At 46.3% G+C, this 52,500-nt stretch overlaps 2 protein-coding genes, 2 long non-coding RNA genes and 1 pseudogene across 6 annotated transcripts in view; 3 read left to right on the plus strand and 2 right to left on the minus strand.

Moving 5' to 3' along the window:
• The first annotated feature begins 8,747 nt into the window (after positions 1-8,747).
• On the plus strand, positions 8,748-30,923 carry cep83 (centrosomal protein 83). Of its 2 annotated transcripts, XM_079734216.1 has the most exons (16): positions 8,748-8,796; positions 10,159-10,377; positions 11,112-11,262; positions 12,934-13,026; positions 13,632-13,763; positions 14,316-14,567; positions 15,402-15,533; positions 16,166-16,280; positions 22,698-22,842; positions 24,625-24,774; positions 26,375-26,450; positions 26,996-27,153; positions 27,545-27,674; positions 28,224-28,327; positions 29,335-29,506; positions 30,211-30,923. In XM_079734216.1, exons 2-16 carry the CDS (start codon positions 10,166-10,168, stop codon positions 30,340-30,342), a joined length of 2,154 nt encoding a protein of 717 aa, XP_079590342.1. In that variant the 5' UTR covers positions 8,748-8,796; positions 10,159-10,165; the 3' UTR covers positions 30,343-30,923. The 2 variants fall into 2 exon arrangements, with proteins under 2 accessions (XP_079590342.1, XP_079590343.1); XM_079734217.1 differs by lacking the exons at positions 8,748-8,796; positions 10,159-10,377; positions 11,112-11,262 and adding an exon at positions 12,467-12,534.
• LOC307074190 lies at positions 18,977-19,911 on the plus strand. The gene is made up of 4 exons (XR_013811769.1): positions 18,977-19,104; positions 19,213-19,388; positions 19,489-19,664; positions 19,772-19,911. It is a non-coding gene; the product is annotated as an uncharacterized lncRNA (long non-coding RNA).
• LOC307074189 lies at positions 20,139-21,204 on the plus strand. Its single transcript, XR_013811768.1, has 4 exons — positions 20,139-20,263; positions 20,361-20,618; positions 20,745-20,957; positions 21,066-21,204. It is a non-coding gene; the product is annotated as an uncharacterized lncRNA (long non-coding RNA).
• A 1,561-nt stretch (positions 30,924-32,484) lies between the features above and the next one.
• Positions 32,485-43,208, minus strand: LOC307075125 (plexin-C1-like; annotated as a pseudogene). Its single transcript has 15 exons — positions 43,145-43,208; positions 41,435-41,625; positions 41,175-41,275; positions 40,096-40,204; positions 39,527-39,668; positions 37,220-37,325; positions 37,005-37,080; positions 36,840-36,881; positions 36,593-36,723; positions 35,908-36,084; positions 35,425-35,528; positions 34,967-35,145; positions 34,527-34,694; positions 33,557-33,626; positions 32,485-32,876 (listed from the first exon to the last, which is right to left on the minus strand). The product of its transcript is annotated as a plexin-C1-like (transcript).
• Positions 43,209-48,560: 5,352 nt separating this feature from the next.
• Positions 48,561-52,500, minus strand: part of plxnc1 (plexin C1) — a 32,198-nt gene continuing 28,258 nt past the window's right edge. Inside the window, exons 25-31 of the mRNA XM_079735370.1 lie at positions 51,766-51,800; positions 51,143-51,238; positions 50,836-50,999; positions 50,133-50,280; positions 49,536-49,676; positions 49,370-49,444; positions 48,561-49,182 (exon numbers count right to left, since the gene is read on the minus strand). Of these exons, the coding sequence (XP_079591496.1) occupies positions 49,078-49,182; positions 49,370-49,444; positions 49,536-49,676; positions 50,133-50,280; positions 50,836-50,999; positions 51,143-51,238; positions 51,766-51,800 (764 nt within the window). The 3' untranslated portion in view covers positions 48,561-49,077. The remainder of the gene's footprint in view (positions 49,183-49,369; positions 49,445-49,535; positions 49,677-50,132; positions 50,281-50,835; positions 51,000-51,142; positions 51,239-51,765; positions 51,801-52,500) is intronic.

Genomic DNA, 52,500 nt, shown 5'->3' on the forward strand with positions numbered 1-52,500 from the left:
ATGTTGATATAATAAATCCTGGAACCCTTTAGTAGGCTAACTATTATACGTGTGCTAGCTTAGCACTCTGTGGTTTTCTAAAATACACTATTGTAACTATAATGCTATGAGTGGCTATCAGTTCAATATTAATCTACAAGAAATGCAACTACATCTTAATGAGGTTAAGAGATTTAATTGGGCTATCATAACTAGAATATCTTCATTTGTAGGCCCAGGCATGACCTGATTAACGTAATTATTTTCTATATTTAGACTTCTCCACAACTACATAACGTTTGTTCACATAACCAGGAGTGGTGGAGTCTTTTCACTGCGCGGTAGATTCTGGTGTTAAGAGAGCCATTACAAAGGGTAACACTTTATTACAGGGCAGACATTTTTACGTAACCCGGGGCAAGGTCAGACAGCTTACCGAAAAATCTCTGCTTTAAAGGCCGATACAAAAACGAGGGAGAACGGACACACACACATGTATTAATAAGGGCTTATTGATTTTTCTGCGAGGAAATACAAGTTAATGTTTTTGAGAATCGTTAACATCTTGTATAAAAATCCCTGTAGATTTAGCTACCGAATAAAAATACATCAAAAATAGTCAGCAGACAAAAGCATAAAAAAAATGGCTGCAAATTCAAAAAATGTGATTCTCTGTAAACTATTCTCTTTCTCATTCCTACTTAAAAAATATCTTGGGCAGTTGCCTATATTTTAACTTGCATGTATTCAAGTCTATCTTCTATGCAATACAAACAAGAGCCATTCAAACGTCTTAGCTCTGACAAGCGTTGGATCCTACACCATAAAGCTGTTTTATTTTATAATCTGCTTTGCGTCATTAAATGGACATGTTCATGCTTAAAATAGTCCAGGGAGTAGACAGCTTGCTTTGGTTAGGCACGTGAACGTGAAAGTCACGGTTTGGATTACAAAGAGTTAAGGTCACAGGCCGCATTGTTGTTTAAAAAAAAAAAAAAAAAAGGCTGAATAAATTCTGATCTCTCCTCCACCGCCGGTCCACGTCTGCCAGACAGAATAAGAGGGAACAAGCTTTATTGCTTTCTAAAAATAAATAAGTATTTATAAATAATGAAATAATAAAAAAATAATATATAAATAATAATGACATAATAATAAATGGACAGGCAAATCCTGTTATAGTGGGGTCGAGGCTCGTGAGCTTTATCGTGCGAAACCACCGTTTATACTGCGTTTTAACGGCCGAAGAGGAGCGGGAACAGAGGTAAACAAGGCCTGAGTCAGCGGCCATAGAAAAAACAACGGGAAGATAAACTCCCACACAACATAAGTAGAGCATTTCTGTGGGAAACGCTTTAGTGCCCTCTAGTGGTGGCAAAGGGGTATAGATCATCCTTAAATATCCCGCGGTTAAATTAAAGCAGAGTTTATTGCAATGGCAATCGTTTTGTCTGACAGATTCTAATAACATGTTGTAGAATCGGTTGTGCGATTGAGCGGTGATGTTCCGAGAAGATGGTCTCCGGCGTAAAGAACCGGTCGCTAAAATTAAGCAGTCCGCTGAAATCCATATTGGAATACTTAATCTATAAACAGCATTTAAATCCTTCGTTTTAACAGAACAGACAGTAAGAGAGAGAGAGAGAGAGAGAGAGAGAGAGAGAGAGAGAGAGAGAGAGAGAGAGAGAGAGAGCAAGAGAGAGATTGAGGGAGAGAGAAGGGATTTAAGCATGGACAAATGCTCTAAATGCATCTTATGATTCATATGATGTCATACATCAAATCGCAATCATGGAAAGAAAAACACAACCAAATAAAACGCCATTTTTTTGAGGCCGTTGGACTAATAAATCAGATTGCGGGCGAATGATGACTCACTGTTAGCCAAACGCGGCGACGTGGGGTTCCCCCCCAATGTAAGCTCTATGTATCACTAATATAAACACAAACACAAGGCCCCTCAAGGGGAACGGAGACAGGGGGAGAGGAATAAGCAGTCACATTTCAGTTTAACTTGGATATATATTCTTGTTTTTGCTTGTGTGCGTATGGATCCAAATGTTTGTTTATGTTTTTTTCTATTTTGTTTGTTTATGTATATATGAGCTCCTGTATCTATGAGTTTGTTTGTGTGAAAACACACCGTTGGGAGTCAGTGTGTGTGTTTGTGTGTATTTGTGTGTGTGCTGTGTGTGTGCGCGCAATGTACGTGCTCAACGTGTGTTTGTGTATGTATTTGTGTACTGTGTGCATGTATGTGTGTTTGTATGTGTATCTGTGAACTGTCTGTGTGTGTGTGTGCACTGTGTATGTATGTGTGTTTTGTGAATGTGTTTGTGAACTGTATGTGAGTGTTTGTGTGCTGTGTATGTGTGTTTATCTGTGCGTGTGTGTGTTTGTGTACACTGTGTGTGTGTGTGTGTGTGTGTGTGTGTGTGTGTGTGTGAATGGGAACTTTTGTACGTTGGCCTCCTTGCTCACTCAATCTGTTCAAGCACCCGGGGCAGGACTCTTTCTTGCCTCTTCTCCTTCACAAAAAGCCTTCTAGAGTGGACAACAGATGAGTCCTCACTTTGTCGGCCAAGCAAAGAATGTGTTTGCTCGGTACACACAGTATGACATCATCCCCAAGAGAAGACATCTTGACATGAAACCCAAACAAACAGAAACGGGAGGCAGAGTTCGAGTGTTTACCCTTGTGCTAAAGCTATTTCGAAATCGCCGTCGAAACGCTTGCTCAGCATCCCGTCCCGACCGTCTGACCGTGCCCCCCCCCCGCCCGTCGCCCTGGGCGACGGCCCAACCGGGCGGCGACCCAACCCCTGTCCACCCGCCGCGGATTACAGCTTTGGGAGGTTCTGCTGACCTCGGCGCTGTTACGAAATATGCCGCCGCCGACACCGCGATGACAGAAAGAACGTGGCGTTGACCCCGGCATGAACGAGAACAGCTGTCCAGATGGAAGCAGGGAATCCCGCCGCCTCCACCCTGCCTGCACCCCCACCCAACACCCCCACCTCCTCTAAACCCACGTGCAGACAGAGCATGACAGGGAGAGAGTCCCTTGCCTCTTTAACCATTGGAGCGTAAACATCAAGGCGACTACAAACTAGAGATGTTCTAATACCCTTTTGTTTCCGTACCGTTCTTCAACCCTCTGCGTGTCGGCCGATACCGAGTTCCGATCCGATACCAGTGCATTAAAAGAAAAACATATATATTTTTTTATAACAGCCGTATACTACAAACTCGTTTAAACTGCTATAGAGGGTCGAACACATCTTTGATTGTCCGAAAAATACCACTCAAAAATATCGACACAACATTATCAAATCAATGGTATCGTCCGATTTCCGTTTGGGCACATCGGTATTTTTCAAGTTCTCTGCGAGCATTGCACTTGTCCACACATACACACTCACTAACAACAAATAAAAGCACTGCGCAAACGCAAAGAGGTTTCTGGTCCTTGTGTCGACCAAAACGAAACCATAAGGCGTCTGGGACTCCCGGAAGAGAGAAACAAGTCCCGAAGTGGGAGCAGCAGCTCCAGTAGACAATGACCTCCGTCTCTCAGCCTCAGGGGCGGAGCTCCTCCATCATACCATCGTGTCTGCACCACACACTGGCCCAGGCACCGGCTCTTTATGTGAGCAAATAAAGGCAAGATGAGGAGAAGAACGGCACCACCCGACACAGGGCCACAGGGCAATGCAACCCGAGCGGCCATTACCGGGAAAGAGAGAGAGAGAGAGCAGGCTTTGGCCTGCTCTCTCTCTCTCTCTTTCCCGGTAATGGCCCCTCGTTGCCTTAAATAGGAGGACTCGCTAGAGGTCGCGTGGCTAAAGCGTTGGGAGGAAAGGGTGACAGAGGGGTGGGTGTCGCTCCGCCTCGTCACGGCCGTGGGTGGTTGGGTGGTGACAGGGTTAGAGGGTAGAATTAGACAACGTGTGCGGTCGGGGTCGAGGGTCATGGCTATATGGGCTACACTTAAATACCCGACACCGCCATTAGGAATACTCGGACCGTGCCGTACTAGGACTGACTGACATTGCTTTGTTAACCAGCGGTGCTAGTTTAGCTAGTTTAGTGCTAGTTCTGGAATAAGACGTGTATGTTGTCAAGAGAAAAGGAAATTTTGATTCAATATCAAAATTTTGAGAGACTGAAAATTTGTATTGATGAATGCAACCTAAGGATGATTGTCGTTTTTGCACGAAAAAAAAATCAAAAATCCCATTTCTACCCACATCACCCCTAGCCCTACACCGTCTAGCATCCCCGGCCCCCTGTGGATAGGAAGGGGAACGTAGAGCTGTATGGGGGGTCGGAGGGTGGTGGTGTTGGTTAGGGGGTTGGCTAGTGGGGGCGAGGGAGAGGAGAAACCCCGCTCTCTCCTGTCGTCTGCTGGACTTGGCCCCTGCGGGTGACTACATATGCTGCCACTGGATTACACTGATCCACCGTAATGCCTAAGACCCTGCAATCATTCATAACTACAGGAGCCACCAGGCCTCCACCGCGGGGCTCCGTACAGAACGCCATCTGTCACCCGGCTCTGCTGCTGCGGGTGGGTGGGTGGGGGGGAAGGATTAACTTCGAGGAAGATGGGCGAAAGGTTGTGATGGCAGAGGTGTTGGAGTGATGCTGTCGGTGGCGGTGGTGGTGGTGGTGGCAGAGGTGGTAGAGGTGGTGGTTGTGGTGGCTGTTGTGGTGGTTGTAGGGACGGTGGTGGTGGTGGTGGTGGCGATGGTGGTGGTGGTGGTGTTGGAGGTGGTGGTGCTGGTGGAAGTGGTCGAGTTGGCGGTAGGGGCGGTAGTGGGTGTGGTGTCGGTGGTGGTGGTGGTTGTGTTGGCTCGGCTGTAGGCGGTGATCCTGAGAGGAGAGGGTGGCTGAGGTGGATTGGTCTGGTCTGCATACGCCTGGAGGGAGGGTTTTTTGCTGAGCTTTACGTGTTCTTCCTGTTTGGCAGAACGGCTCCGCCTCCTTGGGCTTCTGAGTGCTGTGATAGGCTGGGACGGAGGTTATAATGAACGGCGGTAGGAGGGGTCCCAGGGTCTCTACGGACCGGGGCTTTCAGAGATGTACAGATGGGAGATTTGCAGCCGTCGGATGAGCTGAGGCCTTCAGTCAGACACGAGGAAGCCCGCGGCAGAGTCTTGTGTTGTCGTTGTTTTTTTTCGGTTGTGTTTCAGTTAAATAATGTTTATTTCTGGAAGCCTTTGGCCTGCCCTCTTACACACTTATTGTATGTTGTACGTCCTGGCACTTAATGCACACACTTATTGTATGTTGTACGTCCTTGCACTAAAAAATGGTACACTAAGTGTAACGTCTTATCCTAGCTATCTTTGTTGCATACATGGAATGAGTTAACCTAGTGATTGTAAGTGCTTGGCACTTGGTTCTATCCTTACTGTGCTGACAGATATATATTGTTTCTCTTTCTTCTGACAAATGTACTGCTTTAGATAAAAGTGTCTGCTTAATGCCCTAAATGTAAACGTAAATCTAAGTTTGACTAAACTAACTTGAGATTGAAGAGGTCATGGGTAATGTTTATGTTCTAGAGCGGAGTCCTTCTCATGACTTTCAGGAGTCTAGAAACTCCTTCTGAGAGTACGGATGGGACATAATGTACGATGTGATTTGTGTTGATGAACTCCTACATAAATAACAGTTGTTTTCAACCTAAATACAAAGGTCATGTGACCAGCGTGACACGCATCACTTCCTGTGCTCATGATGTCTGCACTTTACCCACCTGTTCTGACCATCTGCAAACCTCTCTCCCCCCCCATTCTGCTCTCTTCCTCCTTCTAACTACTCCTCTTCCTCTTTTTTTTTTGACAGCTGGTGCCCCCCCTGCCCCCCATAAACACCTCCCCCGCTGGACCACCAAGAGAAGCTCCTACGAGGAGCCAGAGAGAGAGAGAGAGAGAGAGGTCAGCCCACTGGATCCGGTACTCGACCGCCCACAATAACTGCCACCCACTTCAGAAAGCTGTGCCTTCAACCACTCGTTGATATTTGACGCTTTTCTATTCATTCATTTATTGGTTTATTTATTTATTTTTGTTAATTTAATTTTTTATCTTTCTTTTTATTATGGAGGCAGCAGGCCACATCATTGGCCACCCTCTGTTATTTGCGCACACACACACACCCATACACTCACTCACTCACTGTTTTCTTTTTTTCAATCGAGAACATCTGCCCGATGCTTTGGGGACCATCGAACAAGTTGCTCTCTTGTTCCAGGGGTGGGGGGGCAGAAAAAAAAAAGATAAATAAATATATCAAAAAATATATACAAAAAGGACATGCAATTCTACCTTTTTACTTCTGTGTTCCTGTTCTTCAACTCGTGTTAGTGCGTTGCTTTCTATCAGAGAGACCTCCTTGTGCAATATCAGTCAACATACTGTATGTGTGTGTCAAGTCGTCATGTGGAAAATGTAGAATTTCAGATAGCTTTACTCGGTTACCGTTTATTTTTGTAACAATGTTCTCCTGATGTATATTTTTCTAAAAACATTACATGAGCTCAGCAGGAACCAATAACTCGAGGCGTCTACGATCAAGCCCTAGCGTGGAGGGTAGTGAACCCCTCTCCTTGAAAATAAACGGACCTATTGACTTAAGAAGTCATTACGGACCTAGCATTTTCCTCAGCTAGGCTAACAGGACATAGCGTGTTCCTCAGTAAGGCTAACGGGACATAGCGTGTTCCTTGGCTCGGCTAACTGGACATAGCATGTTCCTCAGCTAGGCTAACTGGACATAGTGTGATCCTTTGCTAGGCTAACAGGACGTTGCGTGTTCCTGAGCTTGGCTAACTGGACATAGTGTGTTCCTCGGCTAGGATAACGGGACTAAGTTAAGGGGACCTATCATGTTCCTCGACAAAGCTAACAGGACCTAGCATTGCCCTTGGCTATGGTGATCTAGCATGTTCCTTAGCTTACAGGACCTAGCATGTTCCTTAACTAACAGGACCTAGCATGTTCCGCGGCTGAGCTAACAGGACATAGCTGCTCTACCAGGGCTAAAGCCATAGTCTTTCTTCGGTATGAAATACAACGGCTTTGAACAACACTGCATAACGAAGGAAACTTCCTTATCATCAAGTGTCCGTCACAGAGAATTCAATGTTTAGGTACCTCTTGTTGGTTAAACTAATACTAGTTTGAATTGTGCGATATTTTCACTAGCTTTGTCATCAGCAAAGGAAAGGTGAAATTGTTTTCTCAACCTTTGTGTGGCCTGTATCTTCTTGCCGTATGTCAATTTATTTATTTTTTTATTAATTTTCTCGAAATTTCCTGCATATCATCGAAATAAGTGGCATGAGTATGTCGGTGAGTGAGTGAATGGCTTTAACGCATTCGGAAAAAAAGAGTCGAGGACTAATGTTTTAGACTGTGTTATTGTTTCGTTTTTTAAATCCACTTTCTGCAAATTGTGAAATGTTTGTTGTTGTTTATCCTCTGTAAGCTGCCATCATTGTACTGTGTAGATTGAAGTCGCCCAGCCTTTATCCCTACAACTTTTTAGTCCTAGACAACAAAAAAAATACATATATATATTTTTGTAATCTTAGGTTAATCGGATGCCGTCTGGTCGATCACCATTTAAAAAAAAATAAAACTTAGCTAAACTCATTCAAGTGCATCAATTGTCTCCATCATCTTCTGCACATAATCAAACCAGCATATTTACTTTTGAACTATTATGGACTGCTGGAAAAAAAGAAAAAGGAAATTGTCAACTGAAATGCATGGTTTGAATAGACCTAGTTGTATATATATAGTGTTGAATCTGAGCTGTTGTGTTCTGAGGTCGTTAAGAGAGATTTTTTTTCCTGTGCAGAAGTGGGTGAGTGAGTGAATCATGACTGTAACGCTGCCTCCATCCATCAAGTACCTTTATTTTTGACATTGTATCCCAAAACAATGCTGCCAAATGAAGCCAAATTTCTGATGTTCTCTGTGTGTAACTGACGTTTAACATGTTAAACCTCATCCTTGTAATGTTTGTGTTTTTAAACAGAGATCCTAATTGTTACATTGTTGATATATGCAGATCATACGGAGTAACAAAATAAACAAAAATAAATACATACATGGTGTTTTTTTTATTGTTACTGTTTTGCTTCAACAGCTGCTTGTAAAAAGATGTCATTGCATTTTGCTGCCGCATGAGGGAGACAGCCACCATATTTCTCCTCAAATACAATGACTGTCGATGGACTGAAATTATTGTTCTTTCCCACGACCACCTGCATCAATTCAATTCAATTGTATTATTGCTTTCTCCCTACAACCAGCCTTGTCCTTAATATGCACATTGATTTTGCCAAGCATGTACACACAATGGAGTATTTTTATTTTATTTAAATGGAGTTGTTGTATAGAGAAGTATATCTTCCCTCAAGTATAGAGATACACCATTATCTATCTCGCCCAATACCACCAACTTAATTTGAGGAAAAAATTGTCGTCCTCTTAACAATATAATAATCTTTATAGGCCCTAGGACAGTGTACTTCTCATATCAATCCAAGATCTCTTGATTGCATTTCTGCTTCTACAATATACCAACCATAATCCATAAAAGAAAACTCCCTAAAAAGGTGTCTGTCTTGGAATCGAAACCCGGTTAGCGCAGCACGATTGTTCAACAACACTGAAGTCATACAGGGGGCGCTGTCGAAGACTCTGGATTTCCCATCATGCCGTTGGTCTTTGTAGTCGGAATCAGTAAGCCCCGCGGACTACAACCCAAGACCAAGGAAGAGGTCCCCCTCTGCCGTTGGTAAGACTAATTACCTAAAAAACCGATTCGGTTGCAATGCCAAAGTTTATATCAACAACTTATATTATAAATGAGATGGCTTGGAGATGTTTGGACATAGATTTTTAAATGCGAAGAGCATTTGCGAGTAGTGTTAGCAAATTCAGCTGTGCGGTTAGCTAGCGTAGGAGGGTCACAGGCATAGATGTGTATAAACATAGAAGCCACCCCCGTTGCTGCGACACGTTAACGTCGCAGCCATATTGGAGAGGTCAATACTGACAATACAAAAAGCACACGGCGCAGCTTCGTTCCTAAGCCTTATTGGAGAAAAAAAACATTGAAATGGGTTGAAGAATAAAATCTTTAGCAGGTTCTTGAAGATAAAATGCACTAACATTTACCATTCTCAAGCGATCTAAATTATAAAAAGATATACAAATCAAATATATATATTATAAAACATATTGATAGATGCATTGTTCTAACCCCACGTAGATCATAAACCGTTGAATAAAATGACTAATTTAAATCGGTGGAAGTATCGAAGGGCTATCTTTGTTTATGTCTAGAAAACCGCAGCTCTCCCGTCTCCTTTACAGGCAGTCTTGGCCTCCCCAAGATGGTGGCGACATTGCCGCTCGAGCCCAGGGCTGAGGCAGCTTCTATGTCTATATGTCTGTCTCAGAGCGCCACATTTAAAAACAAGACTGGACACGAGTCTCTCTCCCGTTAGCTTCTTTCGAAACGCACGCTCACAATTAGTTACAATACACCTTCATGCATAAAACATTAAACATTAAACGCCCAACGATCTATCCCGGCATTATCTCCCCTGCTTTCCCATTCCTGAACTGAAGTAGGGAAGACACTCGGGCTGATTGTTGTGATCAGCCTGGCAGTGAACAGAATGGTCGGCTGCGTATCTGTGTTCATCCGCTCTGATTATGTATACTTCATCTCCGTGCTCGCCGTGAAGGGCCCCTTGTTATCGGCAGACGACGCGTATCCACAACAGAAGGCTTGTTGGGTGTAGCTCTCTAATCACTTGAGCTTGATTCGCCGTTAAGCGGTTGTCATTTTCGTCCGGAAGCGTCAAGCAGCTCTGGCCGGGGACTCGACCCGAGCCACCATGGTAACAGCCACAAAACACAGCCACAGACTCGTTTTATACTCATTGTCTGCCTCTTCCCCAACGCAGTGGCTTCTCAGCTCTTAAGATCTGGTGGATATTCAACTCGCTTCAATGTGGGTCGATCTTTTTTGTAACGTTACGCGTGTTTGATGTGCGTTTGAAACGGGCTTCAACGAACCCTCTCGTTCTTCGGAGTAACCGCTTACTCACGGATGCTTATGGTTCTCCCGTTTTCTTAAATTCCATAGGGATGAGATGAACCTCTCTTCGCTCCTCAGCCAGTCCACCCCCCAGCTCCCCGGGGGGGCGTGTGGCCTGGGGACCCCCGCCCTGGGTGTGTCCGCCCTTGGCGCGTCCGCCGGGCCGGGGGCGTCGGAGACGGAGCTCCAGAAGATGCTCATTGATGAGAGGATGCGGTGTGAGAACCACAAGATGAACTACCAGACGCTGAAGGCAGAGCACACCAGGTACACCTCACTCTGGTCTGAAGACCCCCCCCCCCAGAGGAAATGGTTTGTTTATTTGTTAGCTGTAGATTGTCTACACTAAGGTTGTATCTGATTGTTCGTGCTACTTTGCTGATCCCTTTAAGCAATGGTTTTTAAGAGTGTGTGATGGAGTGACTCTATTTTTTGTTATAGCTAGAGACCTAAAATATAAATGAATTAAACCATAATGACACCAACACAATCACTAAGTGTCCTGTTCTTCCAAGTGGAGGCAGTGCAAGCCCTATAGTATTTATTTTTTATTGGTTTCATTGCCTACATTTCGTGTTGAACATGTTAAACTGTGTGTGTGTGTGTGTGTGTGTGTGTGTGTATGTGTGTGCACCCATGTGCTTGTGTGTGTGTGTGTGTGTGTGTGTGTGTGTGTGTGTGTGTGTGTGTGTGTGTTTGTGCGTGCGTGGACCTGCTTGCATGTGTGTGTGCACCCACGTGTTTCTCTGTGTGTGTGTGTGTGTGTGTGTGTGTGTGTGTGCATCCACGTGTTTCTGTGTGTGTGTGTGTGTGTGTGTGTGTGCGCGCACCCACGTGATTCTGTGTGTGTGTGTGTGTGTGTGTGTGTGTGTGCACCCATGTGTTTCTGTGTCTGTGTGTGTGTGTGTTTGTTTCTGTGTGTGTGTGTATGTGTGTGTGTGTTTCTCTGTGTGTGTGTGTGTGTGTGTGTGTGTGTACCCGTGTGTGTGCGCCCCCTCCAGGCTGCAGGAGGAGTTGTCGCGGGCCCAGGCGGAGCTGCGAGGTCTGCGGGGGGAGAGGACCGCCCAGCAGGAGAAGGTGCAGCTGCTGCTGGCCGGGCTGAGGGGAGAGCTGCTGGACAAGACCCGCGCCCTGGAGGAGAGCCGGCTGCAGGTACCCTCCCCCCCACAGGCTCCACCCCCGCAGGCTCCTCCACCACAGGCTCCTCCACCACAGGCTCCACCCCCGCAGGCTCCTCCACCACAGGCTCCACCCCCGCAGGCTCCACCCCCACAGGCTCCACCCCCGCAGGCTCCACCCCCACAGGCTCCCACCCCCGCAGGCTCCACCCCCACAGGCTCCCCCCCCCCACAGGCTCCACCCCCACAGGCTCCACCCCCACAGGCTCCCACCCCCGCAGGCTCCACCCCCACAGGCTCCCACCCGCGCAGGCTCCACCCCCACAGGCTCCCACCCCCACAGGCTCCCCCCCCCCGCAGGCTCCACCCCCGCAGGCTCCACCCCCACAGGCTCCACCCCCGCAGGCTCCACCCCCACAGGCTCCCACCCCCGCAGGCTCCACCCCCACAGGCTCCCCCCCCCCACAGGCTCCACCCCCACAGGCTCCACCCCCACAGGCTCCCACCCCCGCAGGCTCCACCCCCACAGGCTCCCACCCCCGCAGGCTCCACCCCCACAGGCTCCCACCCCCACAGGCTCCCACCCCCACAGGCTCCCACCCCCACAGGCTCCCACCCGCGCAGGCTCCACCCCCACAGGCTCCCACCCCCACAGGCTCCCCCCCCCCGCAGGCTCCACCCCCGCAGGCTCCACCCCCGCAGGCTCCACCCCCGCAGGCTCCACCCCCACAGGCTCCACCCCCGCAGGCTCCACCCCCACAGGCTCCACCCCGCAGACTCCACCCCCGCAGGCTCCACCCCCACAGGCTCCACCCCTGCAGGCTCCCACCCCAACAGGCTCCACCCCCACAGGCTCCACCCCCGCAGGCTCCACCCCCACAGGCTCCACCCCCGCAGGCTCCACCCCCACAGGCTCCACCCCCACAGGCTCCCCCCCGCAGGCTCCCCCCCGCAGGCTCCACCCCCACAGGCTCCACCCCCGCAGGCTCCACCCCCACAAGCTCCACCTCCATAAGCTCCTCCCTCACAAGCTCCACCCCCATAAGCTCCACCCCCACAAGCTCCACCCTCACAAGCTCCACCCCCATAAGCGCCACCCTCACAAGCTCCACCCTCTACGAGCTCCAGCCTCACAAGCTCCACCCTCACAAGCTCCACCCCCATAAGCGCCACCCCCACAAGCTCCACCCTCACAAGCTCCACCCCCATAAGCGCCACCCTCACAAGCTCCACCCTCACAAGCTCCACCCCCATAAGCTCCTCCCCCACAAGCACCACTTCGGATGCACTTAGTACAACGGCACAGGTGTGTTTGTGTATTTGTTTATATTATGGCAATAAAAAGAAGGAGAGACCAACCTACTTGTGTTATTATTCCCCACGTATATATATATATATATATATATATATATATATATATAGAAAAGATTTTGTATATGTTCGGGCTGCACTTGAAAATAAGAATTTTGTTCTGAATTTGCTTGCCTGGGTAAATAAAGGTTAATAATAATATGTAGTTCAATGCAATTCGCAAAACTTCCAAGTCCAGCATTTAGGTGAAAATGTATTGAGGTTAAACTTTTTAATTGAGGATCGATTTTTTTTTCTTTTGAATCCCAAGAACTGCGATCATATTGAATCCTGGGAATGCGAAAGCCTCCCAGCCCTCGTGTTCTGATTGGCTGTGTCTGTGTGCGTTGCCTAGGTGATGACCCCCCAGAGGCTGGACCTGCTGCGGGCTCAGCTGCAGCAGGAGATGGAGGCGCCCGTCAGAGAGCGCTTCAACAAGCTGGAGGAGGTCCGTGCTCTGTCACAGCCGTCAGAACGCCCTTCATTCAGCCTGATGCTGGGACGGCCACCTTCACATTTATTGATGTTTTTATTCATTATAAAATATATATATATATTTTTTAATTGTAGCTTATTAAAGAGGCTAAAATCGCGATTTTGATTCATATGACATTAATTGTGCAGCCGTATTTTACAGATCGATTACGTGCCTGTTAAAGTGGTGTGTTGGTGTGCGTGGGGACGTGAGTGTTGTGTTAAAGTGTGGTGTGTTAGTCCGGGGACGTGAGTGTTGTGTTAAAGTGTGGTGTGTTAGTGTGGGGACATGAGTGTTGTGTTAAAGTGTGGTGTGTTAGTGTGGGGACGTGGATGTTGTGTTAAAGTGTGGTGTGTTAGTCCGGGGACGTGAGTGTTGTGTTAAAGTGTGGTGTGTTAGTGCGGGGACGTGAGTGTGTGTTAAAGTGTGGTGTGTTAGTCCGGGGACGTGAGTGTTGTGTTGGAGTGTGTTTAGTGTGCTCTGTGAGGACGTGAGTGTTGTGTTGGAGTGTGTTTAGTATACTCTGTGGGGATGTGGATGTTGTGTTAAAGTGTGGTGTGTTGGTGTCGGTGTGTCAGGAGGCGGAGCGGTACCGGTCGGAGTACAACAAGCTGCGCTACAGATACACCCTCCTCAAGGCCCAGGCGGAGCACCAGCAGCAGGAGAGCGCACGCACGCTGGAGGAGAGGAACATGCACTTTGAGGCTCAGGTCGGTGTTTGAGGGAATCTGACGTAATTGATGTCCGCCTGTCTGTCTCCATTTGTGTGGTGTATGTATGTATGTATATATATATATATATATACACACACACTCAAGCATGCACTCACTCACTCGCTCTCTAACACGCACTCTCTCACTCACTCTCTCACTCGCTCTCTAAATCACTCTCTCACTCTCTAACTCACTCTCTCTCTCTCACTCACTCACTCACTCCCTCTAACTCTCTAACTCTCTCTCTCACTCACTCACTCACTCACTCACTCTCGCTCTCTAAATCACTCTCTCGCTCTCTAACTCTCTCTCTCTCTCTCGCTCCCTAACTCACTCTCTCTCTCACTCACTCACTCTCTAACTCACTCACTCACTCACTCACTCACTCACTCTCGCTCTCTAAATCACTCTCTCGCTCTCTAACTCTCTCTCTCACTCTCTCTCTCACTCACTCACTCACTCACTCACTCTCAATCTCTAACACACACAAACGCTCGCACACACACCAACCCGTCCGTCCACTGACGTGTCGTCTGTCCGTCCGGCCAGCTGTCCCACCTGGAACGGGAGAAGGACGACCTGGTGGCCCAGCACCGGGGTTCGGACCCCAGCCGCGACGGCCGCCGCGTGGAGGTGCTGCTCCGGGAGAAGGCCCAGCTCCACCTGCGGCTCAAGAGCATGGAGGCGGAGGTGGCGGAGCTCCGCGCCCAGCGGGACAACTCGGGTCAGCAGGCGGACAACGTGCAGCGCATCCAGGTCAGGCAGCTGGCCGAGTCCCAGGCTGCCCTCAAGTCCCTGGAGGTAAGACGCGGGCCCGCCGTTGGCTCTTGATTGGCTGTTGACTGATTGATGGGTTGTGATTGGCTTTTGACTGATTGACTGGTTGTGATTGGCTGTTGACTGATTGGCTGTTAACTGGTTGTGATTGGCTGTTGACTGATTGACTGGTTGAGATTGGCTGTTGACTGGTTGTGATTGGCTGTTGACTGACTGGTTTTGATTGGCTGTTTACTGGTTGCGATTGGCTGTTGACACTTTGACTGGTTGTGTTTGGCTCTTGACGGATATTGACTGATTGTGGTTGGCTAGTGACTGAATTGAGTGGCTAATGATTCACTAGCCAACCACAACCAGTCAATAGTAGGGGTGAAGGTCGTTCAAGTAGTGAAATCCGCCACTCGTAGTGACTGATTATATAGTCGCTAGTGACTGATTTGGACTGGTTATGATTGCCTGTTGACTAGTATTGACTGGTTATGATTGGCTTTGGACTGATTTAAACTGGTTGTGATTGGCGATTGACTGATTTGGACTGGTTGTGATTGGCGATTGACTGATTTGGACTGGTTGTGATTGGCTAGTGGCCGTTGGCGATCGTTGTTTTGACGCATTGATTCATTGATTGGGTTGATTGGCTGTTCGTTAATTAATTTTGATTGGCTGTTGGCTGAGGAAGGGCGACTGGTTACGAGTGACGGACTTGTGACGTCGTGAGCGTTGCCGCTGGTCGGTCGGTGATACGCTGTCGACCGACTGTGACCGTGGGTGACGGTCGTTTGACCCGCATGCAGGCGGCGGCTGATTGGCTGTCGACGTGTCAGCCCACTCGTCCTGATTGGCTGGTTGTGGTCACAGGCGGAGCGTCAGTCGGTGCGGTCGCAGCTCGAGCGCGTGGAGGGCGAGGTGCGACTCGCTTACGAGCAGAACTCCACCCTGACAGGACGACTGCACAAGGCAGAGAGGGAGGTCAACAGCCTCACCACCCAGGTACGCTCACCTCTCACCTCCGACCTCCGACCTTGGGCTGTTCATCCAGGGTTCAGGTCACCGACCCCATCGCCCTTTAGCTTCGAAACCCGTCTGTTAAAGGTGACATATCATACCACCAGGTGTGAGTGGGGTTAGCCATTACAAGCCGTTTTGAAAACAAGGTCTCTAATGACATCAGAAGTGGGCGTGTCCTCCTTGATGTATGACGGTTAGATGAGCAATGTTTGCTACAGTCCACTGGGTAGGCTGGTAGACTGATATATCCACCATAGAGGCAGATTTTCAAAACGGCTTGCAATGGCTAATCACACTCACAACTGGTGGTATAATCTTTAACATGGTGGTCCCCTTTAACAACTCAATGGATAGTTTGACCCTAACCGTTAAACTGCAGCGTCTGACACCACTATGTACTCTTCCTATTCTCATGGGACGCTATACTGCCCCCTATTGGTGGGGGGGGTGTCAGTGTAATACACCTGTACTAACGAGTGTACCGCATCCAACAACGTTAACTGAAAATCCTCCGCTTAAACTCCCGACTTCCCGTCCCGAGTGTTATGGGGAAGCGTCTCAGCGCAGCCACGCCGTCCGGCCCGTCTCACGTCTGTCTGTGTTTGGTCCCTCAGGTGGAGGGCCTGAAGCACTCCCACAAGCTGGACCTGTCTGCCGTCAGGCTGGAGTGTGCCCGCAGCAAGGGGGAGTTGGAGAGGGAGAGGGGCGCCCTGCAGGGCCAGATAGATGGTAGGCGGCCGCACACACACACACACACAGACACGGACGCACATTAGTCCTTCACTCGTACACACGGGCGTCCCACTCTGACACACACTCACTAGTGTTTCACTCTGACACCTACGCAACCACACACACTAGTGTTTCACTCTGACACATACGCAACCTCACCCTAGTGTGTCACTCTGACACACACAACCACACACACTAGTGTTTCACTCTGACACACACACACACACACACACACACACACACACACACACACACACAATAACAGTGAAAGTGTTTCACTCTGTCACACACACACACACACACACACACACACAATAACAGTGAAAGTGTTTCACTCTGACGGTGGTTAGGGGGTTTGACTAACTTGCGTTGAATGGTTGTGGGTTTGAACACCAATGGCCGCCCAAGGGTGGAATTTTGCCCAAGGGGGCCTACCAACAGGCTCTCTGTTGGTCGGCCCCCTTGGGAGAGATTCCTCACCCCTACCTGGCTAATGATGCGCTGAAGGATTCCCTGTTGGTTGCTATGGGAGCCTTGCTTCTACACAATACATTTTCCTCCATTCCCATTAATGCACGAGTGCATTAATCGGGAGCACTGAAAAACTAGTGCAGAGAGGTTTTAGAAATATGTTATTACTATCCAAATTAAATGAATAAGCATATCAGTGTTTCCCCTACCATCGTTCAGGCCTGGCGGGCCGCCAGGCAAACGACCGGCCAAAAAAATGAAAAAAAAGTGAAAAAGAGAAAAAAAAAAAAACGAAAAAAAACAAAACTGCGGTGTCGAGCGTGCGCAGATGATGCCCCATCATAACGGACAATCTGACAGCATTAAGTTATATCACCATTAGCATGGCACCACCAAAAAAACTTAAAAGGCATGAAGGACAAAAAGGTATTTCAAGGTTCTTCCTAAACACGGTGCCAAACGAGAGTACAGGTGGGGAAGAAGGGCGAGTGACAGGCGTGGAGGAACAGGTCAGAGGGGCAGAGGGAGGAGATGTCAGCGAGAGCAACCAACCGAGCGCTAGCTATAGCATCGGTGACCCAGATAGGGGCAGCAAACACCGAAAACACCGAAAATCACCGAAAACACCGAGCGCTAGCAATAGCATCGGTGACCCAGATAGGGGCAGCAAACACCGAAAACACCGAAAATCCGGCTGGGACCCAGACTGGCTTAAAAACCCCAAATATAGCCAGTGGCTATACCAGACTCAACATGGTAAGTTACAATTTGTTGTCATTTGTTTTTTTTTTATTTAAAGGAAATATATTTAGCTTACATTGTTGTTCTAAAAGGGCTCAAAAGTCTGGTTCTGGAAGTAAAAATCCCATTCATTTTTCCCATTGAGAATTGGATTATTAGCCATAATATCATAACCATCCAAGCTCACCACCAGCTATCTCAATATGTATTGGTGCTTTATGCTCCTGTACATGAAATTAGTTTATATTAAATCAACTTTGTTTTTAGAAAAACACTGTTTATTCTCCGGCAGAAGAACTATACCACGAACCGATCGCGTAAATGCGACGTCTGATTGTTTCAGCCCGCCGTTACCATGGACGTTTTTACTGCCCCCGCGAAACACTAGCCTCGTTCCTTATATGTCCATGGTAGGAGCATGGACGAGTAGGAGCCGTCTTGCTCAGCCTGGCTCAATTATGACACGCGTCTTGCTGAGTCTTGTATATTAAAAAACACTATCTTTAAATCAGCGCACAGCTGTTAAGTTAGCTACTGTCAATCAAATAGAACATTAAAGCTGCGGCTTCACATTAAAAGCATTTCACTGGCTTCACATTAGCATTTCAATGGACAAACGTGAGTTGGCTTTTATTTTGAAGTAACAGGAAGGTAAACGCTGAAGCAGGCAGCACCTTCACAGAGCCATGCACAGAGCCCACTGAGCCCAGCAGCCACCGGCAGCGCGACACACACAAACGGAGACACATACACAGACAAACGGAGAGACGCACACTCACACAAACGGAGACTGCTGTCTCCACACAGCTATCGGACAAATGCCAGATTATAAAACACGCATTTAAAAAGGGGGGCTCACTGTCAATAACAATGCGGGACAACGTCTCAATTTGCGGGACGTGTGAAAAGTCATGGAAATGCGTGACTGTCCCGCACAAAGCGGGACGTCTGGTCACCCTAAGTGACAAAGCCGACTGCCATTAAACTAGAGTAGAATCAGAAGCAACTCAGCTTTTGGATGCTTACTGTTATTAACAGTAAGCACTTTGTGTTACATTTACTTGTATGAAAAGTGCTCTATAAATAAAGTTTGATTGATTGAACAGTCATATTGTTCTTAGTACAAAGAAACAGATAAAATGTGATAAATATAAAACGCCAGGCCATATGAAAAGAGCATGCTATACTATCATTTATTGAGAAAAGCTTGCAATGGATTGTGGGATTAGGAGTTATTTTATGTCCAGATAATAATATGTACACAATGTTTTATAAGAGTACTGGGGTAGCTGGTGGGCCTTATTTCCATAGTTAAAGCAAAAGATATTAGCAAATGAACATTTTCAAATGAGGTTTTGAAGGAGAATTTTTTTTTTCGTGGGCAAATTAAGATAAAATAATAATAGACTTTCTGAATTGAAATATTCTTCATTTACAGGAGTGTTCTGTCGCATATGCCGCCAGCATAAGCAGGCTGTAAAGAGAGGATCACCCCAAAGGGTGTTCATTGAGGTCCCCTCTCAGACGTTTAGAAAGGATGTCTTGGATGCCCATTTGAGGTCAGAATATCACAGTGCAGCGTTTAAGGCCCACACAACTTTGGTTAAAGGTAAGATTTAATCTAATGATTTGATTTCAGTGAAAGAACTTAACAACTAGACTTTAATCACATTAATGTCAAACTGATTTGTAAGGGCTTATTTTGCTCTTTGTCCAGGTCACTCTGTCACAGCAGCTTTCGAGCCTGTGGTCGTTATTGAGCATGAGGCTGTGGTGGGTGCTTTCAAGTGTCTGTACTGGCTGGTTAAACACGAAATTGCCCACCACACTAACTATCCAGCTCTGCTTGAGCTAGCTGAGCTGCTGGGTTGTGACTACTTTGCCAAACTGAAGGTAACTGTATAATATTAACTGGTAAACTGTCAACTGTATTATAATAAGACTTATATAATTTTAATTTTTGTATTTTTCTATATCTCTTTTATTTTCAAAGATAGGGAAATCCACCAACTATAGGTCCCACCGTATGGTTGATGAAATGCTGGAAATACTGGCTGGTGTTATAGAAGCACCAATCCTGCAGGACATTAGAAACTCCCAGGCTGTCGGGATCGAACTGGATGAGAGCACTGATGTTGCTGTGATTAAACAGCTGGATGTACATGTTCGGTAAAAAGATAATGTTTTCTTGTAACAATAATTTAACATAGTTTGAAAAATATATTGCAAGATCAAGCTATGTGTATTTATTTAATTTTAAAACTATTTTATTTTAGATACCTTGATAAAGAGGGAGTTCTTTTTAGCCAGTTTTTGGATTTGGTTCCCCTTCCTGATGGGAAGGCTGACACCATTGTGACTGCCATCCATAGCATCCTTGATCAGAACGGCATTCCCAAGGATAAAATATTTGGTCTTGGGACGGACGGTGCAGCAGTCATGACAGGTATAAGATTATTGGAGTTAAATATATTGTTTTTTTTGCAATTATACCCTCTAATCTTTTTTCTTTTTAAAAATAGGACGCCATAATGGAGTGGCGAAACAACTCTGCGACACCATGCCATGCCATGAATGACGTCGCTGTGCACTGTGCTGCCCATCGTTTGGCTCTGGTCTGCAGAGATGCCTCAGAGAAAACAGCCTACATGAAGACTTTCAGGGACCACCTGCAGCATCTTCACCTGTATTTTTGTTACAGCAGCAACAGGACAGAAGTTTTGAAGGCAGCAGCCACAACACTGGGAATCGCTAATCTGAAAGTTAAGGTAAGACAAACCTTAATTTTTACAAGGAGGAAAGATTACAGAAAACTGTTTCATTGCACCAGATATTTCATAATATTTTCCCTGCAATAATTTATAGGAGGTCAAGGACACACGCTGGCTTTCTCAGCACCAGGCAGTGGCAAACCTGCGGAGAAATCTCCCTGCAGTGCTGACGGCCCTTGCAGAGGAGGTACAACACAATAAGTGCCCTGTGGCAAAAGGACTCTGCTCCTTTTGTGCCACTTATCGTTTTGTAGCTGCACTGTACCTTCAGGCTGATGTGCTTCCTCATCTGGCGAGATTGTCAAAGATCTTCCAGAAGGAGGACGTTAATTTCCTCGCTGTGAAAGACCAGGTTAGATTATCCACTATCCTTGTTATAACTTTTTTTTTAATCCAAACAAATGATTTGATATTCTAAGACTATTTGGTTGTGCAGTTGTCACAATGCATACTAAATGTAACTTTGTTTTTCCCTCAGGTACCAGTCACAATTGCCTCAATCCAAAGGATTAAGGAGGCAGGTCTCAACCAACCTCCTGGCTCAGCCCGGGCCAAACTCCACCATGACCTGAATGATCCCAGGGGGCTGGGATTGTTTAATATCAGGGCTGAAGAGGAGAGAGAGAGGAGAAGGCAGCAGTCCTCTGGCAGCAGTGACCAGCAATCATTTTGGGGTCGATTTTGCACTCAGGTATTTATTTTTATATTTATTTATATTAGCTAATTGCAACCTAACAGATACAACTATTTTGTACCACAATTATCATAGGATAACAAGTTGTTTTTTTTAACAAACTAGGTGATGGAGCCATATCTGCTGCAACTTGTTGAGCAGTTGAACGGGCGTTTCCAGGAACTCCACATCCTTGGGGCATTTAGTGTGCTGAGCCCACAAGCAGCCAGGAAGCTGGATCAGGATGTGCCTGTGAGCCAACTGAAGACTCTCGCAAAAAAGTTCCACCCAATGGATGAGCAGACACTGCTGGAAGAGTGGTCTTCATTCAGAGAACATCTCGCTACTGGCATGCTGAAGGTGAAAGAATTTTTTAAGAGCTAGCTTTGTCCCTTATCAAATTTCATCTTATATTAATGTTCCTTGTCAACTGCTCTATCAAACTATAGGACAAGAACCAGATGGATGTAATGAAGGAGCTGACATCACAGTACGATGAGCTCAGTCAGCTCTACCCCTGTCTGAGCAAGCTTGCTGCAATTGGGCTCACTATTCCGCTCAGCAGTGTTAACTGTGAGCGAGATTTTTCAACTATGAACAGGGTAAGTAACACAACTCATTAATAATTTTAGCAAAGTAATTTCTCCCTTTAGTCAAAATTTAAAAATCTAATGAACAAAGACAAAAACAAATCTTCACTTTGGTAGGTGAAAACTGACCTCAGGAACAGGCTGCAGGGAGAGCACTTGGGGGACTGCCTGAAAATATCCATCAATGGGCCGCCTGTTGGAAACTTCCCTTACCAAGAGGCCATGGAGCAATTCTTCCAAAAGCCTAGAAAGATTAAGTGTAGCAACCAGCCATGCTCACTGTGTTCATAATAAAATAAGTGTATTGTAAATAAAATGAGTATTGTAAATAAAATGAGTGTATTGTAAATAAAATTAGTTTATTGTTAATTACGTGTTTATTGAATCATTATCAACTTGTGATGGCTAAGCAAGTGTTTTATATGGAAGTAACCAACAAATACTCTAGCATCCCGTGAAAAATGTATAACAAATCACACTATCAGCTCTTACCACCAGGCCTAAAAAAAATTCTAGGGGAAACACTGCATATGTTATTACTATATGCTATCAATTGAATTAAACTGTTGGAACCTAATTCGAAATAGTAACGCAAAGACAAAATGACATGCAAAAGATTTTTAAAACTACTGGCAGTAAGAAAAGGACTTTTATTGTTGACGTTTATTGTATAGTGCCCAACGATGTCTCTCTCTCTGTCTGTCTTTCTGTTTACCTCTCTTCGCCTCTTTATCTGTTTGTCTCTCTCTCCTTCCATCTCTCCCTTCTCTCTGTCTCTCTCTCTCTTTACCTCTGTCTTTCTCTCTCCCTCTCCCTCTTTGTCTCTCTTTGTCTCTCTCTGTCTCTCTCTCTCTCTCCATCCCTCTCTCTGTCTTTCTCTCTCTTCACCTCTCTGTCTTTCTCTCTCTGTCTCTCTCTCTCTCTCTCCATCCCTCTCTCTGTCTTTCTCTCTCTGTCTCTCTCTCTCTCTCTCTCTCTCTCTTCATCCCTCTCTCTCTCTCTCTCTGTCTCTCTGTGTCTCTCTCTCTCTCTCTGTGTCTCTGTCTCTCTCTGTCTCTCTCTGTCTGTCTCTCTCCATCCCTCTCTCTGTCTTTCTCTCTCTCTCTATCTCTCTCTGTCTCTGTCTCTCTCTCTCTCTGTCTCTCTCTCTCTGTCTCTCTCCCTCCAGCTCTGCAGACAGACGTGGAGGTGCTGAGGGCCGGCGGGGAGAGGCAGAAGGAGGTGCTGGTGGAGAAGGAGAGAGAGATGGTCCGGCGGGTGCAGGCCGCCCGCGAGGAGGAGCTCCACAAGACGGCCCTCTTGCACGAGGAGAAGTAGGACACACACACACACACACACACACACACACACAATAACAGTGAAAGTGTTTCACTCTGACGGTCTCTCCGAGATCACTTATTAAAGGCCTACGTGCAGGTTAACCGGAAGATTTGATTAATGGGTACATAAAGCGCTCAAAGTATGTGTATCATTCATAAAATGTCTTCAAAATAGTGTTAAAGTCCAGTTTCTGTCGTTTTTGGCAGTAACGGGTGTTTTCTAACGCCATTGGGCGATGACGTCACGTTGGGGAGACGTGGTGGAAGGTAGCCTCAGCCTACTACTAGAACTATGGCGTCTAAGAGGTGGCAAGAACCGCAAATAACATGTATGATGGCCCACAGCCGTATCATTTCGAACCTGACAGACGTGAGAGGGCGAATGAGGAATTGCCGAGAACTGATGGCGGTCAAAGCCAAGTAAATGCATGGTCAGAGGAGAATGAGTGGAGAGTTGCTATCATTTAGCAACGCAGCAACGAGCGCTGGAGCTAGTCAATGAACAGCAGTGCATACAATAACAACACTTTTATTTATGTTTACTGTCAGTGAATAGCACCGAGTGAAAGTCAGCGTTTTCTTTATATCTAGTGACAGCGATTATGTCGTTCAGATAAGTACCGGTAAACTCAGTCAGAAGATCTGGAAATAGAAGGAATAATGCTAGCTATGGGCTAACTTGCCAGTCCCACCTGTGAAATCCCCCCAGACAATCCCTAATTAAATCTTACCCCCGACGTTGTAAACAGATTTCCGATTAGTTACCCCACGTTTTGATGGTAGCCTACTAGCTCCAGTAACAACATCGTTGCATAGTGTTTATTTCTAAGCTTTCTTTTACCCAGTGTGCGAAATACCCATCAATATTCGGGGGTCCCCATCTCCTGATTGTTGCGCAATACCGATATACAATTTGCAGTAGGCCTATAACATTACAATAGTTCATGGATGCAAGACAATCAGTATTTAGCCTACATGGCAACACGCACACACTTAACATTTTTTGATAATCCGGTATGTTATATATTTTAAAGCAATAGGAGGCTGCATTGACTAAAGTTGTTTGGATGCACGTTGATTTCCCTCTATTCCCCACTATTCACGGAGCCTGAGGTGAATAATTGTTGATTAAATGTTTTAGTTTATACTACACATGAACACTCCAAAAATAAACAGGATAACGCTTTTCGCCGGGATTTATATGTTTTTATTAGCGGTTTATTTGTTGTTATTAGAGGACATTTTGCGATGAAAACAATATTGAGTTTGAGATGTCAATCATGGGATATTGCCCAATATCCCGAGATAGCAAACCAATCAAATTGCGCCATCTTAGGAGGTTCACGTGTAGCATATACTAACTATATATAATATCTATGTATTTATCTATGTATCTGTATAATCTGCTGAACACTCTCTTACTAGTCTCTACTCTCAAGGGTCTCAATGCGGTTTTGGTCCGTGTCTCCCCAATGTGACGTCATGCAGTGCATTCTGGGGGAAATGGGAATCAATAGCAAACCGCTAAAATAGTACCTACTTTTTCGCATTACATTCCGTTTTGTGATACCTAACAACATTAAATACAATGGATAACAGTTTAAATCTTCATTACCAACAAGCAAATTGCACAAATGTGTTGGAAAATAAACCCTGCAACACAGCCTTTAATTTAATTTAATGCATTTACTTAAAATGCTTAAAATCTTACTTAAAATCTTTTAAAAATCTTTTTTTTTTTTTAAAGAGGAATCTGATTGCTGTGTTTCCTGTTAGGCTGGAGGTGGAGAACCGCCTGTCAGAGCTGGAGCAGCAGAGGGCGCTGCAGGACACCGCTGGCCACGCCCACCGCGAGGAGTGGGAGGAGCGTCTCCGTGGCGCCCAGCTGGGGGAGCAGTCGGCTCGCAAAGAACTACAAAACCTCAGGTCTGGACGCCTTGATTAGTTTCACCGTGCGATGGCTTTCACGTCAGATTGGTTCGTCAAATGAATTATGTTTATATACATATTTATCAACATACGAAGAAAGTAATTAAATAAAACCAAACTCTCATCGGAGACCCTAATACCAAAAACTAAACCCTTACCCTAACCCTAGAACCAAACCCTTAGGAGACCCTTACCCTAACCCTAGAACCAAACCCTTAGGAAACCCTAACCCTAGACCTAAAGACCAACCCTAAAACCCAGCCCTAAAAGGACGCCCTAACCCTAGAACCAAACCCTAAAACCCAACCCTAATAGGAAACCCTAACCCTAGAACCAAACCCTAAAACCCTAACCCTAGAACCAAACCCTAACCCTAGAACCAAACCCTAAAACCCAACCCTAATAGGAAACCCTAACCCTAGAACCAAACCCTAAAACCCAACCTTAATAGGAAACCCTAACCCTAGAACCAAACCCTAAAACCCAACCCTAATAGGAAACCCTAACCCTAGAACCAAACCCTAAAACCCAACCCTAATAGGAAACCCTAACCCTAGAACCAAACCCTAAAACCCAACCCTAATAGGAAACCCTAACCCTAGAACCAAACCCTAAAACCCAACCCTAATAGGAAACCCTAACCCTAGAACCAAACCCTAAAACCCTAACCCTAGAACCAAACCCTAACCCTAGAACCAAACCCTAACCCTAGAACCAAACCCTAAATCCCAACCCTAATAGGAAACCCTAACCCTAGAACCAAACCCTAAAACCCAACACCAATAGGAAACCCTAACCCTAGAACCAAACCCTAGAACCAAACCCTAAAACCCAACCCTAATAGGAAACCCTAACCCTAGAACCAAACCCTGAAACCCAACCCTAATAGGAAACCCTAACCCTAGAACCAAACCCTAAAGCCCAACCCTAATAGGAAACCCTAACCCTAGAACCAAACCCTAAAACCCAACCCTAATAGGACGCCCTAACCCTAGAACCAAACCCTAAAACCCAACCCTAATAGGAAACCCTAACCCTAGAACCAAACCCTAAAACCCAACCCTAATAGGAAACCCTAACCCTAGAACCAAACCCTAAAACCCTAACCCTAGAACCAAACCCTAAAACCCTAACCCTAGAACCAAACCCTAACCCTAGAACCAAACCCTAAAACCCAACCCTAATAGGAAACCCTAACCCTAGAACCAAACCCTAAAACCCAACACTAATAGGAAACCCTAACCCTAGAACCAAACCCTAAAACCCAACCCTAATAGGATGCCCTAACCCTAGAACCAAACCCTAAAACCCAACCCTAATAGGACGCCCTAACCCTAGAACCAAACCCTAAAACCCAACCCTAATAGGACGCCCTAACCCTAGAACCAAACCCTTAAACCCAACCCTAATAGGACGCCCTAACCCTAGAACCAAACCCTAAAACCCAACCCTAATAGGGCGCCCTAACCCTGGAACCAAACCCTAAACCAAACCAGAACCAAACCAGTGCAGTAAGAGGTGGGCGCTGTGCACTGTACGCCGTTGTGTGTACATGGTGGATCCGTAGACTGACGGGGGGCCTGTTTCTGTTCTCCAGGACCAAGCTGCTCCAGCAGACCGCCCACCTGGAGGAGCTGGAGAGGAGTAAGGAGGAGCTGGACGACCTCCGACGGGTAAACACCTGCCTTTAGTGTTCATGACTGGTCCCCTAGGTCCACTTTGGGTTAGGTTCGAGGGATTCCTATTTGGGTTAGGTTTTGGGTGCTAGGGTTAGGGTTTCCAAGGATTTGGGGTTAAGGAATAGGTTTCGGGGTTTGCTTTTTGGTTCTAGGGTTAGGGTTTCCTAAGGGTTTAGTTTAAGGGTAAGGGTTTCCTACAAGGGTTAGGTTTCAGGGTTTGCTTTTTGGTTCTAGGGTTAGGGTTTCCTAAGGGTTTAGTTTAAGGGTAAGGGTTTCCTACAAGGGTTAGGTTTCTGGGTTTGCTTTTTGGTTCTAGGGTTAGGGTTTCCTAAGGGTTTAGTGTAAGGGTAAGGGTTTCCTACTAGGGTATGGGGTGGGCTTTAGGGTTTGCTTTCAGGGCTAGTGTTTCCTGCACTAGACTGTCCTCAATGCATGTAGAACACATTAGCACCAGGGGGGGGCTGATGTGCTTCAAGCTAACGATCCGTGTGCTCTGGTCGACTGTGCTGAACCTCTCACCCTCCTCCTCCTCCCCACAGCAGAACCAGGACTTGGGGGTGCGGCTGGGGACCCTGGCCCACACAGAGGGGGGGCTGCAGGCCTCCAACCAGCGCCTCAAAGACGCCCAGGACGTCCTCCGGGAAGAGCTGAGGGCCGCCCGCGCCCAGGCGGAGAGGAGCCAGCACGACGCCGAGCGGTGAGTGTGTGTGCGCGTGCGTGCGTGTGTCAGTGAAACCGTGAAATGCTTTCACTGTTATTGTGTGTGTGTGCTCCTAATTAACATCTTAGTAGTATATTAGTAGTGAGTGTCGCAGTGCGACCACCTTTCAAAGGTACCAATTGAAGGCAAATCGGACCGTTGCCTCCGCGGCCTGTGTGAGTACATTGCAGGCTGCACGCCGGCCACGGACGCAAGAAAAGCGCTCATTATGGTCTGTCGTAGGCACTGGTTGAGCGATGCAAATTGAATGCAGAGTGCATACATCAACAGGGAGACCCGAAGTGGCCGTGTGTCCCCTAAAGCGAGGGGTCCACCGCCTCCTCCTAAGCCGCTGTGGTCCTCCCCCCCCCCCCCCCCCCCCTCCCAGGCTCCTGGAGGAGCGGCAGGTCCAGTGGCTGGAGGAGAAGCACGTCCTCCAGGAGGAGCAGGACCTCCTGCAGCAGAAGTACGGCCAGGCCAAGGAGCGGCTGCACCGCGCCGCCAGCGCCCAGAAGAAGGTACGCCACCCGCCGCGCCGCGAGAGAGACCGGAGAGAGACCGGAGAGAGACCGGAGAGAGACCGGAGAGAGACTGGAGAGAGACTGGAGAGAGACCGGAGAGAGACTGGAGAGAGACCGGAGAGAGACCGGAGAGAGACCGGAGAGAGACCGGAGAGAGACCGGAGAGAGACTGGAGAGAGACTGGAGAGAGACTGGAGAGAGACCGGAGAGAGACCGGAGAGAGACCGGAGAGAGACCGGAGAGAGACTGGAGAGAGACCGGAGAGAGACCGGAGAGAGACCGGAGAGAGACTGGAGAGAGACCGGAGAGAGACTGGAGAGAGACCAGTTATTTCACGTTTGAAACCGTGAAATAATTTCACTTTTAGTGTGTGTGTGTGTGTGTGTGTGTGTGTCAGAGTGAAACACTGTAATTGTGGGTGTGTCATTGAAACGGTGAAATACGTCCACTGTTATTCTGTGTGGTGTGTGTGTGTGTGTGTGTGTGTGTGTGTGTGTGTGTGTGTGCGCGGTCGCTGATCACCGTGCGTCTCTTGTGGCATCGCAGCGCAAGGTGCAGACGGAGAACAAGGAGAAGCGGCTGCACAATAAGATCCAGCTGCTGGAGGCCAGGATGGCGGAGCTGGAGCTTGAGAGCAGCACAGCCAAGAGGTGAGACCGGCTAGGACCCAGGGGGCTGAGGTCTAGGGTTGGGGGGTCCTGGAACACATGCCAGCATGGAACCTAGAACACACACAGGAGAATCTATGCTGTGTTCCAATATCTATACTATCCGTACTAGCTTGAGTACGTAGGGCGTTCCCATAGAGATCGGGTGAAAGTAAGTGTACTGAAAGGACCCGGATGGTGTACTCACAACGGTCAAACCGCGAAGTGGGGATCGATGGACACTTTTCGTACTCAACGGCAGCCATCTTAGCTACGTAGCGGAAGAGGGCGGAGCCAGGCTGAGCCTAAGTCTGCGCATTTTCCACATAGCCTGCAATAATAGATTCATTTTGTAGTTTTTATAGCTTTAATAGCTTTTTATAGCTGCTAGGCGTAAAGAGTTCACCGTGCAAAGCGGGATGTGTATCGCCGCGGCTCCTCCGCCGCGGCAGCCGGTTAGCGCACCACGGAGCAACCGATTTGGAACAACACTGACACCTGAAAATTAGCGCACTTAGAGAGTGCGAATAGTGTACTACGTTAAAGTGTACTCATGGAATTATGGCTATTGGAACACAGCACTAGACTCAGACATCTAGAACACACACAGGAGAATCTAGAATCTGACACGCCAACATCTAGAACACACACACAGGAGAATCTAGAATCTGACACGCCAACATCTAGAACACTGGTTCTCAAACTTCTTCTACGAGTGTACCCCAAAGTCACCCCCATTTTAGAACCACTGATCTAGAACACACACCTGAACCTAGGCTCTAGGAAGCCGCCAAAAGGTTCAGAACACACACGTCTAGGTTCTATGCGTCGTGTGACTTGGATTGTGTTCTGGTTTGTCTTTGCTAGAACACACACACACACACTACTGATCATCTCTCTCTCTCTCTCTCTCTCTCTCTCTCTCTCTCTCTCTCTCTCTCTCTCTCTCTCTCTCTCTCTCTCTCTCTCTCTCTCTCTCTCTCTCTCTCTCTCTCTCTCTCTCTCCCAAGGCCTCCCTCCCACTCTGAGGAACAAGCCAATCTCAACCGGCGGCTCAAGGAACTCCAGCGACGACACAGCGAGTTCCGCCACCTCCTATTGGGCCACCAGGCTCCCGCTGGCACAGGCCCCGCCTTCCTTCCCTCCTCGCTCTTCCCCCCGCCGCCCTCATCCCAGATCACGGTACGGACGCTTTCTTCCAATCAACAGAACTTTTCTTTCCTTCAAACTTAAAATCACATCACGGGTTTTCCAGGTCTTGTTTTGTACGAGGCACCTAATGAAGGCAGTGATCATTCTCACCGTCCAATCGATCGAGGTTCAATCGAGGTTCAAACATTGATCTTCACATTTTTCATTCAATTTCGGTTCCAATGTGTGGGGCCAATGAAACAGTGTTGAAGGTTTGTTATCTTGACTGCCGACGTGAGGCGATTCATCCAGTAGGGGGCGGTAGAACCCCAGATATGAGGGACGCTTGAGTCCCGTCTCAAGGATATGGCAGTAAAGTAGTACCGCGCTCCCAGCGACCTCCGGCAGGACGTGTTATTATTATATGATGTACGGCCTGGCACTTAATGAATGCATTCTCTGCATATCCTCCCCCTTTACCCTCCCCCTTATGCAATGATCGTATGTTCCACCTCCTTGCAATTACAAATAGAGCATCGTGTAGCGTCTTGCCCTAGCTATCTTCGTTGTATACGGGGGACGGGTTAACCTAGCGGTTGTTGGCGACTGCACTTGGCTCCTCACTGCACCGACGGCGGGATGCTCTCGTTGGTCCTTCTCCTGACAAACGGACTCATGGCGAGTCTCTCTAGATAAAGTGTCTGCTCAACGCCCCCTCCCCCCCCTGAATGGTTTCCTGGCTGCGTCTTCCCCAGGAGGAGCAGCACCTGCGGGAGGTGTCCCAGCTCCACCGCCGGCTGGAGGAACTGGAGAGCGTCCAGCACCACCAGATGGAGGAGCTGGGGCCGCCGGCACAGAGGGACCAGGACGTCTCCGGACGGTCCTGACCGCTGACCCCCCCCCCCCCCGTCCCCTGAAGCCGCTTAGACGCTCCGACCTCACCGCCTCAAGGCCACGCCCCCCTCCCCACACACACACTTGACCTCTGACCCCCTGTCGCCTGAACCCCTTTGACGCTCGACCTCACCACCTCAAGGCCACCCCCTCTTAACCCCCCCATATTTGACCTTTGACCTCTGACCTCTGGTACCCTGACCTCCATGCCCACAGTCTCGTAACCTTGTGACCTCTCTGAGGTCACCCACATACAGAGAGTATAACCAGCATCAGTAGCTTTCTGAACCCCCAAATCTTCCCCAATATAAAGAGACTCGTACCAGTACCACTGGCATCAGGATTAATGGCAATAGATTATGAATTGATTGTTCTGGTTCAAATTAATCAATGAGTTCAACAGTGTTACTGTAAAGAAAATATTTATTGGATTATACATCCAAACATCCATGATTTTTAATGTTTTATATTGTCACACTCAGGTGCTATCGTCGCATTCGGAAAAGGTGTGAGATGTTTACAGTGACTCCGAGCCAGGGCTGCAGCGTCCCGATCCGCGTTGCACATCGTCTTTATACTTGACTATTTGCTAGGTTGTTGTAAAAAGAAAGTAGTTTGAACCTGAATAAAAAAATAATCATTTTACTGACCGCGTGCGAAGTCGATCAATGGGCCTAGTGATTTAGATAAGAGATAAGCCTTTAATGTCATTGTACACCATTGTATCGCCTATACAATGAAATTGGGAGCGAATTTGTCTCCTCCGCACGACTTCTAAACATTGTCGTACTATGCCAGCAAGTAACTATTTCCTTGTGCACTAAAAACCGCCTTCATACTTCAGACACTATAGTTATATCGTTTGTACTCACCAACGTTTTTTGGAGGAGTTGTCAGCAGACGTTGCGGTTGCAGGTAGGGCTGGGCGATTTGGCCTAAAAATAAAATCGGATTTTTTTCAAACCAAACCTGATTATCGATTTTAAAGGGGACATATCATACCACCAGGTGTGAGTGTGATTAGCCATCACAAGCAGGTTTGAAAATGTGCAGCATTGTGACATCACAGGTTGGCGTGTCCATCTATCCGTCCCACATCTAGATGGACATGCCCACCTGTGATGTCACAATGCTGCACATTTTGAAAACGGCTTGTAATGGCTAATCACACTCACACCTGGTGATATGATATGTCCCCTTTAATCGTTTTTTTTCTACCAATGACAAATATATATATTTTTTATGTTTAGATTTTATTTGAAGAATTACAATGATTATCAAAAGCAAAATAAAATATAACCGCAAGCGGTGATTAACGGGGTCCGAGCAAAATTAAAAGTCAAGAACACACTAATGAAAGATATATAAATATGACATATAATTATGAAGCAAAGATGTTGATTAAGATGTTCCACTTAATGCAATACTGTGCCTCGGCTTTCGAGTGAGCTGCAAAGCAATGGCCGAATGTCATGTTCAGCTTGTTCATGATGCTATGAGATCCGAACTCTCAACCTAAGGATCACTTGTACAAGGCATTATCCCATTGAGCCACTGATAAACATGAACTGCCGCCTAATTCACATGATCAAAAAGTCTATTGATAAGCATATAACATCCAGAAAACTCCAAGCAAAACATTTCTCAAGTGAATTAAGGGCTTTCTTAAAAGAAAATACCTGAAAAATCTTTGGAATTCTGGGGAAATTAAACATTTGTAGTCAAGAACAATAACGGAAGAAATATAAATATGACAGAGTTAATTATGAAGGAAAAATGGTTAACGAAGAAGTTCCCCTTAATGCCATACTGTGTCTTGGCAGTCAGATTCTTATTGGCCAATATTTCTCAAATGGAACTAAGTAACACAAATTCTGTTCAATGATTTTTGTGAGGCTTGGTCTAAAGATTTTATGTGGTGATTTTAGTGAATTTTTGATTATTTTATATTTTTTGATTATCATGATGCCTGCCTTGATAATTAACCTTTTAAAAAAAAAAAAAAAAACTTCTATATGTATTTTTTTAACAATCGATTTTCTTAAAAAAAAATCGTCTTAAACCATTTCGAATCACGAAAAAAAAAAATCGCTAAACGCCCAGCTCTAGTTGCAGGGCTTTCTGGGAGGGGGTGGTTAGGGCGTGACATCTGGGCTGGGCTGGTAGCTCCTCGGAGGGTCGGGAACAGCTCCCGGTAGGTCCACCCTCTCCAAGGGCAACTGGGCCTTTCCCATCTCCCTCCTGGAGCGCGGGGCCTCGGGCCGACGGGCTGGCCGGTAGAGGTGTGGCTGGGCTGCTGCGGGCTGACTCCAGGGCCGGCTAGCCGCAGACGGTCGCCTGTGGTGGTGGCAGTGCTGCCTCCTCCGTCCTCCGCCATGCTCCACTTCACTGTTGGGGAAAGGGCAGGTGTTGGAAGGGGAATGCCCATCGCCGCTGCTGGTGACCCAGGGCGTCCCTGGACAGCCCTTCTGCGCCCCAAGCGGCTGCCGAACCCCCACGGCGGGCACCAGTGTAGCATAGGACGATTCTACACGACACCTAGGGGGCTTTTCTGTGCTCCGCCAAGCGGTTACTGGTTGTATTATAAACCGCAGTATAATTCCAGACGGTTATTATTACCGTGTCAAATTTAATTTAATCATCAAATCATTAAACCTGATAATAATTTGACCGTGGTTTGTCATGAAACTGGTAACCTTTTCATCAACAAAAGTTGTAACAGTGTCGCAGGACGGAAACTTTGACATTTTTAACTTTTGAACTTGTCGGTTTCACACAGGAAATCCGCCGCGACTTACTGGAACCAAGCACGCTGGGCCTCTTGCGGCCCACGTAGCATCTTCCGTTTCTGGGCCCTCGAAATAATAGGTGTCTGCCTGTTTTGGACACCCTGAAGGAAAGCAAAGTAGCAGAGTGGTGACGGCAGCGAGCTCCATTAATGAAGACGGGCTTGTTGGTTCAAGGGCCTGGGATCACATCAGTTACTGCTTTTAACCATCCGTGCACACCCCAGGGAGCAGGTGGAGGTTTCAGGTGCCTTGCTCGAGGGCACCTCATCCGTGGATGAGGTCGTAGGAGAGTGCTGCACAACTACTCCCCCCCCGTCCACATTTTTTGTGTACCGGTCGGGATTCGAACCGGCCACCGTCCGGTTACCGGCCCCCCATAATAAAAGGCTCATCTTCCAGTATCACTTCTGGGGCTCACCTTGGCGGATATCCGTCCTGACGTCCATCTCCAGGTCTCCGGTGCTCAGGTTCATCTGAGCGGTGATCCTCTGCCGGCAGTAGTAGATACATCCCCCCACTGTAAAACCTGGGATTAAATCCAATCGTAAATCCAAAATTCGGTGCTTTGCTGACCAGAGTTTGAAAGGGGAAGTCTGGCACGAAATCTGGATTAATATCCTGAAGTGGGTACCCAGCATAATCTTAAGGCCTTTCTTACCAACCAACATCAAGATAATTAATCGAAGGAGGAAGTGCGCCGTGTAGGACCGTGGGGAATCCAGGACGACAGTCTTAACTCCATACGTTATCTGAAAATACGGCACACCAGTTGTTTAATTAGTTAATTGTTTAATTGTGTAATTGTTCAATTGACTTGATTCATTGATTGACTATTCATTTATAAAACAAATAAACTGGCAACTTTCAAAGTCGGGCTGACTTCAGCAGAACACAATAGCCGAGTGGTCTTGACGATCAGTCTTGCCTTGCTGTCAGATCCACACAGTGTGATTTTCAATGCCTTGTCTGAAAACTTACCAAACCTCACAGGAACACGTCAGCTCAAGGGAAGAGGTATATTTGTATAATAGCTAATGGATTTATCAACATCAATCTAATGAATAGCAGTAATTCAATCGTCTGACAAAAGGACTTGTAAATAGTTAACCCCTTCGTCCTGAAATGGCCCATATCCGGACAGAGTCCCTCTCCCCCAATTGCAAAGATGTTTTAAGGCATTTAAACACATGAGAAAGCATGGCATGTCACATGAGGGGTATGTCGTGCGACATTCCCCTAGAAAGATTAGATTCTTTTAGTCCATCATTATGGAGCCCAATTAATGGACAAATATAGAAGGGTAAAAAAAATAAGATATACGCGGTGTGAAAGAATAAAAATGCAGGGTGAAAGGTTTTGGATGTAGCCTTGATGTGAATGTGATGTACCTTCACTGCTGTTATCTCCGCATCGGAGGAGCTTTGAATGACACAGGTGATGAAGTCGGTGCCGTTGCTGTGGTCGATTTTTCTGATAACACAGTCGAGGTCTTCACCGCTTTGGACGCCTCGTACCTGAAGGTCTCCCGCAGCCATCTGGAGCTCATCTGCCCTTTTCTGAACATCATAACAAAGGCCCCCGTTGGGGTCTTAGGGTAGGTAAAGGTCTGGATTTCAAGTCAACCCTCTTCATTTGTTTAACGCATGGATGGAGCAAAAAAAAACCTTTTACTCGCTTGCATCAGCCATACCAGCAGACGCTCGTCTGCACGTGGATGGGTGAGTGGCTGATACTCCTGTGTGTGTGTGTGTGTACACACACAAGCCTTTACATCACACACCCCTGTGAGCCCGGGCATGGGTTTGAAACGGTGCATGTCGCAACTGACCAGTATTATGGTGAGCAGCAGGTGGTCCGGGGCAGGTGTGGAGTAGAAGGCGCTGAACTGGGGGTCTGGCAGGTAGCGGATGGCGGTGGGGCAGGCCAGCGTCTGATTGGCTACCCTCAGGGTCAGAAAGCTACTGAAGGGGTCGCGGTCTGTCGCCAGGCTCTCGAACCTCAGAGACCGTGGAGAGGGCAGAGATACATCGGGCACAAGAATTATCCAGCCTGTGAGTGTGTGTGGACGCTGTTCTTGATATAAGTTAATAATATTTCAAATACATTAATTCCATTAATGCGATGAGGTCGAGCGTCAAAGGGGTTCAGGCGACAGGGGGTCAGAGGTATATTAATTCCATCCACAAAATCTTTATGTGAGCATGTATTTATGCCCGTGTGAATATGCCTTCCCAGGATCGTGTCCCTGCTTTTCCATGCATGAGTACATGAACTAACTCACCACACCGTCGTCTGTCTTCGAGAAGGTGACCTTCTGATTCGTGTGACTGTGGGTGACCTCCTCAACAAACTCCAGGTTGGATACTGAGATATTCATCTTCCTCTTCCTACTGCACAAGACACAGCATTTTGGACCAATCAGAGAAGCAGTCTTCTACCGGGTTTAGCCCCTCCTCCCCAATTTCAGACACCGACCATAGGGCATTTAAACACATGAGGAAGTAGTCATGTGACACACCACTACAAAGATTCGATTCTCAACTTTTATTCGATCCTAACCATTGTTGGCATCATATAATTCCAACTCCAAGAAGTTTGCAAGATTGGTTTGCAAGAGAGAAAATATTTCATAACTGCACATGCACATCAATAGCGATCTTTTTCACGCAGCGAAGGGCACCACAGTACACTTCTGAACCACAGTAAAGAAGATATATAGACAAACACTGTGGTCTTCAATGTGTGTGTTTGTGTATGTGTGTACCCTACCTGGCCCAGGTGCTGTCCGGCGCGATGGAGGCGCAGACCGGCGCCGACCGGTAGGAGAGCGACGCGTTGCCGTGTCAACCGCTGTCGGGCAGGAGGAGGCAGACCTTGACCCGGCCCTTGTCTCCGGCGGGGATGTGGAAGGTCAGGCTGGCCCCCGTATTGAGCCTCACTGAAGCCCTACGCACAGAGAGGCCTCAGGGTCCTTATCCTCACTATTATTAATAATAGCTGCCATTATTACTCCATTTCCTATGGTTCTCACAGCATCCAAGCAGCAGAAAGTAATATAATCATAGTGCCGTCATCCTTACTTAAGGCGACAGCCAGCTCGTCGGGAGCAGTAAGGGTTCAGTGTTTTGCTGAGGGACACCTTGACACTCAGCTAGGAGGAGCCGGGAACTAGCAACCTTCCAGTTACAACAAGGCAACCCGCTCTACCTCTGAGGCGAAGCTGAGCGAAAATAACCATATCTGAGGCGCCAGACAGTGTAGTGTCTTATTCACGCCCAAACCGGTACTGGGTTTGATCTGCCAGGTCTGCAACCTACCTGTAGGCATGCTAACCCCCTACCTGGTCCTTAATGACATGGACCTGAATCCACTGTAAGTCGCTCTGGGTGAAAGCGTCTCAACGTGCTAAGCGACCAACACTCCAACTGTCGAGGTGTGGTGTTTCTTCACCCACTCTTTCGCACTGCAGTCCAGGTTTCCATGAAGCCGAACTCCGATCACTTGACCCAGGTTCCGTCCCGTTAGGACTGCGTTGTTTTTACCGTAGAAGGACAGCTCACTCGGTGTAATGCTGAATATCTCTGGCTGATGAGAAAACATGCCTGTTACTGCAAAATGTTCGGCTGATATGGGGCCACATGCCTTGCCAGGCCGTCTTAGAATGGCGCTTCTTCAAAAGTGGGGTGTTGTGGTGGACCTACCAATGAGTCCACTCCGGTCTGAAGTGCCCAGCAGACGTTCATCTGTGAAGAAGAACCAGAAGGTCAGCCTCAACATGAACACATACATAGGACATAGGGGGAAAGAGAGTGTGATATATAAGATAGGGAGGTGGATAGATGACGGATGGATGGATGGAGTATTACATTCAGGGCTCCGCTGCGTGTCCACGTACAGGCCCCGTTGCTCCACCCACACCCGGCTGCGAGGCACTGGCTACACCTGAACCAGGAACAGACACAGGTTCACCACACTGGGTCACAAAGCGCTCACATCCTCCCCTGAGGCCCCGGTTCCCACAGACTGTAGAGTACATTGTGAAGGCTGGATGGTGTAAGGCGTCTGAGTACGGGAACCCTACAGTAGGGTAGTGGGAGCCCCGGTGATCCGAGAGCAGTTGAGGAGGTTCAGTTCTTCAGTCAAATCCACTTCCCCCAGGCTCAGGGTGACGCTCACACGCAGGCCTGCTAATATAAAACAACAATATCATTGCCAAAGTTTGTTATTATAATTTGTTAATCAAATGTTATAACATGCTCCTATAACATGCTCCATCTAGTATATTAGTATTGTATAGTATATAGTATTTCACATTTAATTTGTTTTGACCGGAGTTCATAATTTGTTTCACTGGGAGCTAACATCAAATCTCACCTGAAAACGTATCTATTCAGACAAGCCTACTCCCTTTAAGTCAGTTGCATTCTTGGGACTAGAATGACCCAACTCCTTTCTCTTGTATACTGTTTTATTATTATGTTGTTGTTGTTGTTTTGTTTCAGTTTTTTGCTTGATCTTATGACTGTTTCATTGGGTTAGATTGAGTGTCAAAAAAGGCGCCCATAAATAAAATGCATTATTATCATTATTATTAATAAGTCTGGAACCTCTTTGTTCATTTTAGATTAGATAAACGGTTGTGATTGGTCAGAAATCCTCCCGTAGGTGAAACAGACAGTGGCCTCGTTTCCCGATTAATGATGGCTCTTCGCTCGTACGATCATTCTCACGATGGATCTTAGGAACCATCGTGAATTTCTTTGGAGCGTTTCCCGACTTCTCTTAACATTAACGCGCGTCCACTGCACTCAGGACGTTTGTAGGATTGTAACTGTCCACCGACGCGGTGCTGAAATGGGCTCCGTACTGAGGGCGACGCAGGAATGTTGCAGGAAAGTGGGGTTAAAAAGGGTTCAAATATCTCCCCATCAAAGCCAACAGCAGAGTAGCCTACGAAAAGAATAGACTGCAATAATATGAATGCTGAAGATTTTAAAACACAATTGATTAGGCCTAGGCCGACCTATGCTATATCAGTCCTAATCCTGAACTGTGCATACATTTTTTCACGGCATTTCCCCCCCTGAAATAATTCCATATTACAAAAATCCAAAATAGCTTGTGTGACAACTACATTTATCTTAATGTGCTGATTTCTGAACCATACTTTGCGCAGCAAGAGAGCCGACTTTGTTTGATTCCGCATAAGGTTTCATTGATTGGCGCGCACTCTCTAGTCTAGAATATTTGTAGACATTAAAAATGCAACGTTCCATTCATTCATTATCATTCAAACGCAGAGGCTGGGCATCGATTAGGAGAGGTTGGTCTAGATCCTGCCCATATTGTTGGGCAGGATGAAGTAGGCTATAGGTCTTTTTACACTGCCGAGCCGGTTCGGTCGCAGCTTGGCACGCCCAGCGATTTCACCTTCTTATCTCAAGTATCCTATGTAAAACCGAGGGGTTTATTGGAGAAGGCGGGGCTGCGCACGGAGTCTCTGACCTCTTTAGAATAATTTGTATTATTGCATGCTCCCGAATGTTTTAATTTTTAATTGTCAGGGATGTTCGTTACTGTCTAGACAGGGTCCAGGGTGAACTTCATCACAGCCTCACCGAAGCGCCTATAGTGCTCGGTCGCCGTTAAAAAAACATGAAGGGTAACACTGTTGTTTTTTATTGGTTGTCATCAGGGTGCGATTTGTCAAAAAACCCAGAGGGGGGGATGTTGTTGTTTCTTTTATCATGAAAAAATAAGAATCAACAGGTCTAATTATTTTAATGGTAAGTTAATGGTAGCCCCTATAAACCTACATTTAAAACAGTGGAACATTCATCTTTAATGCAAACTTAAAAGACATGCAACATTTATTTTTCCAAAAAAATAATTACACAGAGGGGGGGATGATCCCCCCATCCCCCTACCAACAAATCGCACCCTGGTTATGTGCAGGGTGCGATTTGTGAAAAAACCAGAGGGGGGGATAATTTTGAGAAACATTTTAAAATGTTTCAAAATGAAGACGGACCCTTTGTATTTTGGTTGTTAATTATTACGATGTAATGGTGAAAATACTTTGGGTGGGGGGGATAACTTTTATCCCCACCGAGGATAAAAATAATTCAGCAGAGGGTAGGACGTGTAAACCAGAGGGGGGGATAATCCCCACCATCCCCACCGGCAAATCGCACCCTGGTTATGTGTACCAATAGAGCAGTGAACTAACCTAATATGGTTATAGTGTCTATGCCCTTATGATTGTATTGCCTGGTTAACCCCCTGCGAAAATAAAATCATGCATCACAACCCTAATTTGATTGGACGCATAATTTATGTTGTGAGCGACACCTGTGTTTTTCATACTGTGAGAGGGTAGATTACTGACCAATCACAGGAGGCAGCAGGCAGGTGCATTCTGGGTATTGATGCTGTAGTCCTCCTAGCACTCCGACGCTTGAGTCGAATCGGCAGAAGAAGTTAGCAGGAGCTCCACCTCTCTTCAGGTGGGTGAAGACCGCCAGCCTGATCTGGGAACGATGGAGGAGAAGAAGCCTTGGGTGTGAAGATCCAACTCAAAGTTAACTGAAGAGCAGACTCAAGCAAAGATCCACAACGCGTGGATGTTTGGCTACAGATCTGGAGAATAAGTCAAGAGTATTTTTTCACATACATATAAATATACCTGGCATCAAGCAATCCCTAATGCAACAAATCGGCCGCCGAATCTGTGTATTCTAACAGGAAGTGTTTTGGCAATTCTATGTATGTCTTCAGATATTTACAAATCATGCCACTGTTTGGGCACATACAGCAAACACAATTGGTGACTAAGTGTGAAGGTCGTGATTGTTCAGATCATCAAAAGGTGATGTATGCACTCAAAGTACTGTAAGACTATTCAGATATAAGCCTATATTTCCAAAACAACACGTCTGATCTTTAGAGCACTCCTACCTTTCCATCTGCGTCTTCGTGGAAGCTGTGGGAGAGCATCCGCCGCTGGCTGAGGTCATCTGGGACGGACAGCCACAGAGAAGACTGACACTCATCCTCAAAGCTGCATCTGTGGTGGAAAATTAGACAGATAGAGCACTCCATATCCCATGATGCATCATAAACTGTGGTTTTAACTGGGTTCACAATCAAGGTCAAATCAGCAATGCTTTGTTTCCAAAATGGGACTGGGCACAATGGAGGTGAAGTTTCCTTTCCAGTTTTGGTGTGTTATGGTGTGTCATTGAAGATGTTTGTGTTACTTAAATTGTTAATAAGAGTACAGCTTCATATGTTTGGTATTGAAAAAAATCATGCTCTACAACATCCACTCCATTTCTGAGACAAATTTCATTACGGATGACATTTGACAAATGAACCAACAAATGACACCAAAGGAAAAGTTAGTGGCACCCATGCCACCAGTAGAAAATGTAAATCTTACGCCTCTCTGAAAGCCCTGTGTGAAATGGTGTGTAATGTGTGTAGTGTGTCAGTGTGTAGAGGAGAGTATGTATTGGTTATTAGTTAACCAAACTCCAACTTGGAGCCTACAGAATATACATTCTAAACACACAGACGAGAAACCATAGGCGGGCATTCCCTCTCACCGTGACGTGAGCCAGCCGTCTTTGAGGGGCCACTTATAAGTAAATGAGGGGGCTGTGGGTGTATCTTTTGTAACACGTGTATGAGGAACACATGTAAATGTTCCTCAAAATGCAAGCACTTGTTGACCAAAGAAAGCCAGGTAATATCAAATGTTTAACATTTGGCTCCATTGTAAATATATTTTCCTTATATTCTTGTATAATTCATGTGTCAAGTTAACCTTACTTATACTTTTGTCTAAGTGAACTGAGAGATAGACTGATGTCATTGGCTACAGAGGGATGTCTGTCTGATCCTCTGAGCTGTTGAATAACACTGGAACAAGGTCTGGAGCCTGTCCCCCACTGCTGGAACATTTCTTACCACTAATATACATCAACATTTGGCAAATATCCTTTAAAACCTTCATTATTTTCTACCACACTGACCGTCTCAGAGCTCCACACCAGCCGCAGTACGGGTCGTGGGCGTTCCAGCAGGACTCCAGACTGCTGTGTTGACCACACTGGGACACTGGAACGCGCATCAACTGGGGGAACACACACACACACACACAAGCAAAAATGTACACGTACACAAACCCAAATACACACACACACGTACACAACATTGACCATGTCGGTCAGGACAGATGTGTGCACTGCAGTTTCTAGGGTATTTGCACCGGGTCCAAAATCCACGAGCCTACCTTGTCCCTAACCGCCAGGAAGACGTGCTTGCGGCCCACCGGGTCCAGGTGCATCTTGGGAAAGACGCGGCGGTCGTCGGGGGCCTTCCAGATGACGCTGAGACACTGGGCCTGGAGCGTGGCGTCCACCGTCAGCTGAGTCACACACAACCACAGCGGAGTGAGCTGATGGTTACACTGAGAGTGTACTCCTAGAACACAGTTAGAGTAACAGTACACTTAGAGGACCTTACACTTAGAGGACCTTACACCTATGAGTACATTACACTTATGAGTACCTTACACTTAGAACTGAAGCCAATACAACCAGGACCACACTTGCGACGTGCACACAATATCATCAAGGACCACACACACCCCAGGACTGTTCTCTATCAGTCCTGGGGTGCAACAGTAAACAATGGTCAAGGTCCTTTGCCTTCAAAGACTAAAGACAATTAACTCCTAAGTTAACTCTTTCCAGGTCCTCTGAGTTAGCTAGTACATACGGGCACGATTCTTGCCTGTTTTGACCGGTAGCAACGAAAGCTCTGATACTTAAATAAAGATAGGTATTAGGAACACTGTTCCTAACTTTTGTTAAACCAGACAACTCCAACCATTAGTCGGATGAAAAATATTTCTCCCATAATATCTATGTAATACAAATTTTCGGTCGTGTATTCTAAAATGTAACTAGAAAATGCATTTCCTGCAGAAAATGCGGTGAGTGCTGTAGTACAAAGAGAGGTTGAAAATATTTTTTAATAAAGCCACATAGATTAAGACATAAAGAAACGTTAAATGGCATAAATCAAGTGAAGGGATTTGAACAAAAGTTCAAAAGTCTAAATGGAGTAAACAATGTAAACATGCACACCATTTAAGAAAAAGTAAATGATTGGAAACAATAAAGTTACCGCTGAATGAAAAGCGCAAAGCATTGCTAAAAATGCAGAAATGTAAAATGAATTGAACTGAAGAATCTGAAATGTCAACTGTATTGCCCTGCACTGTGTGTGTGTGTGTGTGTGTGTGTGTGTGTGTGTGTGTGTGTGTGTGTGTGTGTGTGTGTGTGTGTGTGTGTGTGTGTGTGTGTGTGTGTGTGTGTGTGTGTGTGTGTGTGTGTGTGTGTGTGTGTGTCTTTAAGAGAATAACGAGCCGGTGCGTGATTAAAAGTAGCTCAATAGAGAGGGAAAAACTGCCCAAACTGGCAACACTGCCTGAACGTCCTCCAAAAGTAGCCCAATCTGGCGGGAAAAACCGCCCGCTGTGCCGTCTTCCCATTGACTCCCATGTTAAAAAAAAAGATTATATTTTAAAAGTAGAATATCTTAAAAAGTATAAAATATCTTAAAAATCTGAAAAGAAGCGCGCGATTCCAAGCTATTCTGAATATTTGAAAATTTGAATGGAGTCTCTAGGTGAAAAATTGAGGAAGGAGATAGGTCCCAAAGTTTGTAGAGAATAAGAAAGAAAGAAAGAAAGAAAGAAAGAAAGAAAGAAAGAAAGAAAGAAAGAATAAAACTTATGAAGAACAATAGTTGAGCGCTGCATGCAGCACTCACCTTATCAACATTTCTTTTCAAAATTGAAGACTAAACAAGTGGCCAGAAATGATGCCTGCAGCTTAATGCATTTCCTGTCCCGACTGCACATTTCAAGTGATACCAGGGAAGATGTACCACTCACAAGACCATGGCTAACTCAATCTCTCATTTCAGAATTGACCGTCTCCGGTGCCGATGAAGACGATCAGCCAGTAGTTCAGCTTGACCGCGAGCACCGACGTCATGAAACGGTGTTTCAGCAGCACACGCCACGGCCTCAGCGTGATGGACCCATCACCCTATAGACATGCTTGCCCATACGCACATACACACACAAACACATGCATGCCAACGCACGCGCGCCAACACAGACACAACGAACACATGCAACCAAACAGACACACACACACACCACACTCATTTGATATAGCTTTAGTTGCAATTCCAAGTGATTAACTTTGTTTAAGACCTTCATGTAAATCTATTTAGCTTTGTCGTCTATGGCAGGTTCACCTTCAAAGGTTCTCCTGAATAGCTGAAGTGTGGGTCCGTGTAGGTCAGTGCATCAGTTGGCGGACTGATGTTAATTACGGCGCGCCTCGTTTTAGTGACGTCATGGTCGGTGAATATCCAAGCCCAGAGGACCGGTTGATCCGAAGAAGAAACGAGTCTCTCTCCACCGGTGACAAGTGCAGCACTTTGCAGGGACTTTAACATTTCGGTTTTACTCCTTTTGGTCTCCACCCAAAGTAGACAAACTTTAGGAGCGTTTTCTTCGCCTTTTACATTGAAAAAAATAAAGATTGTCGATTTGATTTGAAAGCCATCCACAAACTGGACACCTGGACGACGGGTAATATTTTCGGGGTCCCATCCTACTGACTGCCGCCATTCGCTCATGCGCGTTTAAGCCAGCCGTCACACAAAACTTTGTGCGCCCGTACTCTAAACAGCCTTTGTGCGGTATCTCGCAACGCCTTCAAAATAAAATCCTTCACCTACGTTTGTGTGGTATCTAGCGATCGCTACCAGATCGGCGTGAAACGTCAACAACAAACGGGTATACAAAGGACATTTTCTCCAAAACTATACCGTAAAATCACATGGTTCCTTGTGTACAAGTAGTCAGTACAACAGTTAGCATGGTAATATCAGTCATTGCCAGAACTTATGTATAATTGTGTATATGGTTCACTTCAAAGTGCTAGCATAATGCAATTTCCAACAGCCAATATATGCACGTGAGGTTTTCAAAGGACATTTTCTCCAACCATACGTTAAAATCACATGTTTCCTTGTGTACAAGTAGTCACTACAACAGTTAGTATGGTCATATCAGCCAGTGCCGGAACTTAGGTATAATTTCGTCTATACCTCTCTTCAAATTGCTAACATAATGCAACTTTGGGCCCCCAAAATGAAGGTTGCAAAAAAAAAAGTTATAAATTATTTATGAAGAGGCCTACCGTTGTTTTTCTTAATTTTGTACCCTATCGCTCAATTCGGGCAAATTACATGTTTTTACCTAATATATAAAAATAGTGTAATAAAATGAAATACAACTTATTTTATTCTCCAAACATTTGATATATACATCTATATAACAGCTAATAGCTATATGGATATATATATAGCCTGTCTGTAGCCTATTCTGTTTATCTGCTGTTCTGTGACAATTTGCAGTTAATGGATGATTTCTGTCGCTCTCTTCCGAACGTACATCCCAGTTTTGGCGCAATCTAACTCATCTGAAACACAAATGGAAAGCTGTGAAAGAGATTGTAATAGAAAATTGTGTAACATTTCAATCTTTATTTTTTGTTGTAGCTCAAGAAGAAACCACTCAATATTTTGAATATTTTGAGGGTGCAACACTCACCTTGGAGAAACACATTTCCACTGTTCCACAACCAGTCCTCAGCATCACGTGGAAACACGGAAAGGACTTGGTGGTGGTTTGGTATCCGGACGGCAAGGGCTCGGTATACTATGGGCCATTCAAAGGACGCACAACATTGGATCCACAAACCCTGCGGTTGGTCATCAATCGTTTGACCTTGGCTGATAGCGGACAGTTCTTCCTGGAGAAACATTATGCAACATACGGGCCTTATGAGGTTAAAGTCATCAGTAAGTGTGTGTGTGTGTATGTGTATCAGTTGTTGAATGGGATCTGTCTATTTGTCTGAGCCCAAAAGAAATGGGGTTTATCTTATTTTCATGAGCAAACAACCAAATCATTAGAATTTAATAGAATTGGATTCTATTGTCGAGACTTGGCCTGACAATTGCTTTTAGCCTCACCTCTGAGACAACGAGACTCGTAGTGGGGGTTATCTCGGCCGTGGTTGAGCAGGAATTGTGGGAAAGTACGTTTGGCTTTGACTCCCTGAAGTTCAGATTGAACCGCAACATGGAGGAGAACGGGATTGTTGCCCGCGATTGTCTCCCGCCTGAGCCCCGCTGCCGGGCGCCGGAGCCCCACCGCGGTGGTGCTCCGGCGCCCGGCAGCGGGGCTCAGGCGGGAGACAGTTCTTCACCCGCTGTGAAGAACTTTTAGATTCCCAACGCAGTGCACATGAACGGTCGCGGTCGGAAACACGCGTAAGCGAGAGCGTCGTCACCGGCGAGCCTTCTCATTATTACCAGGACCATGAACGCGCCTTAAAATGAATTCGATTCCACTTTTCCTAACCAACGTCATCGTGTGACGGCGAGTATTGCTGACCTCTAACGTCTCTGGCGTGAAACTGCAATTTTCCGAAGATGTACTACAACAAGCGCTCTTTCGATCCATGCGTTCTTGTCGTATTGATTTAAATCAGATGTTTATGAAGGTATTATTGTAGAAAAAGTCTTTAGCACATGTAACTGCAGATTTTGCATGCGTACACAAAAGTCACAAATGAGTAACAGTAAATTTGAAGTCGTAATTATTTTTCCTAACCCTAACCCTAAACACAAAATAGGGGCTATGAGTTGACCCATCCTTTGTTACAGGTGCACAAATACTGTTCATTACATTTACATTTACATTTAGGGCATTTAGCAGATGCTTTTGTCCAAAGCGACTTACAATGAGTGCATTTGTTACAATAAGTACATTTGTCATAAGAAGTGAAACAATATATCGCTGTCGGTACAGTAAAGACGTTCATAGAACCAAGTGCAAGTATTACAATTGCTAGGCTAACCCATTCCCTGTGTAAAGCAGCGATAGCAGCTACTGTAGATGCTACACAATTAAGTACCTTGAATAAGTGCAATGTACAAGTGCCAGGACGTACAACATTCAATGGTGGCTGTGCATTGGTTTCTATGCAGAGTCGAGATGAACTCTGAACAGGTGAATTTTGAGTCTTTTGTGGAAGCTGGTGAGCGACTCTGCGGTCCTGACATTGGTAGGGAGCTCGTTCCACCACTGAGGTCCCAAAACAGAGAAAAGTTGTGACTTTGCTGATCGACCTTTGCTTGCTCTTAGCGATGGCGGTACCAGACGTCCAGCTGAGGTAGTTGAGCGGAGGGATCGAGCTGGGGTGTGTGGCTTTACTAATGCTTGGAGGTAGGCAGGGGCAGTTCCATCGACTGCCTTGTATGCCAGTACCATCATCTTGAATCTGATGCGAGCTATTACAGGGAGCCAGTGGAGGTCTCGGAAGAGGGGGGTTACATGTTACACACACACACACACACACACACACATGCATGCCAAGGCACGCGCGCCAACACAGACACACACTGAACACATGCAACCAAACCCTCACACACGACCATGCACCCGAACAGACATGCACGCACTCACACCCGCACGCACGCACGCACGCACGCACACGCACACACACACGCACACACACACACACTCAATTGATATAACTTTAGTTGTAATTCCAAGTGATTAACTTTGTTTAAGACCTTCATGTAAATCAATTTAGCTTTGTCGTCTATGGCAGGTTCACCTTCCAAATGTTCTCCTTTGTAGCTGAATTCTGGGTCCCTGTAGGTCGGTGCATCAGTTGGCCGACTGACGTCATATACGGCGAGCTACGTGTTAGTGACGTCATGGTCGGTAAATATCCCTGCCCAGAGGACCGGTTGGTCCCTGGGAATTACCGAAGAAACGAGACTCTCTCCACCGGTGACGAATGTCGCACCTCGCAGGGAGCTTAACGTTTCAGTTTGTCTCCTTTTGGTCTCAAACCAAAGTAGACGAACTTTAGGAGCGTTGTCTTCGCCTTTTACGTTGGAAAGAATATAAATAGTCGATTTGATTTGAATGCCATCAACAAACTGGACACCTGGACGACGCCAAACGATGTCAGGGTCCCTCCTGCTGCCTATGGACGAGAACAGTCCTTCAAGCTGACGGTCATATGTGTTAAGGTCATATGTGTTAAGTATATCTTTAGGATTTCCGGACAACCTTTGGTTTCATTTGACCCTCAGCAGCAGATAAAATGTAAGAATTGTCCCCCCCCCCCCCCCCCCCCCACACACACACACACACGGCCAGGCACCGCGGCCAGGCACAAGACAACTATATATTTGGATGGAAGAGTCATTAATTATTGACTGCATTGCAGTCAGCTGTGCCAGAATAAGGATATATACTATACTTTACAACAAAGTATGCAATGTAACAGTAAGAGAACTCAAATTCATATTTTGCCAGCAAGATATGATTACAATCAATACAATTATATTGACTCATGAATATATATCAATTTATTGATTGTAACTCGTGCTAGGCTACACCACAGGCCACCGAGCCCCACACATCCACACACACAAACCGGCTTCGAGTGACGTCGAAGAGTAACGTCCTACTAACTGGCACTTCGACGTCAATCACGAAATTCGTTCTTAGGAGAGACTGGCAAAAACTTAGTGGCGAAGTCATGCCCCTTCCGGTAGAGCCCATTGGACCTTTGAGATTGAAAAAATATCGATAGATATTTTTTCGATAGAAAAAATCATAGGTCCCATGGGCTCTACCGGAAAGGGCGTGACTTCGCCACTCTATAGGATTGTACTCCTGTTATCTCTAAATTATAGTCTTATTTCAGTAACAATGACATAATGGCGATCATAAATAAATATGTTGAAGATCAATTACCACGTTTAAAAAACCCGCTAACTAGCTGAAAGTAGTTTGTATGATGTTAGCAGGTGTTAACGTTATAGCTATTTAAATACCGTTTTCTAACATACAACCAAAGCACAACTTTAGTTTGTCATAACTGATATGTATATAATAATTAAAACCGCTACACAGCTTTTTCCAATGTTATTAAGAATCCTACCGTTATTTGTCTCCATAATCCTTACAAAAGACGTTGACGAAGACGGTTATTGTATTTATTTTAAGTTTTTTTATCCCGCTCTCCGGTTTCGGCGGGAGTCTTGTCCACTAGCGTTCAGCTATTGTACGTAAATCGATTAGTATTGAATGTTGTTTTTTTTTATCTTGACAGCCTACGTGAGGCGATTCTTCCAGTAGGGAGCGGTAGAACCTGTTCCAGGATCGGCTGGAGTCAGTGTGCTGTGGATATGTACCTAGAATTGCTGTGCTAATAAATGCATTGATTACAGGCCGGAGAGAGCTTTTCAAAATAGAAGCTTTTTTATCTGTTTAAAGGCAAAATACTTTTATAACCAACTCATGTAGAAAAAATTACATAACATCATCGCATATAATTGTCTTGTACAACACACCTATACATATGTTCGCATTTAGCACAATGCTCATAAGCACATAAAAAATGGTAAAATTAAGAAAAGTACAGTTTACGGCATTTTAGCTCATTTTAGCTTATGCCACAAAATACGTGCCATAAGTTATAAGTTAGCATACATTGTCCCTGGGACAATTATTAGCAGAAGGATAAAACAAACCGGGTATAGCTGGAATTTTACCATGGCCTACAAGAGGAGAGCGTCCAAACTAAAGCAGTGGTCACCGGTCCCATTTGCAAGAGATTTCAACAATAAATAACATTGTTTCTCCTCTTCTCATCCCTTCTGAGATCTCATTTGACTGTTGATTCAGGAAGTCTTTTAAGAGCGTAACTGCGATAACGAAGAAATGCAAATAAAGTCACTTTTGCCTACGTTCTATCAGTCCCAAGAGCAGCTTTTCAGGCCATCAAACTGATTTTTGACCTGCTTCAGTTCCTCTTTAAGCCCAGAGGGGGCGCCGTCGTGCTCTAGCTTCTGCTCGATCTGTTGGGAGAAGAAGGTGAGCGCAGGTAGAGGGTTAAGACAGGCAACCATGACAACCGCAAGAACCCAAGCTTCTGCTACAGGATGTGTGAGCCACAGACAAGAAGAACGAAACGAGTAGCATTGGGATCAGTTTGGCGTGTGGCCTCGCCTGCATCCACACCATGATTTGAATAAACTGTCTTACCTCCGTGAAATACTGATGAATGAACTTGTAGAGCTCTCGGAGAGCCGCCGCCTCGTTGAACTCGTTGTCGTGTTTCTGTTTGAACAGGAACGTAGTTAGTGTTGGTACGGGGGTAACACCAAATATGGTCGTTTATAAAAAAAAAAAAAACGCTGTAATAGTGAACCTTTGACTCTTCTAGCAGGAAATCCTTGAATTCAGCTGTGGTGATCGGCTGCTGTTCCCGGACACATTTGTAGTAAGCTTTCACTTCCGTTTTGAACTGAGGGATATCTTTGGCATACAGAAGCTTATTGGTGGGCGCGTGCTGAAACAAAAGAAGTTTAAATAAATGGTTGTAACTTTATTTGAACCGATTCGGTCATGGGATAGGTTTCAGCATCACCCCAGGTTACACATCCAAACTGTTTAAACACACTCACTTATAAAACAGACATCTATGTTGGTCTCGGTCAGGGCACTGGTGGATGTTAAATATGACAATATTAAAGAATCTAATAACAAAATACTATGCAAAAGAGGCGATGCCCCCCTTGCACACAACGTGACCAATAACAGTTGCAAGACAGATGTGTGCATCTAACGTGACACTGCAAAGGTACGTACAAAGTATGAATACTGCCCATTAAAACCCTTACAAAACAGACAAAACAAATACCAATTTGGCCTGACTGATACTTAAAATTGACTACTTGCTAAATAGACCTTTGCACATTACACGGCTGAGGCAACATGACCACAGGCTGTGGTCTCTAGAGCCCACCTTGCCCAGCTTGGCGTCCGTCAGGGAGAAGGAGTCCATGAAAGCCTGAGCGATGACGGAGAGACAGCCGTCCAGGTGGTCCGACTTGTCCATGTCGAACACAAACTGGGGGTTCTTCAGGATGTTCACCCAGAAGCGCAGTGGCAGGCTGGGGGAGAGGGGGGTCAGGAGGCAGACATGAGGCTCAAAAGGTCGCCTCTACCGGGTCAAGCATCGCTTTTAAAATAATGTACTCGTTCTAGGGCTGCGTTCCAATAGTCGTGGTTTAGTGCTTTTCGAACCAGTGGCCACTCATGCACTTTACAATATTGCCTGACATTCATGCACACATTCACACACCGACGGCGGTGTCAGCCACACTTAGCAAGGAGGAGCCAGGGATCGAACTAGCATCCTTCCGGTTACCAGCCAACCCGCTCTACCTCCTGAGCCACGGAGGTTAAACTTTCCTCCAGCTCAACTACAACTACCACTGCGCGTCTCCTTGGGAATATAAGCGAAGGAGGAATAGGATGGCAGACACAGTCCAAAGTTTTGGAATGCGCCCCTAGGTTCGTTACTTCCGTCTACACAACTGCCAGCGAACCGATAAAGAAGTAGAGTTGAGTGAGTGAGTGAGTGAGTGAGTGAGTGAGAGAGAGAGAGAGTGAGTGAGTGAGTGAGTGAGTGAGTGAGAGAGAGAGAGAGAGAGAGAAGCACGCACCTGTTGGTCTTCCAGATGTGCAGGACCTCCGGGTCGGTGATCTTCATTCTGGCCGCCTGGCCGTCCAGGAAGTCGAAGAAGTGTTTGATGGCGAGGGGGGCTTTGCCGGGGCCCACGCCCCAGATCCCCCGAAACAGGTTCACCACGTAGGAGTGGACCGCCACCTGGGGGATGGGAGAGACACGATGTTCAACAAGGATAGTCTGCATCAGCAATCGTCCTACAGTCATGATTGGATGTTTTTCATCAAAAGTGTAGGCTATCAGAAGTGGCGTGTAACATAGTGAGTTAGTAAGGAGGTGGATGCCTTGGTGGACAGCAGCTTGGTGAGATGCACTTCCTTCAGCTTCAACTTCTTCCTCTCTGGGTTCATGCCCTGGTCTTCACACACGTCAGGATCGATCTGTGTGAGAGGAGAGAGAGAGGGTTTAAGGGCCATCCCGGTCGGGTGGTTGATATAGACAGGGAAGTTGGTGAGTGAGTGAGTGACAGAGAGAGAGTGTGAGTGGGTGAGTTGAGTGACAGAGAGAGTGTGAGTGAGTGACAGAGAGTGTGAGTGAGTGACAGAGAGTGTGAGTGAGTGACAGAGAGAGTGTGAGTGAGTGACAGAGAGTGTGAGTGAGTGACAGAGAGTGTGAGTGAGTGACAGAGAGTGTGAGTGAGTGACAGAGAGAGTGTGAGTGGGTGACAGAGAGAGTGTGAGTGAATGAGTGAGTGACAGAGATAGAGTGTGAGTGAGTGACAGAGAGAGAGTGAGTGAGTGAGTGACAGAGAGAGAGTGTGAGTGAGTGACAGATAGAGAGTGTGAGTGAGTGACAGAGAGAGTCTCCGACCAGGTTAGCCAACAAGGAACCAGGCAGCTAAACTTATGCTCTAATGTTACCCACACAAAGTCATTGACCTGGACAGACCCTGCACTGTGCTACTTACCAGATGAAAGTACTTGACGGAGAAATCCTGATCATCTGGGGAAACCGAAAAGACGCGGGGTCAACAGAGACAGAGGTTAGGTTCGGTTCGATGTGATACTTTGGAAGAAATTAATGATTATATTCCAAGGTAAACCATGATTATTATTAGGCCTATATATCTAATGGTAGAAAGCATCTAAAAACGCCTCTGGACTCTTATCTAGGACTTTGCACAGCGCCAGGAAGTCTGGGGTCAGAGCGTGAGGTAGAAGCTAACACGACACTGGAGGCTATGGGGTCAATGTGTGCTGACCTCAGCCTGGGGTTAAGATTAGTGTTGCCGGCCACTCGTTGAAAGGAATGTATGACTGATCAGCCATGGGTGGCCATGGGTCGGACACCTCAAACAAGAAACAGCTTTGCACGTGAGGATAAAAAAGAGGCCGGGATCTGTTGACCGGCAGTGCTTTGCAAACTACTCGGCTTTGTTGTTGCCTTTGTAACGATAAATATTTTTTGTCATACTTGCTCTGGACCCCACGATTTCTTTTGCTCTCTTAGTTAGTTGAAGTGATAGAACTCGGATATTTTCTACCACAATACTTTCTCCAAATAAAAGACACTCACACACACACATACACACAGATAGATGTACACACGTACGCGCACACACACACACACACACACACAGAATGATGTACAAACACACACACACAGACACACACACACATACAGATAGAGGTACACACACACA

Source organism: Pollachius pollachius (assembly GCF_949987615.1).
Source record: "Pollachius pollachius genome assembly, chromosome: 4".
NCBI lineage: Eukaryota > Metazoa > Chordata > Actinopteri > Gadiformes > Gadidae > Pollachius > Pollachius pollachius.

Excerpts from the sequence above, each read along its gene's own strand:
- cep83 (XM_079734216.1), top strand. The coding sequence starts at position 10,166 with ATGAACCTCTCTTCGCTCCTCAGCCAGTCCACCCCCCAGCTCCCCGGG. Across the intron at positions 27,154-27,544 it reads AGCCAGCACGACGCCGAGCG|GCTCCTGGAGGAGCGGCAGG; the intron begins GTGAGTGTGTGT and ends CCCCCCTCCCAG. Across the intron at positions 27,675-28,223 it reads CCGCCAGCGCCCAGAAGAAG|CGCAAGGTGCAGACGGAGAA; the intron begins GTACGCCACCCG and ends GTGGCATCGCAG.